At 38.5% G+C, this 71480-nt stretch overlaps 5 protein-coding genes across 10 annotated transcripts; 1 reads left to right on the top strand and 4 right to left on the bottom strand.

The window, feature by feature from the left end:
- Positions 1-13576: 13576 nt before the first annotated feature.
- LOC131331777 (ethylene-responsive transcription factor ERF039) lies at positions 13577-14571 on the top strand. Its single transcript, XM_058365696.1, has one exon. It carries the CDS (start codon positions 13732-13734, stop codon positions 14503-14505), a length of 774 nt encoding a protein of 257 aa, XP_058221679.1. The 5' UTR covers positions 13577-13731; the 3' UTR covers positions 14506-14571.
- A 6641-nt stretch (positions 14572-21212) lies between these two features.
- LOC131331776 (E3 ubiquitin-protein ligase BRE1-like 1) lies at positions 21213-37614 on the bottom strand. Its single transcript, XM_058365695.1, has 19 exons — positions 37123-37614; positions 34716-34877; positions 34501-34588; positions 32646-32873; positions 32386-32547; positions 31683-31876; positions 31508-31591; positions 31272-31391; positions 30985-31171; positions 30718-30878; positions 30573-30644; positions 28890-28966; positions 27488-27682; positions 25986-26058; positions 25543-25629; positions 23455-23592; positions 23133-23335; positions 22891-23053; positions 21213-21933 (listed from the first exon to the last, which is right to left on the bottom strand). The coding sequence occupies exons 1-19, from the start codon at positions 37231-37233 to the stop codon at positions 21802-21804; spliced, it is 2637 nt and encodes an 878-aa protein (XP_058221678.1). The 5' UTR covers positions 37234-37614; the 3' UTR covers positions 21213-21801.
- A 3756-nt stretch (positions 37615-41370) lies between these two features.
- Positions 41371-51904, bottom strand: LOC131331775 (uncharacterized). 3 transcript variants are annotated; one of them, XM_058365692.1, is made up of 9 exons: positions 51584-51904; positions 50296-50358; positions 46118-46250; positions 45466-45721; positions 43601-43729; positions 43461-43510; positions 42993-43090; positions 42631-42918; positions 41371-42088 (listed from the first exon to the last, which is right to left on the bottom strand). In XM_058365692.1, exons 2-9 carry the CDS (start codon positions 50341-50343, stop codon positions 41609-41611), a joined length of 1482 nt encoding a protein of 493 aa, XP_058221675.1. In that variant the 5' UTR covers positions 50344-50358; positions 51584-51904; the 3' UTR covers positions 41371-41608. The 3 variants fall into 3 exon arrangements, with proteins under 3 accessions (XP_058221675.1, XP_058221677.1, XP_058221676.1); XM_058365694.1 differs by having other exon boundaries at positions 46118-46245; positions 51584-51839; XM_058365693.1 differs by lacking the exon at positions 51584-51904 and adding an exon at positions 50449-50849.
- A 1247-nt stretch (positions 51905-53151) lies between these two features.
- On the bottom strand, positions 53152-55025 carry LOC131331774 (type III polyketide synthase A). The gene is made up of 2 exons (XM_058365691.1): positions 54498-55025; positions 53152-54230 (listed from the first exon to the last, which is right to left on the bottom strand). Exons 1-2 carry the CDS (start codon positions 54775-54777, stop codon positions 53263-53265), a joined length of 1248 nt encoding a protein of 415 aa, XP_058221674.1. The 5' UTR covers positions 54778-55025; the 3' UTR covers positions 53152-53262.
- Positions 55026-56287: 1262 nt separating this feature from the next.
- LOC131331773 (probable helicase CHR10) lies at positions 56288-69748 on the bottom strand. 4 transcript variants are annotated; one of them, XM_058365690.1, is made up of 18 exons: positions 69505-69748; positions 68819-68826; positions 68145-68223; positions 67846-68006; positions 67590-67721; positions 66923-67103; positions 64320-64455; positions 63456-63573; positions 62689-62778; positions 62356-62463; positions 62052-62255; positions 61610-61735; positions 60881-61539; positions 60415-60560; positions 59141-59305; positions 57506-57620; positions 57353-57417; positions 56288-57251 (listed from the first exon to the last, which is right to left on the bottom strand). In XM_058365690.1, exons 1-17 carry the CDS (start codon positions 69683-69685, stop codon positions 57393-57395), a joined length of 2634 nt encoding a protein of 877 aa, XP_058221673.1. In that variant the 5' UTR covers positions 69686-69748; the 3' UTR covers positions 56288-57251; positions 57353-57392. The 4 variants fall into 4 exon arrangements, with proteins under 4 accessions (XP_058221673.1, XP_058221670.1, XP_058221672.1 ...); XM_058365687.1 differs by lacking the exons at positions 68145-68223; positions 68819-68826 and having other exon boundaries at positions 69505-69747; XM_058365689.1 differs by lacking the exons at positions 68145-68223; positions 68819-68826 and having other exon boundaries at positions 56288-56700; positions 69505-69747.
- Between the last annotated feature and the right edge of the window lie 1732 nt (positions 69749-71480).

The raw sequence follows: 71480 nt of genomic DNA, 5'->3' as shown, positions 1-71480 counted from the left end.
CTCAATAAAATATCTTCTCTCATATTTAACAAATTTGAAGAAATATGTAGAAATCCAGCTTGAGAATTTTCCTGAAAGGGAGGTTGGTGATTTTGATATTTTGGAGGATGGAGAATATGCGGATTTGGATGAGGGTGCTTCCCTCTCTCTGGAGTTTTAATCATTTTGCTTGCGTTTTGGTGAAGGTGTTTCGGTTCGGGTTTGGGTTGGGCGTTTTGCTTTTGAGGTTCTTAGTAGCGTTCTTGTTTCGTGTTTCGGTTTGTTTTGGGTTTTCCGTGTTGGAGGTCGCTTTTTTTTGTCTTCGGCTATTTGGTTTTGAGGTGCTAGTTTAGGATGTTCGGCTTGGTGGTTTTTTTTAGGGTCTTTGCTTTTGCTTGGCATCTTGCCTTCCTAGTTTTTTCCTTTTGGTGTCAGGCGGCGTTAGTCGTTGTACCCTTGGTCCGTTTAATCTTTATATCTCTTTTTCAAAGATTAATAAATTCTTTTAGCCGAGGAATACTACACGTAGGTAACATACTAACATACTATTTATCGTAACATTGGGTACGTAGGTAATCATTGAGTATTGTGTGATTATGAATACCTATATATATATATATACACACACACACACCACGGATCCAACGAGGGATCCCTTACGGTAGCTATATACACACACCACGGATCCAATGAGGGATCCCGCACGGTGCTACCGTGCGGAACTCCCCTTTTCCGAGAAAATTTTGACGATCCGAGCCACTCAAAGTGTGCAGAACGTGATTTTAAGAGTACCCACGAGAAATCAACAAAACAAATGATCGGGAATGGCTTGATCCAAGCAGTTTTTTATTGAACCGTTCAATTAAAAACTATTCGGATCAAGCCCTTCCCGATCATTTTTTTTTCTGATTTCTCGCGAGCACCTTTAAAATCACATTATGATCACTTTGATCGGCTCGGATCATCAAAATTTATTAGGAAAATGGGAGGTCCGCACGGTATATATATCGTTCGAATTATGGTAATATACTAATAGCGACCTTGATGTATACAAGATGCTGTGTGGTTCATATATTTGTATTATATATATATAATTTCATCTAAACTTTCACAAAATGAAAGTGACTCTAGTTTGGGTCTCCATTATGAGGTACTTTATTCTTTTGTTTTTTACCATCCATTATGAGGAAGTTTGAACTACCATTCCATGTCCCCATATGCAAAATTTCATTATGTGATATTGACCTGTACTGTACTTATATGCATAGATGCGTTGGCCCATACTGCTCAGCTAAGCCACTCAAATTTAATTAATATAATCTTGAAGTCACTCCATCAATTGCCAATTGATCTGAAATTGAAACTTTTCAATAAATCTAACTTGGTATCACCTCACATGGTCGAGTATCCGCTCAAGTTAGTTCCCTCACCTTGTCAATCCATACCTCCACGTGTTATTGGGATGAACGTGAGGACGAGCATGCTCTACAACTTAAGAACTTTAGACAAATTATTTCTACTAAACAAACGTGAGAAGAATAATCTATTTTGAAATTCGTATTTTTTTTTTATTGTTGATAATTGGTTCATCCATTCTTAAGAAAAGGAACTTCAACACGTGTTTTTCAATTTGAGAAAGATCTCCTTAGACAGAGAGGGGAAGATTTTCATTGTCCAGCGGTACCACGTGGTGCCTGCTCGTCACATTCGGACCGTCCATTTCGATTTTGAACGGCTCAGATTTGGAAAGAGAAAAATGAGAGAGAAAGAGGGGAGAGAGTGTTGGGGTGAGAAGAGAGAAAGTGTTTCAATCTGAATCGTCCAATACACTTTTAGATAATCCAGATGTGTTGCTCAGACACCATGTCAGCCGGCTGACACGACACCCAAAAAATTCTCCATTTGACATGGTACGTACCGAATCTGAATTGTACGTCTTGGCAAAAAGTAATCAGACGATCGAAAAGTTAAACCATGATTACTTCTAATCACCTCATACGTAACGTATAATAATTAGCACTGAGAAGATTTGATTACTACTAAAACGTAATGATTCATTAATTAGTACTGACTGCAGACCTGCTGCACTTAAATTACTAACAAAAAAAACGTGATTAATATAATTACGGCTTCTCCGTGGTTGACTACTAATTTCGCTCAAGTACTATTGGCCAATTTCGATGCTATAGACAAGATACATTTATTTTCAAGGTTTTTCCAGGAAATTAACATCGGCTGTATTCCAAGAACGCATCAAGACAAAGTAAAATATATTATAGGAGTACCATATATGTGCCATATCGATCCATTAATTTGTTCACACATGCATTGAAGTCTAAAATGGTATGATGATCTGCGACGACCATTTTACTCTGTCGTTTTGATGAATCTCTCAGGTGTTATATATATATCAAATTCTTTGGCGTGAGTCCACACAGTGCTTTGCTCCGGTTTAATTTTATTGAGACCTCCGGTGAGATTGGTCTTCCAGAATTAATTGACATTCTCATATTCTAGCCCGGACAGGGAAGTAACAAAAAAAAAAGGCATGATCGATCAACCTAGAAACTTCAGTAATTATGAGCATTATAGATTAGGAATTCAAGATCTCCAAGTACAAGGCACCCTTAAATTTATTGTGCAAACATTTAATTACGGCTCCGTATTATGTCAAGCTCTAAATATATATCTAACCAAGAAGTGAAAAGTTCAATAAATAAAGAGTTAGGCTCCGTTTATTTCGATGTAAAATATTTTTTCAAAAAACAAACTTATAAACTTTTATTTTTCGGTGTTTGGTTGGCATATGAAAAATATGTTTCAAAACAATTGTTTTCCTCAAAGTGAGTACTTGATGTTTATGGGAAGCCTTGTGGAAAGATGAAAGAATTGGTGAGAGAGAGAGAGAGAGAGAGCGGGGGGAGAGAGAGATATGTATATATTAATCACGTGGATGAAGGAATGAGAAGTACTTGTGGTTGTGGAATCACTGGAATGGAAGAACCAATGCCTGGACACCATTGTAAAATAACTTACCGAGTTTTCTCTGGTAAATCATTTTACCGCCTAAGGGGTAAAAGATTTTTCCAAAAATTATTTTCCTGCAATTTCAACAACGAAACACTGGAAAATATGTTACGTTCAAACAAACGGAGCCTTAATTTAATGGTCATTCAAAATCTAGTGCCTACTACTTATGATCCCCTTAAATAAAAATAGAAATAAGAACATATATATACTAGCTGATAACCTTTATATATATATATATATATATATATATATATATATATATATATATATATATATATATAGTCCACTTCTTATAAGGGCGCCCTTACCGTAACCCTTACCGTATTACGGTAAGGGCTTCCCCTTTTCTCCCCTTTCTCAATCAAATTTCGATGATCCGAGCCGCTCAATATGTTCAGAACGTGATTTTAAGGGTACTCACAAGAAATCAACAAAAAAAAAAGACCGGGAAGGGCTTGATTTGAGCAGTTTTTATTTGAACCGTTCGATAAAATACAAACAAAAACTGCTCGGATCAAGCCCTTTCCGGTCTTTTTTTTTTCTGATTTCTCGCGAGTACCCTTAAAATCACATTCTGAACACATTGAGCGATTTAGATCATCGCAAATTGGTCGGGAAAGGGACGTCCTTACCGTAATACGGTAAGGGCGCCCTTATAAGAAGTTTTGTGTATGTATATATATATATATATATATATATATATATATATTGTAGGTCATATATATGTTTGAGTGTTTTATTATATAAATAAGATTGTGATTTTAATGTAGGAATTAACTACGACCTACCAAATAATGTGTAGCATTTAAATCTCTTGCCGTGTTGGCATGGACGTCCATATAATTTGGTGAGATTTGAGTTAATGTTATTAAACTCATGCTGACTCAAGTTGAAGACATGAAATGGCAGAAGGGCCACACTAATCAAATCAAGATCCGGCGTCTCATATTAATCAGGGGTTACTTAATCCTCAAACCAATAAACATTCTACTAATGAAAGCCCCATGAGACGTTAAGCTGAAATGCTAATTGCCCCTTAACTAGCAATATTGTTAAAACACATCTTAATCGACTACTTTACCTTCTTCTTCTTTTTCAATGCAGAGTGTTCCGGGTCAGCTTGCGCGCATCTCGTACTAATTCCTACAGCCCCTCCCACAGCCGTTTCACACGCTTACGTGTAGGAATGAGGTGACCCCAAAAGTTGTTTGCAAGGAGAATTGAACCTAAAACCTTATGACACGATAACCCGACTACTTAACAGGTGTCAGGTTGGGTTAGTGTTCAACCCGCATAACCCGAAGATGACACGGCTAACCTGTTTATCTATTCGTGTCAACACCTTAACCCAAACTCGACCCGAAAATGACACCGTTAACCTGCTCTGGACGTGTCAATTCATGTCGTTTCAACTCGAACCCGACATGAAAATGACTCGGGGTTTGTGTAATCATGTCAATTCATATAGTGTTCGGTTTGACACAATTACTAGCAAGTCATATTAGGGTTGGAATTCTTGACATGTTTAGCTTAACGGGTTAGGTTTGTGTTGAGAGTTATCTGACATGCATGAAACCGAATGGACACGATGTAATACCCAAGATTTGGGAGAAGTGAGTTCTTAGTCCCACATCGGAAGTCTACATGGGTGATCTTAGGCATAAAACAAACCTTGTGAGCTAATACTAGTACATTGTGCTTAAGCTTTTGGGTCATGTTTTGTGGTTTGTGGATCAAAAATAAGGGTACTAGGTCAGTGGTCTGTTAGGGGCATTACAGGTAGTATCAGAGTCATCCATGTACACGACCATGTGGGCCTTTGGAGTTTGGTTGGATTTGGTTATTGGTTTGATTAGTATCGGTGATTATAGTGCTCAACCCCTCGCGAGGGCGTGAGGCTATAAAGTTGGAGAGATTCTAATACTCCAAGATTTGGGAGAAGTGATTATAGTGCTCAACCCCTCGCGAGGGCATGAGGCTATAAAGTTGGAGAGATTGTAATACTCCAAGATTTGGGAGAAGTGAGTTCTTAGTTCCACATCGGAAGTCTACATGGGTGATCTTGGGCATAAAACAATCCTTGTGGGTTACTATTAGTACATTGTGCTTAAGCTTTTGGGCTATGTTGTGTGGCTTGTGGATCAAAAATCAGGATACTAAGCCAGTAGTCTATTAGGGGCGTTACAGGTGTGCCCCCATGAACCAAACAATATCAAACAGGTGTGCCCCTGATGCAGTAGCCAAAGAGGAGGAGTTCCATTTTAAGCATGCCAAGGCTCATTTCTACTAACCGGTATTTTCGTAATATTACTGATCGTGGAATTAGGCGACGGGCCTGCCTGGGTTCGATTTGAAACGGCCCAACAATCAGAACACAGCGCCGTTGGCCCTGTGCCGTGTGTTTTTTAGCCTTCTGAAGCCGTTTAGGCCTCCAATTGGGCCTTCGTTCTGTTTTTGGGCTATTCTTTACGCTCTTATAACTTTCCGTAGGAAAGTCCAATTCAGCTCATTCTTTTTTCTGATGTTTTGTTTTCCCGTCTAGTTTGTGGGTCCGAATTAATTTCGGTATTGTTTCTTTATGTTTTCTAGGGTTCGCGTTGCTACCTTTATATTCCGTTTTATGCCTTAGGGCTAAGGAGTTGATTATTGATGAAGAAAAGAGTCAGAGAGAGTTTCTCTAAAATATTGTGTTTGTGATTGTCCTTATCGCTTCGATCATCAGTTTTCTTATACGCTTTCCTGCATCAGCCCCCATGGACCAAACAATATCAATGATCCAACAATAACAAAAAGATCTAAGTATCAGACAAAACGTTTTGAAATGCGGAAGCGATTAATAAAATACTCCCTCCGTCCCAAAAAGAATGACAATTTTTAAAATCCGTGTCATTTTTCATCGCTTATATCTTTCAATCTATAATGTTTTTCATGAATTTGAAAATTTTGTATAATAGAACTAATCGAAAACTATCAAACAAGATTCATATTGCATATATTTTGAGATCCATATTGAAAGATATAAGGAGTTGAAATTGACACAGATATCAAAAATTGACATTCAATTTGGGATGGAGGGAGTAAAACTAAGATGGTTGACCATTTATTCCTTTACTGTCTTGGTTTTTAATCAAATTTCTTTTTAGGCTGCATGTTCTACGAGTTTCAATCTTATGGTTCATGATCGGTCGCTTCCCATTTTGAGGTGTGACACACGACACGACACGATATCCAGCCCTAAAACAAACACATGTAACTCCCACGCCAAGACCACTTGGCCAACACCCCTTGGGATTGGCAACTACTTTACATTGCTCATGACTCCAATCGTTTTCCTCCAATGTGCATATGTTTCTCATTCTCGTCAGATGTCGAATCATAGTATTAACTTTGAAGCAATTTGTGCATTGATTTCCGATCCATCGACACCACACCGAACGTAATGAAACGTGAAAGTGCAGTACTCTCTCGCACGCCTGTACGCTCCACGGCCATGTTAATTAATTTCACAAATTAAACTGCATGCGATCCCCCAACTATCTCTTGCCAAGTGCTGTGGAGCCCTTTTGCCTTTTTTTTTCTTTTTCAATTTTTTTCCTTGAAATGTAGGTGTTAATTTGTTTTTCCTTTCTTTTTTCTTATATGTTATCTGTTTCATGTTTGCCCTCAATCATCTTTGCGGCTTGCATTTAGCTTCTACCTTCAAGCTACTCCTTTGTCGAGTTTATACAAAATTATTGTTGCCGATCCCCAAAAAAGTACTATCTTGTGCAAGTTTCCTTGCTCTATTGCTTTTGGCCCTTGTTTATCCTCATTGTTTAATAATAATCTCTTAGACTTACGGCATCCATACTTGACCAATGTTTATTTAATTATATTATACTAAACCTAGCAACTCGAAGTTTTTTTTTTTTTGCCCATCCTTTTTTTTTTTATCAGCAAAAATATATTATTAGGAGTAGGGAAAGGGAGTCCAACCAAAAGTTGGAATACAGCCAGAGGGGACGAAGCCCCAAACACCTAAGGGCCAAAAAACCCAAATACAGCAATGAAAGCACAAACACCCAAAGGCCAAACAAGCCCAAATAAGAAAATCATGTTGCTCAATTGAGTAATTAATTAAGACTAAATTCACTAGCTAGTTTAATCCGATATTAATTCAATAAAAAGAAAGATACATATAATTGGTGTACGTGATATGGACCCAGAAGCTTCCTTGCATAAGGCCAAGGCAACTAGACTGGTGGTGTACAAAAAGCAATGATTTTAGCTAGCTAGGGTCCATATATATATTAAGAATCAAGGGTACTAGTCTGTCTCCCAAAGTTAGGTTCTCGTTTTAAAAGTGTGATGTATAAAAAAAAATTAATAATAATAATCTTGACACTAAAACCAAAAAATATATTAACACTTGTGAATGGCAATTTTCCAACAAGGATCATAAGGGTAAGTAGGGACATGTAACCTTATAATTTAGGGTGCATGAGACAATGTAAGTCACTATCAATCTACTTTCGAGTTACCCACAAAAGGACCCCATGTATGATGTGGCCGGCCTGAGTCTTTGGATACCAATGGAGAAGTACCATGTCAATTATTTTGGTTTCTCTTGTTTGATTTTTTGCGTGTACAGTCGAAAGGGATCCACGATTGTAAGTCCAATGTAGGATGGTATATATTATGGTACCTTCTGGTACTTTTCAGAGAGAGAGAGAGAGAGAGAGAGAGAGAGAGAGAGAGAGAGAGAGAGAGAGAGAGAGAGAGAGAGATTGATTGAAGCCGTCATCGTTTGTCATATCTTTAAATTCCTGTGTGACCAAAAGAGTTGCAGTAACTTACTTTTTCTTTGCGACTCCTATTTCTTTGGTGGAATTATTTCAGTAGTTTGGGAGCACTGTCACGTGATACTCCAGACCGCTTGATAATCCCACAATCTCGTGAGGTCCTCACCCAAGTGTATCGATCCCGCACAAATGGGTGGTTCTGGAATAATCCGAAGCACCTCCCGGACTACTGAATAAATACTCCTTTCTTTGGGACTCATGGCTAGCTACCACACAATTTGCATGTGTTCCAATTTTGATGCAAATTTTATCATGAGCTAGCTTATATGCTAACACTTCTTCTTAATTTGGACAGAAATTGAGAAAACAAATATGAAGTTCATAGTCATCTCAATTTTTTTTTTTTTTGAACGGCGAAAAGAAATTTTATTAATCTTTGAAAATGATACAAAAATTAAAAGGACAAGGAGAAGAGGCATCATATTTCTAATAATGTGTCCAGTCCAAGGCCTAATCCCTTGATTGGCAAAATGACGCAACCCAAACACCTAAAAGCCTGGATAACATATAGTCATCTCATTTTAATCAAGACACTATTCTGCTAAGGTTCTTATTTTTTAAGTACTTATTTTTCGCTCTACAATATAGGTCATTCACTCACAATGTATCATTTTTAATTCAAAAAGTAAATACTTGCTTGGTACTTATTTTTCATAGCAGAACGGGGCCTAATTCAGAAGCCAACCTGAGATCGAGCATGGTGAAAAAAAATCGAAAAACTATGCACAAGAGTGTGGTTTAATTTTACTTTTGTTTAATGCCACAAATTTGAAAATGGATATTTTTCTTGCAATATTCCGCTAGGGAGGACCAGGCCGAACAAGACAAGAGAGAGTTGCCGATCGTAACATGCATGAGAGATGAAGCCAATCATTATTTCAAACTTTCGGTTCTCAAAATGGAAAAAGGTACAAGTTTTGAAGTAATTTGTTGTTCCAATTGAACTGTAAAACTCACAGTGGATAACAATAAATAAAATAAATAAATAAAAGTAATTTTTTTTAAAAATTTCTGTTCTTTTGTTTAAGTGGGGAGTGCAAAGAAGGCAAATGCTACAAAGAAAAGATGACAATGCTAGACAATATACTATAACCCAATACTGAAAGTGGATAATTCCAAAAACAATTGGGTAAAAGTAAAAAAAAAAATATTATGGATTTTTCAATTTCTCTCGTCGAGACAAATTAATAATTCACAAAAATTTGGCGCAAAACTAACAAACGTGAAAAAAAATTAAATAAAAACAAAACTCACTTTTTGCTTAGTGGAACTCAACCTTATTGTAGGGGTTTTAGGAAGTTATCATCAAATAATGGAAAGGATTCGGATCCTCTCTGGTCCATGTTTTAGATTGAAGGAGACAGTTGTGATCGCGACTGTCCATTTGCTGCAATCAATGATTCAAATGGACAGTCACAATCACGACTATCTCCACCATTAAAAAAACATGGACCGAAGAGAAGCCGGATCTTAATGCAAGATATGCTTTGTCCAAACTGACTTGTAAACCACAGAATCAGGTCTGTAGCGCCCGCATGAAATATAACTTCTGGGGACCAACGAACATGTGCTCCATACGTACCATTTCCATAGTATTATGCATGTGTTGTAGGGATATTTCAATAAATCTAACATGAAAAATTTAAATATCATACTTGAAAAACTTTCACGATTATGTGTAATTATTCAGTGGTCTATGGATATCGCCATGTATTGCCCTAGCTCGATCTCCATGGACCATCACGCACATCTCACATGAACGTTTGGTTGTGGAGGCGAAGAAATTGATCAACACGCAGTGGCGCTGGAGAAGCATCGTATAAGTTTTGCTCCTCTTATTACTTATTATTATGCCTCTTATTCATTTTAGATCCTCTCATAATAGTCAGGTAATTTACTTTGGTTAATTCTTTCCAAATCGCCGGACAAATTCATTGTTTGTTAGTGTTCAATGATTCCATCAACTCAAGAGAAACCAAAAGGAAAAAAAAAAACAGAAATTGAATTAATTAAATTCTATGGCCAGAGAAAAAGAAAAGAAAAATGACAGTGACAATGTTCTAGCAATGGCCAGGCTAGCTGAGAAGTACAACTTGAGACATTTAGCCCAATTTGAACGTGGCAGTCATCGAACAAAGCCTAGCATTGGCCACCATAGCCAAGCCACTGTGATCTGCTAACAAGTTCGGACAGGTGTCCATGTCCGACACTTGTTGCGCGCCGCGTTGGACACTGACAATACTCCTTAATTCGGACATGTGTCTTTTATTGTGTGAGATGCTAAATTCCTTGGCCCTTGAAAAATAAATTTAGGAACGGTGTTTCTACTGATCAATGTACAAGTTGCAAACTACAGGTTTTTTTATTTCGTCTTTATTTAAATTTTTTCCGCTTCTGTTTGTTTTGCGTCAAGTTTTTAGGTATTATTGATTCTCTGAATGAGAAAAATCAAAAAAGTAAAAAATTATAACTTCTACACAAGCATTTTTTGAAATATTTAAGAAAAAGCTCACAAAGTCAGCTTTTGGGCTTTTCTTGGATATTTTCCAAAATTAAATTGGGTAAGAGTCGATTTTTGTTTTTACTCTTTCGATTTTTCTTATCGAGACAAATCAATAGTACATAAAATTTTAACGTAAAACTAAATATAAATAAATAAATAAATTTGTAGTTTACAACTTGTAAATCGTGGAAACACCCAAGACATGCTTTTTTCAAACTGACTTGTAGACCACAGAATCTGGTCTGCATGAAACATGACTACTGGGACCCAGTAACATGCGCTCCATACGTACCATTTCCACAGTATTATGTCTGTGGACTCTGAGAAATTTTTGGGTGCCGAGCGGTTTCATGCGGTGACATCCATCAACAATTCCAACCGTTTAAACGTGTTTTGAATTGTCCAGATTTTTTCTCTCTCCCATTACCTGACCACTCTCTCTAAAATCTGGACTTTTGGATGGCTGGGACTGCCCAGCACCCAAAAACTTCTCGTGGACTCGGGTGCAATCACTTTAAGCTTCCATTCAATTTTGTCTAGTTTTAATTTTGGGGTTAACCTCAGGTTCACAACAATTATCGGAATCGTTCATTTTATAGAGTTATTCGAGTATTTGAAGTATGAGAAAAAATCATATTTATTAGATACCGATCAATGACTCATCCAAAAAAATTTATCATGAAACAAATGGTTTTGCGTGCAATGCATTTGTCTCGATATAAATTCAAGGTGAATGTACTCCGATATGTCATTGATAGGTATTCAATGAATATAATTTTTTTCACAGTTCAAAAAGTGGACGAGTTTAACAAAATGAATAGTTTCGATCATTGTTGTTGGCCCAAGATCAACTCACAAAAATCAGGACTAAACCAGACTGGATCAATAGAACTATGGAAGCTAAACTGGACTAGACTTGAGTCCCATGTCTGTGCCCTTCTTCAAGATCCACGTTTGCTTTAAAATTCTCAAAGAAAATAGTGGAAATTAAATAGTGTGATTAGAGGACTATAAACTTTCTGTTGATAAAAAAAGAGGACTATAAAATTGTGAAATTAATCATGGAATTATTCGTAGGCAGTCATATGTATGTGTTGCAACTTGCATCACTTTGTCATTATCCCTAATTAATTTACAATACACATCCCTATTTAGATATGAGATAATAGCGTACACTCTCGAATAGCACGTTTGTGTATTCATGGCATGCATATGCCTTTTTATTAATTTGTAACATCTGCACATAAACTCATAACAAAATTAATGATTATATAGTTAAATCAATGTGGGGCCCAATTTCGTCTTGAATTTGTGTGCAAATATTATGAACTATTCAGTGGGCTGTGGGCACCGCCGCGTATTGCTATAACTCTCTCCATGACACACATCTCACATGAATGTGTGGTTGTGGAGGTCAAGAAATGGAGCAACACACAGTGGTGCTCGAGAAGCATATATATCCTATAAGTTTTGGCCAGTACTAATTATTATGCCTCTTATTCATTTTAGATCCTCTCATAAAAAGTCAGGTTTTCCTTGGCTAATTCTTTCTAAATCGCTGGAAAAATTTACTTTATGTTAGTGTTCAATGATTTCATCAGGACAAGAGAGACAAAAAAACAAAAAAAAAATTGAATTAAATTCTATGGCCAGAAAAAGAGAAAAGAAAAAAGACAGTGACAAATTTAGCCCATGATTTGAACATGGCAGTCAACAAACGAAGCCTACCATTGCCGACCATAGCCAAGCCACTCAAGGATGGGACCAAGGGGTCCAATGGCGGCGACCGCCACGACAAAAATTTTAGAAAATTTAATTATTATATGTAAAAAAAAAAAATTTATGCCCAACTTATATAATCTCGCCACCACTAGATTTTTTTAGTATATATTTCGCCACTGCTAGGGTAAAATCCTGGTTCTATCCTTGCTAGCCACTGTGATCTGCTAAGAAGCTCTCGGACACATGTTGGACACTGACACCCCTCAGACACTCTCGGACACATGTCCGATACTCTCTTTTTCGTGTCCATAATTAGAAAATGAAAATCTTAATTCGGACACTCTTTCTACTATGACATTTCTTTGGCTTCTATGACTAAGAAATAAATATGTGATCGATACTTCTTAGGCGCTTGCTTACATGCGGCTTCAAAATATATATCGAAATTAGACATTGTTAAGGATTTCTCGAGGATTCCTAACCGTGCTCATGTCTTATTTTTGAAGATTTCTTGGATTTCCTGTCAACTAAATTCTTCATGTCTTGGTATCTTATGATTTATTCTATAATTTGGGGCGTGCACTGATGGTGATGTATATACTCCTATTTAGGATATATAATTGAGCGTATCCTCAACGTGTTTGTGTCCTACATTTTAGAGAAATACCATATCTGCGCCTCAATGCCGTGTCGTATCCCTGTCTCATGTCTGTATCCGTACTTCTTAGATGATCTAGGGGCAGAAAATTAGGGCATGCTGAAACCAATTGTAAACTCAAAAAAGTCAATACGTGTGTCGGACACATCGACACTAATAGTTTCAGTCAAAATGAAGGATCCATGTAGAATAGATTTTGGGTATTTACTACTGTACTGTAATTTGGATTTACTCCGGCATGATGGATACAAATTAAAAGTTTCTACCTTAATGAAATCCTAGTCCAAAAAAGACATGTGTACGGTATGATGCCCCCACAAGGGGCCTCAAGCCAGCTTTCATGAATCATGACAAATGCTAGGACCTTGTTTGGAAAAAAAAAAAAAAGACTGGAATCCACCGGACTACTAAATAAAGGATATATAATTTTACCGCAATTACGATTCCATCAAATATATCTTAATCAAACGTTAATATTTGATCACCTTCAATATATGATATAATCTGATGCTCGTATCTGGCCAGATAAACGGCCCGAACGCTTATAGTATATGCCCTACCACCATCCAAGAGAGAGATCCGAAATAGTGGCAAAACTTCTATACTTATGAAAAGTGGGAAAAGGGTTGATCATCAAACATGGAGCTAACCACAAGAAGAAACAATGACATAAAGAAGAAGAAAGGAGAAAGAAGATCGAAGAATATATATATATTCCAAAAACAAAGTTGAAAGAAAAGAAAAGACTCTGATCAAAAAAAAAAAAGAAAAGAAAAGACATTTAATTTATTTATAATGCCACATGGGTTTATAACAAGATAGCTGAACTGTATTCCCCCTTTAGTATGGCCCCATACTTCCTTTTTCTTCTCTTTTAAATTCACCTCCAAATTTATTGAGAAATCATAAAAGCAACCCCCCAAGCCCTCTCTTTTTTATGTGCCCCCATCATTCACATTCTTTTTCCCTAGCTACCACTAGTGCTCTCCTCTCTTATCATGGGAGAACAACATTTCAACATAGAGAGCCAAACTCAAGCTCAAGACCACCTCCCTTCATCTTCCTCCACCACCACCTCTGCCTCCTCTGCCACCGCTTGCTCTGCCGCCTCTAGCGCTTCTTTTTCGTCGACTCGCGATGGATCAAAATCGGATTCGGCTCAGAAAGGCTTGAAGAGAGATGAAGAAGCGAAGACCGGCAATGAGAATAGGAAAAGGCACAAAAGTGGAGGGGATGATGGAAAACATCCGACTTATCGCGGAGTGAGGATCCGAAACTGGGGGAAATGGGTATCCGAAATCCGGGAGCCGAGGAAGAAATCGAGAATATGGCTCGGGACATACCAGACGGCTGAGATGGCGGCTCGAGCCCACGATGTGGCGGCTTTGGCCATCAAAGGTAAGTCGGCTTATCTCAATTTCCCTGAGCTGGCTCACGAGCTTCCCCGCCCTGCCACCACCTCACCTAAGGACATCCAAGCGGCTGCTGCGAAGGCTGCAGCCGCATTCTCCGGCGAAGATACGGCTGGAGCCGAGCCGAGCTTAGCCACAATCCCATGTTCATCCTCTACTACTCTGTCATCAGATAACACTCAAGAATCATTGGATTCTCCATCAAATGGCGATGATGATGATACGTTTTTCGATCTACCTGATCTCACCATCGATATCGCGGATCCAAGCGATGGATATTGTTGTTACTACAATTCGTCGTGGCAGCTGCCTGGATCCGATATCGGATTCCGGCTCGACGAGCCGTTTTTATGGGACTAGTACAACTTCTATTACTACTGTAAAGTTTTCGTGTTAATAGCACCAACTTTCCAAGTTTTAATTTCATTCAGAGTGGCACAAAAAAAAAAACCCATAATTCATTCTCTCTCACACCTGAACTCTCTAATTCACATTTATGAGACTGTGTCCGAAATCCTGTGGTTTTGAAATCCTAATTCACAAGTGAGAGAGAGTACATTGGGATAGAGAATGAACTTTTGGAAATAAGTTCCCACTTCAACAGTTGGTGAATGAGAATGCCAAATTTGGCAAGTGAGGATTTTTATGGTTTCTACTTTGGTTCAAGTTTTGATTTTGCATATTGAATGGGTTGTAGGTACTTTCTTGTTTTCGCAACATACTCCCCTAACCTGACAGTGGTGGTTTACCTTTCATATATACAAAATTGAGCCAATCATGTAAACAAATGACGAGTTCCTCTCCAAGTCAGAGTCGGCCCTGAGCTACAGTTTCTAGTAGGGTCGTTTTAGGCTCTCCGAAATTTACGAATTTTAGGGGTTCCTTATACTTTAGTACTCCTTATAATAGTCCAAATATAACAAAAGAACCACATTTTTAATCTCCACTCTAGACCCACGATAGGTCAGGGCCGGCCCTGCTCTGAGGAATGATTTTTTTTTTTTGGGCTATCAATTGGAGCAAGATACAGAGGTGGTTTAATTTGTCCTTTAACCTTTGGAAGAGTTTGGGGTTGAGTGTCTTTGCTTCTTAAGCCACCCATGAGTCATATATGACATAAATTACTATTTTTCGATAACCCTCTGGTGAAGACTTAAATTCTCTTCAATAACCAAATGTTACCAACCTTACAAAATTTAGCTGTCCCTCAATTATTTTTGCAGAAAGACAGTTCGAAATGCATAAAGGTGACATTGTCACATTGACAAGTTCCTACTCACTTGTATCTATCAAATCACTTGGCTAATCTTGTGTCTATGAGGGAGGATCGTGGCAAACTTTTACATATGTCACGATTTCTAATATCTACGCGCGTTTATACAGTTTAGGTAATGTTCGTTACATACCCGCTAATGCGAATACGTATGTTAGTATCTGAAAGTCAACAAACTGTTGAAATGCAATTATGATATCAGTCATACGTAATGGTTATCCATCAATAAAAATTCTCAAATTAGATGAGATGGGATATGATATTGTTTACCTTAAATGGATTGTCCTTAGCATCATGACCTCCAAAGTGAAATTAAATCTTTTGAGAAAGGGGAAAAAAAACATTCTCTTTATTGAAAGAGGTTTTAAGCAAAGTAAAGGACCCTATGCTCTACTATACTAATTTAAGCCAATTATTTGCTAGTGATAAGTGACCTCACCATCACTATCTCCCTTTCATATTCTATTCCCCAATCATTTTGCCTCACATTTCATGAATTAGCATAGTGGCAAGAATAAAGACAAAACACAATCTATTGTTTCCCAAATCAAATCTTTCCATACACCAATTCCAAATTTTATACTTAAGCCCCACATACGAGTTAATTATTTGGGTGGTATTTATGAATTGAAAAACATGAATGGGTTCAGGAGATAGTTTAAACACATTTCCAAATGAAGAAAGGGGCCAGAATAACAAAGCAACTTGGATTTTTTATTTTATTTTTCGACGGTCAAGGGTGTCTAGGCCGGCTTACGCCCACCGCAACTAATCCTATTTCCGGTCCAGTCAAAGGCAAATCATCCACGCCGGGACTAGAGAATTCTGTGGCCTGACCCAAAGAATCAAACATTGGTCAATTATGTAAAAAACAAACCCACCAATCAATCGGACTACCGTTGGGCTAGCAACTTGGAATCCCATAGCCATAATGTTGGTTCATTACTTTAATCAATACAATTTAAAGGCCCCATTGATGGGGAAAAAAATATGTGATGGAAATTGAGATATTTTCATACCATGACCAATCTCTGTCACAGGCCAAGAAAATGACTGAATCGTTAACCTAATACAAATAAACTCAAGCATCCGCGCCCAAATACATCTACAATAGATGGGAAGCGATTTTTTCCAATAGAAGTCGAACACAAGACCCTACATATTTAAGATTGATTGGGGTCAATTTGGAATTAAGCCAACTGTCGCGTTTATCATTTTTTCAAAAAAATTGTTAGACCCACGCTAAATATTTTTGGTTTGTCATTTTGCAAAATTTTAAAAGTACAAATATTAGGGACAAAAGGAAAAAAATCCACTATATATAAGAAAAAAAGTTTAGGATCGAAGGTTTCAATATCTTTTTGATATCCTTATCTAGAATGTTTTTAAAAATTTTTATCATATTTTTTAATTATTCTTCTCGCCGAAATAAATGATTGACTTCGAAATTGTTTGACAAAAAAATTAGTAATACAAATCACCAAACATCGGGATCCGGGGGCTCTGCTGTGCCATGAGGCACAGTAGCGCCTACCCACACCCCAAAACTGTGCCGTTTTGAATAAAAAAAAAATTTAAGTTATCTATTTGCAATCCTAAGGAGCAGAAACGTGATTTTGAGAGTTTTAGAGATAAAATTTAATTATGTCTCTTTAGAAAATAATATGATCAGAATAAAAACATCTTTACACTGGTTCAACCTGATTGAAAATTGGATCAGTTAATTTTTTAACCATATTTTTTAATATATAAACGTTCTAAAAAATAAAAAAATTAAGTACTCAAATTTTTAATCCGTTTGAACAAGTACGAAGATCTTATTATTCTGAACATATTATTCTAAAAATGCATAATTAACTTTTGTCTTTAAAGTTTTAATAATCGTGTTTCTGTTCCACAATATCCTAAATAAAGAGCATATACTTAATAATGAGAGTTCTAGAGATAAAAGTTAATTATGATCCTTTAAAATAATTCGTTCAGAATAATAAGATCTTCGTATTTGTTCAAACGGATTAAAAATTTGGGCACTTTAATTTTTTTAGAACGTTTATATATTAAAAAATATGGTTAAAAAATTAACTGATCCAATTTCAATCAGGTTGAACCAGTGTAAAGATGTTGTTATTCTGATCATATTATTCTAAAGAGACATAATTAAATTTTATCTCTAAAACTTTCATAATCACGTTTCTGCTTCTTAGAATTGCAAATAGATAACTTAAAATTTTTTTTTATTCAAAACGGCACAGTTTTGAGGTGTGGGTAGGCGCTACTGTGCCTCATGGCACAGCAGAGTCCCCGGATCCCAAACATCGATACCGACACAACTTCCTATAAAGGCATATAGATAGGCTAATAGGTTTAGGATCGTAGGGTCGTCGGTAGTACTAGACAAGAGAGAATTAATAATCATCATTAGTTTCAGGGTTAGTTTGTCAGCTAATACAAAGACACAGACTTATTAAATTATACTTCATCCGTCCCTAAATGTTTGACACTTTTGTGAGTTCTCACTTTTAAGGAAGAAATATTATTGTATTGTGTAAAAATCAAGTGTCCAATCTTACCTTTTTAGTATACTTTGAATAGTACTTAAAAATTTGAATTCGAAATTTTGTGCCCAAAAGAAAAGGGTAACATAGGAAGTTTACTATATTTTGCTTTTGACTTTTCAAAATGGACAAATTATATGGGACAATAAAAAGCATGAAAGTGCCAAACATTTAGGGACGGGGGAGTAGTACTTTGATGGGACTTCAGATTGGTGTTGTGCAATGTGATGCACCTTTGAGCCGTCGGATCGTGCATCTGATGACTAAGATCTCATCTCGATAACTAACAATTGAGAGTCATTTAATTTATTGCTGAGATGAGATCCAAGCCATCGAATGTACAATCCGACGGCTTAGAACACACATCACTGCACAGTATCATCCCCAATTCACTTTGATCTAGGTGGGTATGAGAATTGGAGCTTCTGACTACAACTAGTACTACAAATAAACTCATTTGCATTGGTCACCTCCCCAGTACTATTTTGCTGCCATATTGTAGCTGTCCCTTGTGTCAATTTTGTCCATATTATTTTAATTTACAAAAAATTAGCTTTTTGCTTTTCAGTTTTTATTAAATTTCTTGTCGGATTGGAAAATGCCATTGGAATCAGAGATAAATTTTCTGTAGTTCATATGACCTAATTTGTCTTCAGTTACTTTTTTTTTGGTACGTCGAAAATTTCATTTTCTTCAGTTAATAGTACTAAAGACTAGACAATCCGCAATCGTCTACATTACAAACGAGTGTGAGACACTCATCTCATGCTCTTACTCATGTCATTATTGTCACCAAGGACGGAACCAGGATTTTACTCTAGCAGTGGCGAAATGTATACTAAAAAAATTTAGTGGTGGCGAGACTATATAAGTTGGGCATAAATTTTTTTTTTTACATATAATAATTGCATTTATAAAAATTCTTGTCGTGGCGGTTGCCGCTACTAGACCCCCCCTGATCTCATCCTTGATTGTCACACATGAGGTGTAGAAAAAACGAAGGTTGCTTATCATTGACGGGTATCCATGCAACACTCCATAACACCATGTGACATTTTCACATGATACTTTCAAGAAATCACGTAGCGGCAAATTTTAAGAACGGAACATCGTCAATAACTTTTATTTGATTTGTTGCTAGCCAAAGTGGTGACCCATACATTGTGTTGCGATAACTAATTGGTCAGAAGTACCGAGCAACGCCACATAGTACTTCAGGAGTACCCAATAGTATTTACATTAACTAACGTTTACTACCACATTGCACTTGAAAAAATATTGTGGACATGTTAGCATTTATAGCACCTTTTAATGAACCGAAAATGCTAGAACCACAAACACTTGCACACACAAGTGCATACACACGCTCACAAGGTTGGAAAAGTATTTGTGATTGTAGCATTATTATTAATGAACATGTTAGCAAATACATCTTGACGATAAACCTGATGTGATCGGTCGCGGCAAGCCGAACATTTGGGAACATGCATGACTGATAAGCATTTTCCCAATACATTAGGATCAGATTCACACATGTAAATCAGATGCAAAGTAAGCAGACATGGAGCATCTAATGATGAGCAATGTTTGATTAATCCACTAATAAACTTTTAATTTCGGGTTAAGTTCCCAAGAAAGTAGTCACTAAGCTAAAGCTCAGGAGCTTAGATGTGGGAATTCCATAACAAGAAGAGATGGAAAGTGCAAAGAGCAGAGAATCCAACCTTCTCTTGCTTTTAAGTTGGAAAGAAGTCCATCTAATGCTTTTGATGAAGCAATGACCCCTACATTGTGTGCAGGTTTTGTATGTCCTAGTTCCCTTTACAGTCTACTTGACTACATTTTACACCGGGAGAGAGAGAGAGAGAGAGAGAGAGAGACTTGACTACATTTTACACCAGGAGAGAGAGAGAGGGAGAGAGAGAGAAGACGTTGAACTCTAAACCAAGAGAGAGAGAAGACGTTGAACTCTAAACCAAATGAACTCGAAACAAACATCCAACCACTTGAACTAGCTTGCAATTTCAGTACGAGGTGATTGAGAGGTATATATTGTTCTATACATGATATAATATACTCCAGATCACTACAAACATCCAACCACTTGAACTAGCTTGCAATTTCAGTACGAGGTGATTGAGAGGTATATATTGTTCCATACATGATATAATATACACCAGATCACTGCACACTAGAGAGCAAGAAAATAAAGGCATCACCACTTCAAAACTCAAAAACCAGGGGCACTACCGAATCCCGCCGACAGGAATCTTGCAAAGGAATGTCTCTTTCGCCTATGGCAGACTACCTTGTTACGAGACTTCCTAAGTCACGATCGGGAGTCGATAAGCTTATTGTGAACATTTTTTGAACTATAATTTAGATCAGAACTCAAAAGTGCTACGTTATGCAAAGTAAAACAAATTAAAAAGAAAATGGCACCATCTCCCCACAAAGGAAGCAAAAGCAAACCCTCCAGCAAAACATAAACCAATACCACTTGGGGCCACCCCAATCCAAAGCAGCTCCAACATTTGAGATTGCGTTACCATAAGTGAGAACCAATATTGACAAGTAGAGTAGGGTACAAGGAGTTTATACATCCATCATTGAGAACAAAAGAACAGGATTAAGAGAGTTGAAGCAGTCAAACGAGAATCAACAGCATTGCTATCATTTCGAAACTAAACGAAGTATCCGAAGGAAAAATACAATATGGATCTCTACATACATTCAACCTAAACATACACAAAGTACAAAAAGTGAAGCTTGATTCTTCTGGTCCACAAAACAAGATTTCTGAAAGTTGATTCCTCCTCGTTTGGCAATCAATGTCCACATCATCTCACCAAGACAACCTTCCCAAACCCAAAACTACTTCTGATCAAAGAAAAAATTCAAAACTACTTGAACAATGATAATCAACTACACCTTACCTCTTTGGTACATTGATCAGCACAATAATATCCCAAAAGAAAAGAGAGAGAGAAGAAAAAAAATGAAGGTGAAAGTGGTCAGAGCAAAGCATGCTGCAACCATATAGCACAAACCATCCAAGGCTTCCCAGGATTTCCTCAATCATGAGCAAAAAAGAAACATTAGAACTCGTATCATGATAAACAAGAAGTAGAAAGAGGAGGCAAATTGCAACAATGTCATGATAAACAAGAAGTAGAAAGAGGCAAATTGCAACATCAAAATTTTCATGAGAAGGAATTGCCAATTCGACAGCACATGAATTCAGGTTGAAAAGTGAAAATTCCCATTTAAAGGCATATATATACATACCAATTCTCAGTTTGACCTAACAACTGCTTTGGAATATCCTATTTAAAACAAGAAGATACCATGTCCCATACTCTATTACAGAAAATACTTGGGAACCCATTTCATTTTATATGAGAACTCAAATCCCTCACATTCGACCTCTAGAGGCAACTCTTAGTTGGATGTACAGCGACACCTTGTCGCTAAGCATATTCTTTATTCATCAAAATGATCAAGGTACCTCCATGATGACCACTGGATGGATTTAAGAAAAATCTACAAATAATAAAAGAATCCACTAATCCAGTTGCACAGGAAAACCTGAACTACATAAATAAACTCAACACGAAAAACTACATAAAATCAACCTCCAACATCCACTCAATTTGAACAGGTGGAATGCGAAAGTGACAGGAATTTCCCAGTTTCCTGTCGTTTCTCAATGATCCCTAATGTAACAACACATGCGAACCTTTGGAGACTTAAACCCCTGGTTCCGGATCATAGGGCCCCCCACTGGTATGAGTCTACCCAAAATGCAGTAGAGATCACAGTTTCTGGTCAGATGTAAACAGGTTTGACATCATTAGCCCCAAAACTTGCAGCACAAACTGGGCACTTGCGATGGCGCATTCCTAAAATTCTTTGAACGCAAGCATTGCAAAACAGGTGGTAGCATTTTGTGAGAACAACCTGAAGAGCCAAACATTTATAAGCAACATCAACAGATGCCAAAGATGAAAAACATAAACAAGGAATCAAGATCGATCATTTACCCTCCTTATTTGTCATGAATGGAATAAGCATATAACACAATTTACTAATCTGGTATATTCACTATGATAACAGTCATATCTGAGTGTCTTCTACTAGATACGGAAGAATGCCATATGGCACGCCCCAACCCAAGATGCATAAAATGTCATATGGATAACTTGTGAGATGTGAAATCATGCATATAAAACACCAACTATCAAACAAAATCTCGTATTCCTTAGGAAAAGAAGTCTTGGGCAAAATGCTTCCTAAAATACTCCAGTCCCCAAATTATCAACATTTCTTTCTTTAACAGGGCTAAAAACTAGCTAAACAATAGTCCAAAGTGTCGTAGTCAAGCACATTTGGAGATTTACTACCCAAACAATCACCACCAGAGCAGCACACCTAGTTCACAAAAAGAAACAATGCTACACAGCATCCCCAACAAGTACATCCCTGAATTCCTAGAATCATATCCTAGTAACTTCTTATTAATGAGATCCAAGTTCCAATCAGTCTGGATTTCCAAATTCAAAACTATAACAACTACATCCCTGAATTCCTCACTTCTTATTCAAGTTCCAGTCAGTCTGGATTTCCAAAATCGAAACTATAACAAACTGTCAAGTGGGAAAGCTTACTAGGGAGGCATTTACTCAATCAATTCCGACAAAATGAAGAGATAGTAGTAAGCAACAGTGTTTGTCCCTTTTGCTTCATATCCATTTCTATTTTTAACAAGTGCTTCATATCCATTCTAGGCCACCTTTTTTTGCTTCCCTTGCCAACACAACCCACCCCTTAACTGAGGTGCAACAGTTGCAATATGCTACAAATTAGATATTCACCATAAACACCTAGACAAATGACTAAAAAACGTTAAATATTTACCTCTTTTGGCCTGTCAAGGCAAATACTGCACTTCAAAATTTCCCTGTATTCTCTGAGCTCCTGCTGAAGCTTTCCAACCATTGAACCTTCCATCTGTGTCCTAAGATGAGAAACCTTTCTCCTTGCAACTTCTAATTCCTCTTCTAATCTTTTCTTGTCAAACCTAATTAAGAAAAAATTGCAGATCCCCATCTTTGCAAAGAAGAAACCAGAAGAAAAAGATAAGAGTACAACTTCATTACCTCTCGTTCTCCAGCCCTATCTGCAGCTCAGCAAGAGTAACTCGGCCTTTTTCGACCTTGGACTGTGACCTATCCAGTGACTCTTTCAGTTGCTGAGATGATTTCCTCACATCCAACAATTTCTTTTCGCTATTTCCTAAAGTGGCTAAGCTCTGCAACCTATCTTCTGAAAGCTTCTGAACTTGATCCGAGCACATTTTGAACTAATCACACCAAAATCTCCAATTCAATTTTCATATCCCAGGTTAATGATTAATTGACATACATTTTTTCAATAGCTAATTTGGAGGATTATTTTATTTTAAGTGGAATTCCAAGACACCTGATCTTCAATTCTAGCAGCTTTCATGTCATAAAAATCAACAGACTCCTTGGCTTGTTGAAGTGCCTTCTCCATCGTTTTTTTATCCGCGAGTAGAGCATCCCGAAGCTGTCTTGCCTGCACACCTTCTAGAACAAGCTGGAAAAAGGTCCAAAGTCTACTCAATTATCTACGGGAAATAAGATTATAAATATACAAACCGGTATCTAAAACAAACATTATCTAGAGAGAACTGAAACAGGAAAATGGGTAAGTCTTCAACAAAAATCCAATGTTGTAAGGGTGTTGGAATAATTGAAATGAAGACTCCATTCCACAACAAAAGAAGATGAAGGAGCAAATCTAGAATGAAAATCATGTAAATTTTATTCAAGACAAACCAAAAAAAGGGGAAGAGAGAGAGCCCTAGAAATACTCAACTGGATTTGTAAACAAATAATATAACGAATACACAGTTGCTATGTCGTGATTTACCACATGCATGGCAAACATACTAATAACAACATATAATAAGGGAAAACGGACCCTTTTTCCCCTTTTTGTTGTTTCTTTCGTTTCATGACCCCCAAACAAGAAGGGTCAGAGATCAACCCCCAACCAGATAACCATTTGTAATACCCAAGATTTGGGGGAGGTGAAGTGAGTGCTTAGTCCCACATCGGTAGGGAGTTAGAGCCTCACTTGGTATATTAACACCCACCAAAGGCAGCATGGTACCTTCTTAGGACTGCCAGAGGCGAAAGCGCAAGGCGATGCATAAGCCACACGGTGCTGAGTCATAAGCCTTTTGATTTTCTATGTTTAAGGTAGTTAAACAAATAAAATTAATGAAATAAAAGCATAATAATATACAGATAAAATTAATTGGTCAAACTAAGTCAGTAACTTATTATTAGTGATCACAGGAGTGAAAAAAAAAAAAAAACAGATTAGAAAACGTAAGTAAATAACTTATTATTATTAGTGATTACAAAAAAACAAACCCACTCTGTGACTGCCTCCGTGTGCCTTACTTGATTAGATGATTCAGGCTCTCCGCTCAATTTTTCACCCCCAGAGGCAATATGGGCCCGCTCAAGTGTTTAGGCCGAAAGAGGGTCCATGGCTAGCCCAGTCAGGTCGTGTCGTTACAAATGGTATCAAAGCCCCACCCCAGTCCAAGTGGTGGGCAGGATGCGCTCTGCCACCACTTCCACCAGAGGTTGTTGGGCCAATGGAACAAGGATGTTGCATCCCTAAGGAGGAAAGATTGCAATAACCCAGATTTGGGGGAAGTGAGTGCTTAGTCCCACATTGGTTGGGAGCTAGAGCCTCCTTTGGTATATTAACACCCACCAAAAGCCACATGGTACCTTCTTAGGTCCTTTAAAGGCCAAGTGTTTACGCCGAAGGAGAGTCCATGGTTAGCCGAGTCAGGTCGTTACATGATCCCCAGACAACAAGGTTCAGAGATCAACCCTAACCAGGTAACCATTTGGCCTACAGTATCAGTGGTATAAAGTACAAATCAACCTTGAAATGTTCAAGTTCTGCGGAAGGAATACCCGTGCCTCGGTGATATACTTCAGATAACAGGACATCTCTTTTGATCTAGAAACTTAAAAAATCAAAAGGCGAAAAACTGATGGTGCTTTTCTAGACCTCAAGAACAACAGTGAAGCACAATAATGCCTTGATAATTTAGGAAAATATTATGAACTTCTGGTAATTTTCTTAATTTTCTAGTGGACACAAATGAAGATAAGGAACCTAACTGATGAACCTTATCCTAAGTTCATCACTTATAGCTGTATATTAATTTCGCTTTCAAAATTCCCATATAACCATGATCTCTTCCAGTTTGAAACTGCAAATTCACCTATAACCAGCTACACAACAAAACATATGATAGAAAGATACTTTATTCAAAGTGTTCACAACATATTTAAAACGCAGTCAATTAATCAACTTACTCCACCAATTCTATTAGCAATCATATCGGAAAAATCATCACTTACACTAAACAAGGAGGTCCAATATATGCACTATAAGAAAATTAAGTTAGGGACCTAAGATAAACAGGAATTAGTGGAAGTATAAACTAATCACCTTGATGTTATAATCATCTCTCTCTGTGATTTGCTGCATGAGTTGTTGGTTTTGAGTTTGCATATCATCATATGCCTGACCAATAGTCTGAAGAGAAACAAAACCAATACTCTCAAGGTCAGCAATGACATGAAGAGAAACGACACTGATAACCTATGAAAAGGACCAAAATTTGGTTTCAGTACGTTGTTTTGATAGCTAGGAAAAGAGAACATTTCAAAAGATTCCGAAAACGTAGCCAAAACATAATGGAAATGGTCAAAGAATGTGGGAATGTATGAAAAGGTCATTGTTCGATATGTCTGGAGATTCCACTAATGTTTTGTGAAGGTCTCCCAAGAAACAGAAATGTTCTGACCGAAAATTTGTTCCTTGGCCTTAGACCTACATGACAAATAGAATGAACATAAATGTCCATCCCTATGACAGATCAGGGATCTAACCTCTATTTCAGATAGGTAGGATTCATTTTCCTCATTTTTTGATGTCAGTGTGACTGAGAAACTGGACTTCTCCCTGAAACAACATAGAGCAATCATGTTACAGGTTTTCTAACACACGACTTAAGTTAGCATCAAAAAGCCAACCACGGATCATTTAACATATCAAACTGCAACAAATGAAAGAGGAGTCTACAACTCAGCTCATGATCTAGGACAGAGTTTCAAACAACAATAAATAGCACACTAGCACCATTTCATTGATACTTGCATGGAGAAGGAGCTTAAAAGCAGACAGTCGAACTTGAAAAGATGCTACGAAAACTTCACATGCAATCGAGAAATATGTTAATATAGCAGATTACTGTAGCATTTTAAAAGCGGGAAATTAGAGGCCACCCCCACTTTTCGGGGTTTGCCTTGTTACAGCCCTTTGTTGTATTCCCATCACTCTATAGGCCCTCTGCATGTGGATAATCTATTAAGTACGTTGACTCATGATGTGGACATTTTTTTTACTTTTTGCATTTTGTAAAATTTATCTCTTTAGAACCTACTCGACGAGATCTATCAAACAAGACCCATATTGAATATGAAATTATGTGTCGGAAAAAAAATTAATTTTTGGGGGGTGAGAATCGTTGTATATGGGTGTGAATTGTGTATAACAAGAGGTGTGAATTGTCTGTTATTGGGGGGTGTGAATTCTGCATTTTGGGGTGTGTGAATTGTGTATTTGGGGAAGTGAATTGTGCAGAGGGGGTGTGAATAGTACGGAGAGTGCATTCAGTCTTTTTTGGGGTGTGAATTTGCATTTGGAGGAGTGAATTCTGTCCATTTTTTAACAGTACATAATTTCATATTCAAAATGGATTTTGTTTGAAAGTTTCGTCGGGTAGGTCTCATAATTTTTTTTTTCCCAAAATTGGATATGTACAACAAAATTCATAATTGTTTAAAGGGTTTTTTTTTCAGTCAATCAAAAATATATAATTGTTTAAAGGTTTAGCTATATATGATCTACACATATTTATGTATGTAGACATGTATGTTGGTTTAGCTATATATGATCTACACATATTTATGCATGTATATGGACATGTATGTGTATGTGTAAACATGTGACAATTTTAGATAGAGAAAGAAAAGGTTATGATTAGAAGATATTATTTGGCGGTCTTCAAACAATGCTCCACTCATCAAATGCCAAATGTCAATTTTTTTTTCAAATCACTAACAAAAATTAATGGGTTCTGCAATATTAGTCGATGATACATGAGTTGGGACACCATAATGCAATATTCCATCCGCATTGGATAACTTTTCCTAATCCTAAACTCAAAAAGCACATAGGTGTAGCGAAAAAAGGGTGTGTGGGTAGGGTGTGACACGGAGAGGGCCTGAATAGGTAAGAGCTGACAAAATGGGGCCGGCCTCTAAGAAGCCCCTTCTAACAGAACTATCATGCTGATATTTCCAATAAATCATTGAAATTTGAAGCCAACCTTTTAGAAGCTTCCAACCTCTGTCTCAAGTCAGCAATCTCAGCTTCTGCTGCAGCAAGCCTTTGCTGAGAGATGGCCTCAGCTTCAATAGATGTTTTGACACGCAATTCAAGACTGTGCTCATCAAGCGAGGACTTCAAGCTCTGAACATAAGCCCAAGCCTTGTACTCAGAATCCCTAGCTTCTAGGACATCCCTGCAGATGTATAAGCAGATAATAAGGGACATCAAACCAAATGTCATCCTGTACAAATGAAGAAGAAAAAAGGCAGTGAAGAGTGTACAAGAAGGCAAGTTGTAGATCCACAATCAGTTCCCACGTGGGATCAGACAGTTTCAGTCTTTCTTTGAATCCAAGGAAACAACTCAATGTACAAATTCAAAACACCATGACCTCAGAGTCTGAGATGCATAAAGCCTTCCATGAGTGCTGTGCTTCAAAGGAAAAGCATCTCAACTTTATAATGTTACCATCTTGTCTGTCTCGTAAAGCGTTGTGGCTGCAGGGGTGATTCTAATTGGCCCTCTCACAATGCTTTTCTGGTATGACTCGAGATCTTTCAAGCTAACTCTTAGTTTAACTATAACTCACGACTCCGCAAGCTAAGTCTCTATAATAACAGAGCAACAACCTTTAGCAGATTAATTTGTACTGGTAGATGCAAACGGTTACTCACGGCCCCTAAGCTAAGTCTCAATGTTAACAGAGCAACAACCTTTACCAGAGTTAGCAAATGGTAATTTGTAAGTAGGAAAGAAAGCTTAACACCTTCAAGTGGAGTTCAGTTTGATTAGGATAAGCTTACTCAAACTTTTTTATCCTCCTTAGTTCAACTTGGACCACAGCAGGAAACTCATCAACATGCCAATTTCCCAAAAGTATAAACCCTAGGTGGCTAAACCGTTGCTCATTAACAAGTATCTGCCATTAGAGGCTTCTTCATCCACCATGACATGCATTACATGTGCAACTCAACCATGTTTTCCTGCTTTAGCCTAAAATAGCCTCATTCTCCAAAAGATGATAACCACTCCTTTAACCTTACTAGAACATATTCTCGCAACCAAACTTTTTTAATTTAACCTTCAGAAACAATTAGTTATCCCGTTTCTTGATCTTCTACCACGATTTAACCTTTCAACAAATCGAAGCCAATAGAATCATTACATTTGAACACATAGAAAGCTAAGCAATTTAATATGGAAAGGAGAAAAAGAAAGAAAGGAAGTAGAATAAAAACTACGAAAAGTAGAGACAACTAAAACAGAGGGAAATTTTGATATTTTCAATTAAAAACATCAGCTAGTACATCAAACATAAATAACAACAAAAAAGGATCAAGATTCAATCAAATTAATGCAAATTATATAATTAGAGAACATCTTTGCATAGATATTCTAACCTTGAATCAGTGGATTCACGTCTATACATCTCCAAAATGAGCTTCAACTCCATATCACTCTCCTCCAAATCACAGACCTGTACCAACAAAGGAAAAGTTACAGAAGACAAATTTCTTGGAAATTATAGTCTTCAAACAACAGAAACTTGTTGAGACAACGAGATTATTCCTTCCAATTGGAAACAAAACTATATTCAGAAACAAGAAAAAATAATTAGAACTTACTCAAGACAAGGATACCTGCTAAGGAAAACCGGTTCTTACGTATTCCTCAACTTTTGAGCTCAAATATTCAAAAGGTAGACAAAATAATAAAAGTTTACGCCCTTCGAAAAAGAAGTGTGGGAAACAACGTTTATGCTCCACAAATTGGAGGTTTTCTGTGTCATTCACTGCCTTAGCTTTCAGAAAGGATGAAGTATAATTTCGGCCTATAGCTGTCAAACTTAGAGAACGTTTGCTATCCTGGTTTTGAAACTAACACAAGGATGACTGAGAAAAATATGCATAAAAGATAAAGGACCTCTTACATATGTCAAAACTGAGAGAAGCAAAAAGGAAAAAAAAACTAACAAGCAAGTACTCTGCATGCTAAGAGAACAACTGATAAAGTACGTGGGTTCTACACTTCTTCAGCAAGAGAACTACCTACTTTGCAGTAGGACATAAAAAAACAAAAGGCGTAAAGGAAACTTGCACATAAATGTGCAGGAAAAAACTTAAGGTGATCCCAATTACAGTGACAAAACCTCGCTTAGAACCCTTTTCAAGAGGCAAAAAAGCAAAATAGCTTCTACGAATGCTGTAGGACAGAACACCATAGTAAGAAACCCCACCTCTACCCATATATACCCTGAAATGGCATCATAGACCAAATAACAGTGGATGTCCTAATGACATGGTATGAATGAATGCAACTAAAGACACAAATCAAGGGCAGCTTGTGAATGAGACCTAACTTCTAAACAAAGCCATGTTTCCATCTCCAATACAATTTAGCACACGACTATACCTCCAAACAATCTGAATCATAGGATACAAGTCATATTGCATACGTATCACAAGATGTATTCAAACATATGAACTTCTAAACAAAGCCATGTTTCCATCTCCAATACACTTTAGCACACGACTATACCTCCAAACAATCTGAATCATAGGATACAACTCATATTGCATACGTATCACAAGATTTATTAAAACATAGGATACATTTATAGATGGCATCGATTCTAATTTCTAACTCTAAACATATCAAATTGCGGAATACATATCCCTTATAGTAGGATCTTGATTCTTGACAACAAATTAAAGCTCGAACCACGATATCGCAGGTGTTAACTCACTCCAAACTGTAAACTAAAAGCTACTAAGACGAATATTTCTATGCTATGAATACAGAATACACTTTAATGAATATATGTCAAATTTAACAAATTAAGAAGGGAGCGAAGGGGGTGGAATGGGTAGTTCCAAATCATGGATTGTAAACCAATACAAACTTCTCGGCACGTACGATAAGCATAAAATAGCTTTCTTTATGTAATTCTTAATATTAACCAAAACAAGGCAAGACAAGTTCAGTTAGCTTTGACCATCTTATCCTCGTGATGGTTAGTATTTTTTGCTCCAAGTAACAACAGCAAAGGGAAGAAGGGGAAAAAAAAAACCAAAAGTACTTACCACAGTTTGCAACTTCCCCAGTTCAGCAACTTGATCAACTGATCTAGCAGATAATGTTTCCAACTCTTTAGCCTGTTAGACAAAGCAAGAACTTAATTCTTCATCCACATCCAAAATAATGTAATTATATCAAGGACACACTCACCTTCCTATGAAGAACAGTTTTTAGAGATTGGACATCAGCCCTCAGGGAATGAATGTCCGAAGCAGCCTCTTTATACGTACTTAGCTGACTCTGCATACTGCCCATGTCTTCGGGAAATGATGAAACCAAGGCCTTGAACTCTGCAATGATTTCTTTCCTACCTGATATGAATGATGTAGAAATCAAGATTAAAGTACGATGTCAAAACAAATAGAGCCTAAACGTATGGAATGAAGCATGGAAAGCAGTTACCAAGATTCAATATACCTGGTTCCCTAGATGCTTCTTCTAGTCTAGTCTCAATCATATTTTTTACACTGATTTGTTTCTGTATCTCCGTTCTCAGCCCAGTTATTCTAGAATCAGTAAGCACTGAATTACGATGAAATACATCTAGCAAATCATTTTTCATGTCCATTTCCCTTTCCCGCCAGGCAAGGTTATCTTTCTCAACCTACAAAACGAATCAGAAAAGAAACAATCAACATTGGAACGCGATCCTCCGATAAAAAGTAAAACCAAAATGCGTAAATTAACTACCGACCAGTTACAACCTGTAGTTTCTCGAATAGAGCATGATAATGAACTAGGTCTGCTTTTGATTTTGCAAGCTGGTCTCTTGCCAAGACATAAGCAGGGGATGAGGAAATAGCGTTCACATTTTTCAGAGTATTCTGTCAAGCAAAAATCACCACCTAAAACATGAGAGAACAAGTAGTAAAAGGAGTAATCGAACTTTGGAATATTAATACTGCTACTGAGAAAAGAAGAAATTAAATGTTAAGTCAACCTGCATGTCAGATAGCTGCTTCAATATTCCTATCCTATCCTCATGGAGACGCTTGAGTTCGAGAAGTTGACAAGAGGCTTGATCCTGTGCAGGACCTCAAATCAGTTGACATAGTAACCAGCTTTATTTTAGGCTAACACAAACGAGTCGGGAAAAAGGAATGCTAGCAAATTACCAGTAACTCCTTCAGAGTGGACTCCATATCTTGCAACTCTTTTTGTTTATCTTTGGTCCTATCAGAAGCAACAGGCTTATTAGCAAAGTTCAGGACAGGGAAGAATGCCCCCTTCGCTGCATCACTCTCTGTTTTTAGAGTTGCCAATTTGCAATTACTTTCTTCTAATTCGGCAACAGTACTCTCAAGTTCCACTTCAAGAAACAACAAGGCAATAGTCAGACCTGAAGATCATCTACTAACCTTTTGGACAAATAGTTAAACAAAGGGGAAAAAATAGCACGCATATTGAAACAATTTAAGTTATCTGCAGACATCTACACTCAGAACACACTCTTTCCAGTTCTGCCATTACATTTGGATTCAGGTGCGCGACTCAAACCAAAACTATCACAAGACAAATGATACAGAGATATACAATATCATAAGCCAAAACGATTAAAATCAATAGCATAACTGACAAACTTTACGATATTGCATAGAAAGAGAAAAAGCTGTGGAAACTATAAGAATCTGACCTAATGCTTAAGCTCAGATATGCGGTTGAACACTAAATTTTTTTGCTGATTGACTGACTTGATCAGAAACATGAATGAGTGACAAATTTCTGAAGTAATAACTACTCAGATTGTATCATGTACTTGAATGTATGATTGACATTACAGTCAATGAATGGTGAGCTTGCTCGGGTTTAGTTAGCTACCCCGTAAACGCCGAAGCTCAGCTTTATTCTTCGCATCAGTATCTTGATGGCATTGCAGTTCCGTTGCTAATGATTTGTGCTTCAAATGAAGATCCCCCAATGCCACCCTCAGATTCCTGACTTTTGTCTGTAACTCGGTGGATACCTTTTGCCTGCATGAACCTACAGGGAAGACAAGTACACACAAAAAATAAGGAAAAACTTAACAAGTAAATAGGCAGACAACTTATATAGGAATTACATCAAACGCATTAGTTTACCATCTTCAAGAAGTGCCTTCAAAATTGTAGCCTGCAGTCCATCCTTCAAGTACCACAGATCATCAATGGCAGCCACTATATTGCATACTATGCTCTTGGACTGATCGGCAGCTGTTTGTGCAAATTCTTCTTCATGGTTCAGGGAATTAATAGCAGAGCTGCTTTCAGTTGCACCTGTTTCTAGCAGTCGGCTCAAAAAAGCATCCTTGAGGGAACATACAGACCCATCTGGGGAAAAAACAAAAACCGTTGGCCAGCAAGTACATTTCAATACATCTCGGCTCTCACATTTCCCCAACCATGTACAACTAACATTTCAGGATGGAAAATTGAAGAGCAATAGACACCCAATTCAGAATAAACACCTAGCCAGGTTTAAAGGCATGGGAAAACAAATAAAAAAACATGACCGTTAATGGCTAATTCACACAGAAAAGGACTAAAGCAGATACATGATAGCACTACACTTGCACCATCTTCCCTTCACCTCTGCATCTCTCCTCCAAATCATCCTTTTCTCTTCACAAAGGAATGTACTAGAGACCAAAATCTATGCATAAAAGAGGGGAGGCACGGTGGAACAGATGATTCTTTAGGTTTGAAGGAAGATTTTGGATTGTAACCATGAATATTCTGGGGTCGAGATCTATCAAGGTCCAGGGATGATAAGTGGTCGAGTTCTCTTAACAGGTGAGGTTGAGCCAAGTTTCATTCAACTATACAAAGACTTCAACTCCACAGAAATAACATAGTTTGCCTCCACCACCCTTCGCCAAAATGTATCCCCCTGACAAGCATATACAGCCAAAGCCCACAGGTTTCATATTTAAAGTCCATAACCTCCTATCAATGAAGTTTCCCCTCACCAGGTCACACATTGTGTCCCGCAATCCACAGATTGGTACCTGAACTCCTCCCCTAAAGTTCCCCGAAGTCCCACTGCAACTTTCCTCTTGCCATTGAGATAAGCTTGACGGGAATAGGCATGACTCATGAGATATATTGGAGATCTTGACAAATTACTCTTGATGAGGTTAGTTGTGCACCTATAGATATATATTGTCCCTTCTATCTTGCCAATCTCCTTACTTTGAAACCTACCTGCGACCTCATGCCAAACTGATAAAGCTTCAAACAAGGAACCCAATGGAAGGCCAATAATGTAGTGGAAGGGCATAAATATAGCAACCTAAGACAGGAAGCCAAATCACTAGCTTGCCGTACTTTCTAAAGAATCACTGCAAATTAAACCTAACCTGAAACTGCCTTAAAACAAAAGACAAGAAGGAAAATAGCAAGGGTGAAAATGGTGCAGTTTCTCGTCTTTATTTCCACCTCTATTTTTGCAACACGTCCAACATGTGCTTTTTACCCCATTTTCAAATTGCCCACGCCATGAGATATACTCATGTTCTGAATCTCGAATTAACTATAATGAAAAACCTTTTCAAGAATAACAAATTTGTGTTCCCCTGAAAAAGAAGAGGCACCAAGCAAGGCAACCAAAATTACTACCATGCTAGTTGGTGCTTGCAATACTCTACAACGTGCTTGCATGTTTGTCCACAAAAATGGCCAAGAGATTAAAGTCATACTTTGAAATTCTTGCACACTGGCCCGCAAGCATAATTAATAGGAAACTTACTAGCATCTTCCCTAAAGCTGATTTGAAAGAAGAGGAGGCATGGAACCAATACAAAGAGAGGAAAGGCACAGTGAAAGGTAGTAGCATAATGGACAGAGATGTTCAATCTAAATCAATTATGAACTAAGTGAGAACTAAGAGAAACAAAAAACAAGTTAAGATTTTGATTAAGGACAAATGTATGATTACTGTATACCAGTCTATCCTCACCTTCTGTGATAAATCGTGTGTTAGCATCTCTTTCACTGCTCATCGAGTCTTTCGTGCAAATGGAGCATGATTCTAAGCCATTTACCATCTGTTACAAAACATAGGAATCAAGTTGCCATCAAGCAATAAACCATATTGTCTAGACAACTGAATTAATTCAAACATGAAGATAGATTACTGAATAGTAGCAGCAACAACAAGCAAAGGTGAACTACCTGTTCCCATGCCTCATTAACTGCCTCTAAGGTCTCATCATATGGCTGTTGTTTCTCCTTCAGTTGACAAAACTTGTTTTCAAGTGCAGTATGTTCAACTTTTTGAGCCTCTAACTTCTGAACAAGCTTTTGATTTTGATATTGAAGCACTGCAGTGTCGAGCTACAGCAGAACCCACACCACCAACATAAATACAATACGCGATAACAGAAATACGAGTATGAAATTCAAAGCCCCACTAACAGACTAAATTCCAGTCAAGAAGTTACTTCGAATCAACTAACAGTGATAATGATCAGATAAGCAGCTCAAACAAAACACACCAACTAATAACAAACAGTTGTTTGTCAAAGTGATCAAGCTTCGAGATTATTAACTTCACCAATTGAAATAAATCTTGGTAAATTAGTTTCAATTTTCGAAGCAGAACAGTGCTCTAAAAAGCAAAGTTGCATTTACAAGTGGGCCAAAGGGTCTATAGATAGTTGGAATGAAGATAACCCGTTAGCTCATTGGGTGGGGGGCAAAAACACCAATGCCAGGAGACAAATTCAATGAGGTTTTTAAGATATCATATTTTCCTATAGCACTCTTCCACCTAAAACCTACAAATGTAAAAAAAATTCCAAAAAAACTAAAGCCCTTGTAGAGGAGGTGCTTCATTTTGTCTTATTGCTCATAGCTCTGCCCCCCCCTATCATAAGAGGGAAGTTCCTAAACAGGAATGCTATGCCATATGCCTGAAGTTTGTCTAACGGATAAATTCCATATTGGTTCTCACATTTCACTCTTTGAGGACCATAAAAGCACTTGAAGATGAAAAACTATTCAGCACAACACAAGAATCTCATAAAGCATTTCCAAACATTATTCATACCACAACACTAGCATATATGTGCAGAGGAATGGTGTAATACAAATCCTACAGAGACCCAATTATGTGTAACAAAAATAATGTGTCCGTAATCCATCAATAGCCAAATTAGAATAATCAACCAAAAAAAATTGAACAACAAAAGAATTGGAGCTGGGATGTACTAGGCTGAGGCATACGGGGATTTATGCAAGCTAAGGCATCCTAACAGACCGCTTTTGTTCCTTTTTTCCTACAGGTAATAAAAGAATCGGGAAATTAATATATTTATTATTCCACCGAGATCAACCGAAGATTGAAGTTTTTCCAAGAGAAGGGAAAACTGAGAGATGGATATTGCAGATCAACCATAATCATTAGAGATCTGGCCAATTGAAAGAAAACAAATCGACTAACTCCAAAGAAGTATATATCGCTTGAAAATGATCCTCATAACGCTAGTCAATGCTTTGAAGTGATCTTCTCATAAACTATGGATTACAGCACGCTAAGTACTTCTTCGTTCAATTTGATATTATTTCGGAGTCAAACATCACTCCTTTAATAATGTGAACTTGTCCTTCATAGTCACTGGAACTTTTGAAGCTGCCATTCCTGCCGGATTCCATTTATGCTAACCTTTTGGCAAACTTCCATGAATATCATCCAGTTTGTATTAACTCTGGCAGTCTTCCACGAATGCAGCAAGCTTCCGACATCAGGTCAACGTTAACATATTGACAATAAATGAGCCTTTCAATGTGCTAGATAATATCAACCAAAAAATATCGCAAGTAAATGAGCCTACTATACTCTGCCATAGTCTTTACTAACACTTTAGAATGCAAAATGCTCAAAATCTACATGTATTGTACAAATAAGTAGTCATAGTCCACCTTGCATATATCTTAAAATATCCACCACCAAATCATCTAAAAGCTTGAGATGCTAGAAAGAGTGGTAACTTTATAGTGTATATCCTCAACACGCCCCCGCACATATGGCCAGAGCCGCCAGACCTCCTCCATAAGTGGTCCCAACAAGAAGTAAAGTGCTGATAGATATCTGGTAGCCGGCGAAGTTCAAATCCATAATCTATTGCATGCTGACAGGCAACTCACCTAGAGAGATGGATATATAAAGTACATCCTCAAAATGTGCAACTATTTATACTAAACAAGAGCTGCACATAAAAATAAACCCCACTCCTTAGAATAACAATGATGCCCAAAACACAACTCAGTCTTTCATTGCAAAGTTCTCATTAGGAATGATATAACGTGACAGAAAGTGGTTCCACCACAAAACAGACTCATTAAGCAATTATTGACAAATTATGACCATTGAAAAAGAACACAACTTAAGCAGCAAAATCAGCAACTAATACCAATTCACAAATAAGATCAACCCAAATCATCAATTCCCCAAGTCATGCACAATCACCTAGAAACAATACAAATTGTAGTGCTCCAAAGTTGCTCTAAAATTAATGCAAAAAAAGGGAAACGTTTAAAATCCTGTAAATTCAAAGAAAAAAAGGGACAAAAATACTACCTTTTTATCTTCAGACAAGGGCAATAAGGGCTGTTTCTTGGCACTAGTCGCGGTGGGTGAGATGGAGCTTAAGTGACGCCGTTTCCGGTCTGGTTCACCAGTGCTCCCCATTAGAAAACCTAACAAAACCCTAGTTCCCCTATATCTCACAGCACTTGCATCAATCGCAGAAACCCTAGATCATACTATGCAACACGCATGGATACGAAACAATCGAACTACCGTCGACCACGAAACCCTAGTTTGGCCTTTATCTCACAACAGTTGCCTTTGAACGCAAAAACCCTAGATGATACTATGCAATACGCATAGGCAGAAAACAATCGGACTATCGTCTAGTATGAAACCCTAATTTTTTCAGATTTTGTCGGAGTGAATAGGCAAGGAAATATGGCTCCCGGTCTCTCTCTCTCTCTCTCTCTCCGTTTCTTCTCTCTCTACAATTCAATAGTCCCTCTGGCTCTTCGTGGTGTGTACGATAGAGAAAGAGGAGACTCGGGAGAGAATGGTAATTTTCTTTTTTTTTATACTAATAACTCAGGACCTTGTTCGGTTGTGTACAGTAGTGACCAAAATAACCGTCAAACCGTGAATTCAGTCAAAATCAATCCAAACCGACTAGTTTGGTTTGATTTTTTAGTGATGTGGTCTGGTTCTGGTTTTAAAAATGTAAAAACCATGTTAGATGATTTGGTCTGTGAATTTACATTTACAGTTTTGGTTCCAAATCGATCTGAATCATATAACACACATATACTATAATATGTTTAGATACATTAAATAAAATTAATTTTCTAATCTAATTCTCTATTCCACCACCTTATTATTTTGCTTCCAAAATGATTCCCTAAACTTCTCTATGCGATAACTTATTCATATAATTTCAATACACTAAACACACATTCGACTAAGTCAATTGATTTCTCACTCTTTTCGCTCGGTTACGAATTTTCTAATATAATACTCTATTCCATGGCTCTATTCCTTCGCTAATTTCTTGTATTCTACTCTTATTTAGTTAGTTGATGTTAGTGAGTTTTGGTGATTTTTATATAATTAGCTAGTTTAATATACAATTTTCTAGTGAACCGTGGTTCAAAATCGAAACCGAACCATCTTTTAATGGTTTGGATTGGTTTGGTTATATGAATTTTATGGGTTGGTTTGGTTCTTCAATTCTTAATCCGTATGTAGTGGTTTGGTTCTTGATTTACTATAAAACTGGACCAATCCAGTCCGTGCTCACCCCTAGTTGCGGGATTTGGATTCTAAGGGCCCGTTCCAGAACCGAAATAAGAACTTATTTTTTGTCTAATAAGAAGCCTTGTTCCGGAAAATAAAAAGGTTGGTACTTATTTTGGAAGAATTTATATAGGTACCGATCGGCCGGGGAGGGAAATCGTACCGACGGCGGCGCCGGGCCGTCTCCGGCTACCGGACGGTCGATCCGAGCCGTCCAAAAATTCTATAAAAAAAAACCGAGGAGGCTTACGCGGGAATTAATAGCATCCAAGGTGTGTAGGGTGCTTGATCCGAGCACCCCTTTTTCGTGTGAAATCATATACACGAAAAATGGGTGCTTGGATCAAGTACCCTACACACCTCGGATGCTGTTAATTCTCGAGATTGCCCCCTCGGTTTTTTCTTATAGAATTTTTGGATGACTCGGATCGGCTGTCCGGTAGCCGGAGACGGCCCTGCGCGGCCGTCGGTACGATTTCCCTCCACCGGCGCCCACTCTCATAGCAACAGTCTTATTTTTTGTATAAGGCAACTTTAAGCTCAAAAATCATGTGTTTACGCAAATAATTTTCTCATCACTATGGATTTTGTTTGATAGATCTCATTGAGATCTTTAATACGGTACAAAAAAATTTGAATTTTTTTTTTTCATTTACATTTTTTTTGAGTTTGAAAATGTGAAAGAAACTTTTTATTTGGGTTTTGTGGAATGACCCTTCTTATTTTTTTAAATGAGAAGTTTCAAAATAAGTACTTATATTTTAAGAAGGTTTCCGGAACGGAGCCTAATTATTGTACTTTGTATTATCTTATCTCTCTCCACTCTTTATCTCTATCTCAAATTATTACTCTTTATCTATCTCCAATTATTACTCATATTTCCAATATTATTTTATTTCTCTTTATGCTCATTACTTACGAATACAAATTCAAATCTAAAATCCTAAAACGAACAGGCCCCAAGTGTCCGGACCAGCCCTACAGCTCTACAAATCTTGATACCAATTACACCACTCACTTGCGACGGTCCCAATAAAAATCGGAGCAAGAGAGAATGGTGATTTTGCTAACAACGAAAGGGTGTTTCCGTAATAGTGTTGCCTTGCATTTTAGCTGGTCGAAGAAATCGAACGTCCAACCAGCAGCTGGGAAGGAAAGAAGTACTAGAGCATTCACAATGTAATTAATTAAAATTGAATAACCAAAAATTATCACATTATATTTTAATTATTCATTTAGAGGTTGTTAAAGTTAGCAATATCAAATCTCACGTTGTTTACTTTTGCCCATAATCAAAATGAGTTAGCAAAAATTAAAATCTAATGGTCAGTTTTTTTCTTCTCAATCTAATGGTCTACACTAAATATCATTCTAGTTAAATAAGTAAAAGTGAAGAGCATTTGTTAAGATTCATAGAGTAATCAATATTGTTAAATGCACAACCACTTGCCAAAGTGAAGAGTGAGTTTTACCTACCAATAAATGAGTCAGTTTTACTCTAGGTGTACTTGATTAAGAAGATGTGGGATTCAATAAATTTAGTTATTTGCAAAAGGTTGCTAATTTTGATTATCCAAATGCCAAAATTTGATAAGTTGTTAAGGTTATTAAGTTTGGTTATTACAATATGAGCATTTTTTTGAGTATACACTGCTAACTTTAACAATCTTTTTTATTTTGATTATTACATTGTGGATACTCTAATGTACAACCCCATCTATGTTAACACATTCAAGTGCACAAATACTACTTACATTTGATCAGGTCTCCAAAACTCTAAAAAGGACAATGAAATTTTCAAAAATTCTCCCAAAAAGTAAAAAAAATAAAGATGAAGTAAATTATAAATTCTCCTCCCAGTGTGGAGATTTGGTCTCCAATATGTAGATATAAAACTTGGTAGGTGATGCTCTCCGGTGCACGTATACACTCATAAGCGTAGGATCCAGACGCAGTTAGAGCTAACGTCTAGTTTCACTTAACTTTTTCTAAAAGTTAACATTTGATTTTTTTTTTTTTTTTGCGTTTGTTAGTTTTGCACCATTTTTTTGTGGATCGTTGATTCATCTCGACAAGACAAATCAAAAAAGTAAAAAAAAAAATACTTTTATCCAAAATATTTGAGAAATAACCGTTTTTTATTTAGTAAAAAAAATTGGGGTAGTTAGAGGACAATTGAGTTCCTATTTTTAACATGATTTGGCATGGAATTGGAGATCATGTAGGACGGAAGTGTCCTGAAGGGTTGTAGTGCCCAATCTGAACCGTCCAATGTATTTCAACAGGATTTGAGTGCCTAATTTGAGCCGTTCAAAGTGTTTTAACAGCCATATGTCAAACATTATTACATGCAGATACTTACATTTGGCACATGTTGCGATTGTTGGCAAAATCGTCCACGTGAGTTGGTATCGTACTTTTCTTTTATTTTTTGATCGGGAGTTGGTATTGTATTGTACTGGAATAGGTTTTTTTTTTTTTTTTTTTATACTAATTCTAGTGTCCATGTCCTCTGATCGGACCGAAAAGAAAATTAATTAAAGTATGCGTAAACTGGTCTGGATATCCTAACCTTAAAAAAAAAAAAAATAGTAGTGCTTTTGCATTCGGTGGTTGTATGAGAGCGACGGTAAGGAGTAGACACATAAATATGTAGAGTAGTACTCATTAGTTTTCCAAAATAAGCCTCATGTTTTCTTATTCCTCTTCTCGAGCCGAACTAATAATCCACAAAAAATTGACACTAACAAATGCGATTTTTTTTTTAATAAGGAGAAAATGAAAAAACCCCAAACTTTTTGAACATTGAAATCCTCTAAATTCTCACTTTCTAAATATGGAACCTTTTAAAATGATTGATTTATATTGTTTTTGGACGGCGAAATATTTTTATTAATTTTTGAAGATGATTACAAAATGATTGATTTATATAATGCTTTTATTTTTCATGATGTGGGTAGAGAAATTACTACTACTAAGAGGAAACAAGAAAAAGTGAATACCTTCTAACCCAGCAATTTTCTGTCAATTTATAAACAACATAGTATTATATTGCTTTTTGCAAGAATTAACACGTCAAGAACTACTACGTATTTCACTAGAATCATTCTCAACGTGGCTGGCTCTCTCTGTGGACTAAGCCCTAATTCAGAAGCCAAGCCTAGATCATATATGAATAGTACCTAGCTAAAGAACTCATTGGTACAAGACAAATTTGAGACGAGAAACAAATTGAGTATAGCCCTCATTCATATTTCATGGATCGCTCATGGCTTCTCTTCTGTCCAACTTCCACGAGCAACGACAGAAGCGCCTCGCAAAATTGGGAGGCATCCACTTCTGAAGGATCGTCGTTCAAGGGTGAATAAACCATCCAACCGTGGTCCAACTTCCGCTTCGGCCGAACGACGACCGAGCCGGGGACCTCCGCATCGCGACAAGTCACGAGCCCATCGCTCTTCTCTCCATACCTCACCTGAAGCAGCTGAGCGCAAGCAGCCATTGCGGCACCAAGGGGAATTATGACAGGGAGTTTGGCAGGTGAGCCCGCAGATAGTGTGGGAAGCTCCGCGTGTGCAACTCGGGATAACGTGGCCAGAACTGCAGGAGAAATGCTCGCCTCTGTGTGGCAGGAAACAACAGGGAGCTCTCTTGGCAGATGGTTTTTCCTCAAGAATTCCTTCCTCTTCTCGTATGTTAGGTCTTCTAGTGATTGTATGTCACCCTTCATCACAGACGTTAGATAATTAGAATGTCCTTGTCTTGTGCCAAATGGACAAGTCATATGCCAGTAAATGAAAGCTCGTTTACGTTGTCATGTGATTATAAACTGCAGCAATGGAATGGAGTGGACACAATTGTTCATGGTGTATGATAAATCATGTAAATTAGGAACCTGTTCTATAACTCTTTTACCAGTGTCCAAGAATATCAAGGTCCCTAGACGCAAAAGAGTAGTTTCATTGGCCATGCATATTCTGATTTAATTTCAGAAGACACTAGAACTGATGACTTATTTGTCCATCAATCCCACCAGAAGTACAAAGCACTCTTAACTCTTAAGAAAAGGCGTATGGTGCTCTCTGCATGCATGCGTGTTCAGAAATGCAAGATTGCAGAGATTGATACAATGAAATCTAGAGGCAATCAAGTAAGATTTGTAAAAAAAGAAAGAAAGAAAAAGTATAACAGTTAAGTAGTGACAAAGGCGTACTTACAACAAAAGACAGCAATCAGTAAGCAGAAAATAGATCACTAACCAAATACCTTCATTACTTTGCAGATCAGGATCTCCATGAGTTTACGCACATTAACATAATCACCAAGCTGTCCTGCTCTCAAGAGATCTGAAGCTATAGGACTACCGCCGTATGGACTCTGTGCCAAAGCCAACCCAGCAACCTTATCTTTCAAATCAGTCCAATACATGGATAAAGCAGCAGCGGCATCTACTCCCCCTTTGCTATGTCCAAGAAGTAAGACACGTTTATTGGAACCCCAATAGATCTCCTCAATGCACTCTTTAATCTCTTTGGCATTTTTCTCAACCGAAGCCTGAATATTACATGCTTAGCATAGACATATAAAGCACTTGCTTGCACACAAGTTGGAAATTTAACTGAAGATACCTCACTGTGAATCTTGGCAATATGACAGGTCAGACCCATCTTTGAGAAATACGTTTTTGTACTAACATAATAAAGTGGCCCGTGGTTGCTGAAAAGACCTGCAGACCAACAAGAACACAACCAATTAAGGATATAATTCAACAGACGTTGAAGTAGCTCTGAAGCCTGAACAATGAAATAAAACGAGATCCCAATAATTACGTGACAGAATTTTGGAGAGATCTAGCCCAACATCAATTGGCCATAGGTGGAGAGATCTTAGGTGCCGGCCTAGCATGCCAATATTCTGGCCAGGGTCCCTTTTCTCTCATTGTCTCTCTATTACTTCCACGTCTTAGCATTCCACATTATGGCAGGAGAAAGAAATGTTTGATTGCATTCAATGGCCAGCTTAAGTACTACCATTATTGGCTTCTAAAAATAAAAGAGAACCGTAGTTACCAAAAAAAAATGCAGATATTTTGCTACCTGGGACCAACAAGTACACCATTGAGTTGGGTAACTTGTGTAGACCATGCCTGATAGAGGAAGAAGCAACTAAATCAATAACTGTTTAACCAAGATACGCAGATGCAAGCTTATACCAACAGGAAACAGGCTCTCCGTACCTGATGTCATCAATAATTTCCATAAACCTTTCAGTTCCATCTTCAACTGGAGGCATTCCTGGAGCTCTCTGTAGCCAGCCTATGTCATCAGCTGAACCCCGAACCGTCTTTCTTGCCCGTTCAATTAGGCTGAGACAAAAATCACCAGGGAAAATTAAAGATGAACAAATGTAAAAACTACAGACAAAGATATTCTTCTTGAACGAAAGACGAAATGAGAAAATCACATTCCACCCAAAAAAGCGTCAGCTTCAAGCTCTCACAATCCTCATAGAACTTGAAGTTAGTCTACTTTTGTAGCAACTTAAGGTCACAATAGTGTAATTAAGATACTAAGAATGCTAAGTATTTCCAACTACCCACTGTCATTTGCCGAGAGCATGAGCCCTACAAATACTTGTAAACTGTATGATTTTGTTCTGTATGAGTTCCTTGTAATTCCCTCAAAAGTAAGGCACTCATACATGAGCTGGTTTGCCCACAATTTAACCTTGTGCATTGGCCAAGACAACTCTCTAATTTTCCAGATCCTTCACTATGCATCTAACAGAGCTAAGTATCATTTTTACAGCTGAGGCAACTCACAGCCAACAACATAGTGGTTATGTCTTTAAGACATTGTCAAATAAGTTTTTGTCACAATATCAAGCTACTACATCAAATCACGAATACATATTTTGCCACCAAGTTGAAGGGACTCTATCTTCCCAAACCCCTTCCCTGGAAGCCACTTGAAAACATTTCATACTGGAAAGGAGCACCTAGTCTTATCAGTGATCACCCTCTCCAACGAACCAAAAAACACGAAGATAAGATGTCAAGCAACTGCCTTTCAAAAAAAAAAAAAAAGATGTCAAGCAACTCCATCAACTCCTTAACCTTAAGGAGGACCTAGTGTTGTCAGTGAGAGCCCACTTCAATGAATTAAAAACCACAAAGGTAAGATGTCAAGCAACTCCATCACCTCCTTAACCTCTCAATCATGCACAACAGCACAGCCTTAGAAATGATACCCCAAATCCCTCTATAATTAATTAAGGTAATACTAAGACTCGGGGGCTTAATGGAAGAACTTAGGCTTTGTCCAAAACGAGGAAGATTACAGCTGTGAAAGGTGAACGCCACAAAAATGAAGGCCTAAGAGAAGCCATCAATGAATCAGACAAACTAAACGGGAGCTTGACGTATGGATGAGACCAACCATCACCCCCCTCAGGCCTCAACTCCCCTCTCTGGGGGGGGGCGCTTAAAAGGATTGTTACTTTGTCATTAACCATTATTCTAGGCCCTGTTTGGTACTACAATGCATTAAGTATAGAAGCAATTTATGGCCCTCGAAATGCTTTAAGGTATCTTTGACCGCATCCTTTAAAAATCCCGATGTCTGGAGGCTTGTCAACAAAATGCTCTTTCAAATGGAGTAGAAACTAAGGTGCTCTCACAGGAAACAGCATGCGATAGTGCTTGTCAAGTGGAGTAACCAAACAACACCAAATATCTTAAGGAGGACTCTTGTGTAGAATACTCTTAATACAAAGGTTGTTTAGAGGAAGCCAACTCTTTGGATCATGGATTGATGCAGGCCCTAGAGGCTTTATGGAAAGACAGGAAAGGGGAAGGGAAAATATGAGGAGAAAAAATGAAGTAAAGAAGCTAAGATTAGTTATTGTTTCCCTATCATAGCTTGGTAATCCGTAATCCAAACAAAGCCTAAATGGCTTCCCTTCCTCTAATTGAACATACTGGGAGGGATAGATCTTGTTAGGCCATTTTGGTTTGGTACTTTGGTTGGCATTTCAAAAATCAGGCTAATAACCGCATCTAATTCATGCAGGATGTGCAAAACAAATAAACACTCAGCATACCCCTGGAAAATGGAAATGCCATTTTGGCTAGTCTGAGCAGATTGGATGACTGTGTTAGAACTTTGAGACGAATCTCCATCTGACCTCCTTAAGGTTCCATCAAATATAAGAGGAGCATCAGTTGCTACATTAGCTGATTCAGAAGCTGAAGAAAGGTTTCCACTTGAAGGCATATGAGTACCAACCACAGATACTCTGGTTTCTTGAGAAGCAAATGTAACCATTTCCTGTCCATATGGTCTGCTTGGTGAAGGCTCTACAAGGCCAACAGAAAAAAGAATGGGATGGTTGTCCAAATATTATGCAGGAAAAAATGGGTTTATGGAAGACCACAGACACACATGGAGAAAACCAAAACAAAGTATAACCGGACAAAGAAAAAAGAAAAGAAAAGAAAAGCATGGCAATATCGCCAAAGCCAAGTGCTCACAATACTGGCCTCCCACCAAAAGAACAGTACCAGCCTACATACATATATAAATGTCAGTTGTGAACAAGGTACGTAATATTCTGGAAAACATATCAATGCTACAGCTTAAAGGAAATTCCACTCCATCCACAGAGCTCAGAATATATTCAGAAAATACTACCACATTTTTATGGACCCATAACAACGAAACCAAAAACCTGAGAGAGAGAGAGAGGCACGAACCAGAAAAATCACCGAAACAGCGTGTTATATACGATGTTGTCTCTGCAAGATAGGAAGCAGCATCATTCAGAGCCGGTACAGAAGTAAATAGCTGGGGGATAAGCCATTCATTTCTCAAGCCATCATTGCTTTCCTGACAAAGGGCCACCATTAGAAGAACTTTGGAATGTTTATTGTACGCACAGATCTTACAGAGTGTAAAAGCAGGATATCTTTGAGCCCACAAAAGGATGATATCATGATACTCGTGGAAAACTGATGTCGGAAAATAAGGGAGGTCTAGCGTTTGTGTTGAATGAAAGAAATAGGATTAGGGCTTAACAAAATAGGAGAAACACATTCAAAATAGGGCTGTGAACAGTACCGGTGAACAGTAACAGGGACATAGTATACAGAAAACAGGAATAAAATACAAAAAGAAGAAGATAGATCTAGGAATCACTCCTAGAATTAGGCATGACACCTATATTCCAAAGGCATCGCACCTAGGGTTAGAATTTCATCACACAATTCAAAAGAAAGCTTCAAAGCTCTGCAATTTTACAAATATTCAATTCTATTATTATTGAGGCATAACATCCTTACATATAAACTAAAGACTTCCTAATTTAAAAAAGGAAACTACTAAACTTTTACCTTCTAAAATCAATCTAAACCCAAATAAGACATAATGAAAGTACCAAATAAATAACTTGACTCACAAGATGACCCATGGACAACCCCTATGGCCCATGGTTAGGAGTTTTGAAATTACGACAATACCTCTGGACTATAAATATGCCAGCAGCATACTTAACCTATAATAAGCATAAACTAGACTCTATTAGAACTAGAGACGTCCCTATCCATTAATCCAATTGTTCCAAAAGGAGATTGGCTTGAAACTAAGCAATTTCCAAATGTAAATGCTTCCTTAATCTTGTTCTTTATGGACTGCACCATTCTCCCCTGGTTGGAGAAAACTCGACCTTGAGTTTTGAAGTGCCGAAGTATGAAAATAAACAAGCTTTGAAATTGCATCCATGAGTTGGTATGAAAACCTTGAAGTTCCGCAATCTGAGGTAGCGAGAAGGATAATGACTGGCTTGGCCGATCAACTATGTCATGGAATTTAACTGGAATGAAAAAATCGATTGGCGGCAAAAACACATCCCTCAATTGATCCAAATTGTGGGCATTAAAAAAATTTGAGTTCCTTCTAAAATCATTTGGATTCTCAATGACCAATTCATGATTGATTTGAGTACTCCCCCTCGCATCAATGATCAAGGATTCTATATTCTCAACCTTTTCCACAATCAAAATGCCACTTTGTAACTCATCTTTGTTTCCCTTTTTTAAGGAAATCAAGAGCTGGTGGTGTTATATTTGAATACCAAATAAATAACTTGACTCACATGACAACCCATGGGCGAACCCTATGGCCCATGGTTAGGAGTTCTGAAATTACGAAAAATACACCTGGACTAAAATGCCAGCAGCATAATTAACCTATGATAAGCACAAACTAGACTCTATTTAGAACTAGAGCCATCCCTATCCATTAATCCAATTGTTCCAAAAGGAGTTTGGCTTGAAACTAAGCAATTTCCAAATGTGAATGCTTTCTTAATCTTGTTCTTTATGGACTGCATAAAAAACGAACTACTTAATTGTTATCATGACAATGCAAGAATTCATGAAAGTCAGAACTATGATCAGATTAGGACTTCAGCTCTTAATCAATTGCAACTGGTAATAAATTTCACTTGAGGTTCTCTATATCAACCGATGTCCAGTCATAATCCCACACAATATTTCTTTTGTGACAGTTTCAAGTTCAATAAGTATTATAACACTAATCTTCAAAAAAAGCATTGTCTGTACAGATGTGTCATCATTCCGGGGGGTGAGGTCTCAGAGTGTAGGACTTTGGATGATGGAAAGTCATTGTTATCAAGTGGGTATCTCTTCCGATATAATATATTCCCCCCTCAAGCTGGGTCAAAGCCACCACTCAAGTATTTATGTTAGAATGTGTGTCTATAACATTCCAATCCGAAAACGATGTAATCCACTTTGGGCTAGGCCCGTACAGTTTTAAAATGTTTTTTGTTACAATTAATGGAAGTCAGCTCACTCATATAGGGCGGAGCTTTTCCTACATAGGCAATGTGGGATGAAATGGAACCCCCCCCCCCAAAGCCAGATGTTCTTGTGAGGTCTATGGCTTAGCACTCAGTTTTGTTCCTTTGTACCTCACTTAGGAGATTCAAGCGGTAGCTTCCACTATACAGACCAAACTTTGAAAGGCAGGTCCGTGTCAAATACCAACTTTGATGTTCCCCTCTCGAACCGTAAAGGTATTGTCATACGATGAAGTTGTGGGAAAGAGCTATTGAGCATCGCTTGAGGATGGTGACTACGGTGTCAGAGAAATAGTTTGGGTTCATGCCTGGAAGATCAACTATGGAAGCTATCTACCTATTAAGGAGATTGGTAGAAAAACACAGAGCAAAGAAGAAGGATCTCCGTATGATTTTCATAGACTTAGAAAAGGCTTATGATAGGGTGCCTAGAGACATCATATGGTAGGTTCTGGAGAGAAAGGGAGTGACCAAAGGGTATATCGAGGTGATTAGAGACATGTATGAAGGTGCCGTCACTACCATTAGATCACCAGTAGGGGAAACGAGTGAATTTCCAATCACGGTAGGATTGCATCAAGGGTCAGCATTGAGCCCGTACCTCTTTGCCTTAGTTATGGATGAATTGACTAGACAATTTCTGGAGGATATCCCATGGTGCATGATGTTTGCAAATGACATTGTTCTCGTAGATGAAATCGCTAGAGGTGTTAATACGAAACTAGAAATTTGGAGGGAAGCATTAGAGAGTCAAAGAGTTTCCAGATAAGTAGGAGTAAAACTGAGTATATGGTGTGCAAGTTTAGTGGTACCAGCAGTGCGCATGAAGAAAGAGTGATGATCCAAGACCAGGAGATACCAAAGAGTGATCATTTTACGTATTTAGACTCAATTATTAATAGAGATGGAGAGATTGCCGATGATGTGACCCATAGGATCCAAGTGGAGTGGCCCAAGTGGAGGAGCACTATTGGTGTACTATGTGACAACATGGTACCCACAAAATTGAAGGGAAAATTCTATGGAACTGCCATAAGACCAGCGATGTTTTACGGGACAGAATGTTGATCTATTAAGAAACAACAGGTGAGCAAGATGAGTGGTAAGACCAGACGAGATAGGATTAGAAATGAAACCGTCCGTGAGATAGTAGGTATAGTACCTATAGAGGAGAAGTTAAGAGAAAATAGGCTAAGGTGGTTTGGGCATGTCTACCGTAGACCAGGAGATGCAGTAGTTAAGAGAGCGGATATGATAGCTTTAGATAACAATGCTACAAGGAGGGGTAGACCTAAATTGACATTAGATACAGTTGTGCGCAAAGATATGAGTATAATGGGTTTGTGTGAACAAGTGGCCCTTGATAGAGCTCAATGGAGGAAACGGATTCATGTAGCCGACTCCAAGTGATTGGGACATAAGGCTCGGTTTGGTTTGGCGATGTGGGACTGAATGTCACAATTAGAAAGCCTTCCATAGTGTAGCAAGTAAAGGAAAAATCTGAATAAGCGGGCGATTTAACTTTTCTAGCACTATAATGGCATTTAATAATTAGAGCTGCACTTCAGGAGGCAATCCAAGAGCACTGGTGTTCGGAAACCAGGAAAGTTCCACATGGCTGGGAGCCTAAACGAGAATGCCTCCTATCAGAGGGCAGAAGCATTCGTATTGAAGCTAGCCTACTCAAGCACCCTTTTGGAAATCTTAAACAGCATGTTGCAGTAACATGTGAGATACGATGATTGCAATGCCAGAATGAACAAGAATTACTCAAACTTTCCCAGAAGATATAATCCTTTCAACCTGACAGAACAAAGTTTCGTAAATGACATCACTATGCTCAAGTCACAGATTTCGAGTGTTTCACTCCGAGATGGAATTTCAGAAGTCTACGAGGATGATAATTTACATCATATCCAAGAACATCACCAAAAGAAGAAAACTCAAGAGTTAAAACATTAAAGGGGACAAAATTGCACCAAGTCATTGCAGTAAAAAATTCTCCACTTGTAATGGCATCTAAAATTTACTACTAATACATGGAATAATTACCACCAACGGGGTGCTTGATTCTCCATCCTTCGAGTTTCCAGCATCCATTGTAAGGACAAATTACTACAAAATGCGAGGACAAACAGATGTAAGATTCTCTAACAAAACTGTCAATTGATAGGAAAGGAACTGTAATATCAATGATAAAATTACAATAGCCAGAAACTGCAAGCAGAGTCACATCATCCTTCAGTAGGGCTCTCTGCTCCCGCTTTCAATCCTCACCCTGTGCTCGCGCTCTTGACTAGAGAATTTGAGTACTTTGGAATACTTATAAAAAATGATTTCAAGCTCGCGCTAGCGCATTATGGGACTTAGCTCGTGACGGAATTTTCCTCGCGAACAATCCGCAATTTTAATGGGAATACGCATTTAACGAAACGAAAATCAAAATCAACAGTGGTTACTAAAAATGATAAGCAAGCTGCCATGCATGGTAGTTAATTTCAGTAGGTAGTTAAAGTTAATTTAATCAGTTAGTTGAGTAACCAGTTAAGGGGATTAGTTGTTGGTTTGTTACACCTATTAGCTGGCAAGGAGTATAAAGAGAGAGAGAGAGGGAGGGAAGGAAGGAAGGGATAGGCATGCAATTGTAATCAAAGAACTTTTTTTTTTTTGATAATCACATTTTATTGAAAAGGCACAAACCAAATACAAAACTAAAAGGGGCATACCCCAGTAAAATCAAAACCCCCTAAAAAAACAATCTGGGGCCAAGAAAGAAACAAAGCAAACAACAGCCTATCTAAGGTATATTAACCCTTTACATCGAGAAAACACTTTCCGGAAGCCTCCAGCTTACTCCCAATGATCTGTTCAAAGATGATTTCTTAACTCTTCTTCTAGAACACGGGAAATCTCTAATGGAGTTAACAATATTGAGGGAGACGACATCAACTTGTGTATGTAGATTTTGGAATACTCGAACGTTTCTTTCCCTCCAGATGCCATACACAGTAGCTGCGAGCATACTGGAGAGGATCAAACATCTGAAGTCCTTGGTTTTCAAAGAACTTTGGGAAAAGGTTCCCTCAATTGTAACCGTTTCTGATCAAATACAATCTATCTCCATTTTTTCCCTGATCTTCTTCCATTTCCCTTCAATTCGATCCTCTCATTTTATAAAAAAACCGAAAACATACGTTTAATTCAACTATGTCAGATTCCAAAAAGTCAAAACAATTCAAAACAAAGACCCTAATACATAGTCATGAATGACGAAACCAGAAGAAACTACGAAGGAATCGATTACAGAAACGTCGAATTCAGATAGTAGGGAAGCTCTAACCTGAGAAGAAGATCGAATTTGAACGTGAGTACGCTGATTTCCGTATAATTGTGGGAGAGATTTGATAGCGCGTTGGTGTTCTAGGGCTTTGCGAGAGTAAATTTAGTGGGAAGAAAAGGAAGACTTAATTGGCAAGCAATAACAAGGATTGAGTTTAAATGAGGATTTTACTTTTTACGGATCGGTTCGGTTGGGATCATCACTGGGTGGCGCCATACCAGAACAACCACCGGAATCAGAACCGAACAGAAAAACAGAAACAGAGACTTTAGGCTCTGTTTGGAACCTAGGGAAAGGAAAGGGAAAAGAAAGGGAAAAAAAGGAAGATAAAAGAGAAGGAAAATAAGAGGAAAATGGGAAGAAAAGTTTACTATTCACTACCTTTGAAATTCTTATTTTCTTCCCTCTTTCTCTTTAAACCAAACAATGGAAAGGAAATTTTTTTAATTTTCATTTCTTTTCTTTTCCTTTTCACATGTTTCAAACATAGCCTTAATTACAGTGCAGGTTACTCTATGCGGAAACCCTGCCCATTTGTCGAAGAGTTTTTCGGCCATTAAATTTATGTAATTAATACATAATACTGAATTCAATGGCCGAAAAACTTCGACAGATTGGACCCTCCCAATGGACGGAACACCTGATTCTGTGTCGAGGTGTTTCCGTCTTTTTTATTCTGTTTATCTACTATCATATAATCCTTTTATGTACATTACATCTTAAACCGGGAGACACAAATGTTCAAAATTCAAGAAGGAAAAAAACACCTGGCACTTTGTTTTGTAGTAAAAAGGTGAACTATTTTTGTAGTATATGTTAATGAATAATTAACGTTGGAACATGTAAATCATCTTGGAGATGAATGATTAACTTTAGAGCACATGTACCTTTTTGAATGTATTTTCTTAATATTAAGGAATGATTTATTTAATTTTGGAAAGTGATTTTCGCACTCTTTAAATTATTAATCGCACTTCCAAAAAGAATGCGAAAATCAATATGATCTTGCAATGGCAAGATTAACTACGAATAAAAGGCTCAATTTAAACAAGAGGGACAGAGGCCAAATTACTGAAACTTTATTTTAAAGAAATTCAATTGGCACTTTGTTTTTTGTTTTTTTCCGCCCGAGACTAGACAACATTGGGATGAAGCTGTGGGTATTTTAGTTTCTTGATTATCTTTTCTTCTCTTGTGAGATACTGAATGGACCGCTAGATCACCATATACAGAAATAGAAGTGTGTCAACGGGTTCAAACCAACCAAGCTGAGCCGAGCTTTGTTGTATTCGTGCAAACGAGCCTAAAACTCGAGCTCGAGTTCGGCTCAATTACTAAGCGAGTCGAGCGTCTAGCTGCTCGCAAGCAGCTCGGTTCATTTACAGCCCTATGTGCGCTCACATTTTCTACTACAATACAATCTTTGTGCCACTCTTGTAATTGTTCATTCATGTCTCATGTTCTGAGTATTGGATTTGCAGTGCAAGGAAAAGTGAAGTCAGTCAAATTTGAATTATTCCAATACATATTAGTATCAACTTCATATTTAGGCTTTCTTCCTATCATATCATATCATTCCCCGGTCTCACTCAGCATTACTAGTATCAACTTCAAATGCAGGTTGTTCCCAAGCAGTACTAGTGAAATTTCATGGAAAAGACTGCACCAAACTCAGTTCATCAAAGGCTACGAACGAGGATGCCTTCAAATGTGATCCCAGGTCCAAATGCCAAAGCAAGTCCCCACTCTTCCCCTCCCTCTCTCTTCAGCTCCTCCCTCATGTTCTCCATCACATAGAAAATTGTATTGCTGCTAACATTTCCAAAGTCCATCAATGCCCTCCTACTACACTCAAGTTTCTCACTACCCAACTTGAGGGTCCCCTCCAATCGGTTTAGTATAGCCGGTCCGCCCGGGTGAACCGCCCAGAACAGCTCGTTGAAGTCGGTCAACCCGACCTTGGCCATGAGCTTCTTGCAGAACGCCTCGATGTTTTCCTCGATCTTTACCGGAAGATCCCTCCCCAGTTGGAAGTTTATGCCCTCTTCCGTAAGTCCACCGTTGATCACGTTGTGTGTCCCTGGCAAGAACTGCTGGACCGCGTAGTTCAGTTCCATGAAAGGGGACTCGGACCCCACCATTGGGTCCGCCCCAATGATGGCCGCGGCAGCTCCGTCCCCAAAGAGGGCGGCCCCCACTAGGTCGTAAGGGCGGTCCTTGTTTGGGGGACGGAACCCAAGAATGGTGGTTTCGGAAGTCGTTAACAGGACACGGCTCCCAGGGTTGTTTTCGGCGATGTCTTTGGCAACCCTGAGGCCAGTGACACCACCGTAGCAGCCCAAGAAGTAGAGCATCACGCGACCCACGTCGTTCCTCAGCCCGAGTTGACTCGCAAGGTAGAGGTCACCACCCGGTAATCGGATTTCGCTGGAGGAAACATAGACAACGTGGGTGATGGCAGCTTTTGGTCTTCCCCACTCCTTGATGCAAGCAAGGCTTGCTTCCAGTGCCATTTGTACAACGGCCGGGTTTGCGATTTCGAGCCTCTGTTTGATGGTTGGCGAGCCTTCTGTTGCTAGTTCCGGGTACTTGTCCAGTATCTCCTTGGACATGACTGTGTACCTTGTCTTCACAGTAGTTGTTTTGCCTACCAAAAACAGAGAAAATTTAAAGACCCATAAAAAAAAGTGGCAAAAAGTTATCCAAACTACATTGTGACAGCATTGCATTCATTCTGTTGAGTGTCAACCATTGGGCTACATCAAAAATAAAATAAATTTGCTCATTTAGCACTAGTAATTTTTTTCCCTTGTTCTGCAGTTGCTTTTTGTTCGTCGAAATTAGCTAAGAAACAGACAAATATTGCAACCAAATTCAGAAATTTCGAAGCATTGGTGGAAGGTATTTCGCTTACACAGTCGTTCTAGTTTCTCCTTAATTGCCGAATCTTCAAACTTTGTGTCCCGAAAGTAGCCTTCGACCAAGCAATCCTGAGGAAGGATTTGGCTAGGAAGTGCCTTCCCCAGTGCAAGGACAGACGCCTTTCCAGGCGTTGGGGCGCGTTTGCTTTGCGAAACGTACTGCTTGGGAGGAGCACCACTGCTGCTTGTTTTCGACATGGCTAATGAGCTGGGAAGATGATTCAAGTGTTGGAATGTTGAAAACACTTGATGAAGAAAATGGGTGAGGGTCATCACAGGCTTAAATGGGAGCTAGATTTGTTATTGGAGAGAGGTTGGTGTCAGGCTAGGCCAGCATGAATTGTGAGAAATGCATAGTTAAATGGTTTTGGTATTCTTTTGGGTTCTTGGGACAGAAAGTGTGAATCCTAGTAACAAGGAAAACATTCTTTTCATTTAAACTAGTTTCTGAGTTGTTGAGACTTGAGAACTAAATCAAACTTACCATCCTTTCCTTCCAAAAACAGTCGTGAGACATGCCCTATACTGATGGGATCACTTAGAATTATTAGAGTTCAGTTGAATCCCTTCAAACTAAGCACATGACGGGAGCTGCCAAGAATTTACACAGTGGCAGCTCCAGAGATTTCCTCCTATTAAATTGTTCGGAAATTTCCTATTAAACAAGAAAAGGGTTCAAATCTCTTTATTTGTAGGAAAAGGGTTCAATCACTTTTTTTTTAGGAAAGAGGGTTCGATCTTAATTGAATTCAGTTTCCTACATCTTCTAAGTTACAGAAGCCACATTTGTAACTTCATTTTTGCTTTTTTTTTTGTCACCAGATTGACTCTAATTGATTGACAAAAACATTGGACAAAGGCCACAAAAAATTATCAGATGCGTAAATGTAGGATATGTATCTGGTTAGTGTCTCAGTTGAGCACTGATATTTCTCCTAGCGCGAGTCTGCGGACCACTTTTCATGGGCTCGCGCCAAAGCCCATTCGACTTCCTCCAAGTTCTAGCTTGGGCAGTCCAGTACGTCCATGGGTATTCACGCAATGGTCTGGGGCCCCTCTCTTCGTATGGTGGAAAGTTTCAAATTTTTGGTACTGGATGATCAATCTTGCCCATCGAGTAAGGCTTCAGAATCTGGCCCGAGCCCAAACCATGATCACGCAGGTGGGTTTTAGCCGTTGAAGACTCTAAATGGTGGGTCTGGTATGGCAGAAATGGGTCTAAATGGTGTAAGAAAGCAGAGAGATTTATTCTAGTTCGAGAATAGATTATAAATGGTATAAAAGAGAGCACTGGGAAAACGAAATTTTTTGCCGGGAAAAATGAAATTCTCTCCCAAAGTAAAAGAAAACAATTAATTTACACGCCCCTTCAGAATTCCGTGGAACTTGGCCACCGGGTTCTGTACATCATGTTCCGTGCTAGACCACTTATTAACTCACTAAACTGCCAAATCTTTCCATTTCCCAAGTTTTTCCCCCCATGGATATTGACATAACACAAATTGTTTTTCTGATATACATTTACATAAAATCAGTTATAAGAAATGAAATGGCTTACAAGCATATACACATTTATTACTCTAAAAACAATGGATGACTTTTCTCTTTCTTTCTTTAGACCTCCATTGATAATGAACAAAACGACAAACAACCAACATAGTTATCCTATGCGGTCTACAGTGGTTCGAATTGCAGTCTTTGTTTCATGTCAAATGGAAGAAAAGTATGCCAAGAGCCGAGTTTATCTCATTGCGAACCCAGAAGCCACAAAATACACCTTATCTAGAAGAACTTGCAATATTAATCGGGTCAACAGATAACTAACAAGAAATAATAAGGCGAACAGATATAGCTGCCAGGGCAAACTATTTGCTCCTTAGTTGTTGAATCCAAGACACACAACTTATTACTATAAATATAAATACATTCATCCAAGCACCCTATAATTGACCCTCGCCAAAAAAAAAAAAACTCCCCATATTTGACTTCACAAACGAAAACATGAAACCAGGAACAAGTTGTTGGATTGCAGCATCCCATGATGTGAACATGCCCTTGAAGAGTATGGCTGCTTTGTTGCAGTTTACCATAAGGTTTCATCGGAGCTTGACAAGGCACTGTTTGGTTCATCAAAACGGTTGTTTGACCTCCCAAAAGAAACCAAGGTTCTAAAAATTCTGATCAGCCTTTCCATGGCTATGTTGGGGAAAAGAAAAGGTAATAACCACTAAGAAATACTAGTATGAATAAGGAACTTCAGAGAGAAAGCACAATGAATTTTTTTTGTTAAGCCACCTCTTTTTCTTTGAGCATGTGCAAATCCTACGGTTTATCAGTGACAATCATTTTGTTGAGTTCGGCAGTTGGTATGGATAAGTTGTACTTTCCTTCTACCCCTGAGCCTGAAGTACTATTTTAGTCCTCACTTTCAAGCCTTAAGTTGTCGTGACGATTTTCTCAATTTCTCAAGCCAGTATTTTGTTAATGTGACCCACTAATACTAATCAGTCCACTTTCTCCAACAGAAAGCACGATGTGTCATTGCATCAAAAGGACCAAGATGAGAAGTCAGTTCTTAAAAGACTACTGTCATCCATTTGGCCACATTGGCATGCCTCCCCCAATCTAGAGGAACTCGATTCCTAAAGTTTACTACAGTAACCTATAGAGGAAAAGATGACTTCAAAACACAACTGAAAAGACGAAACACAAGTTCAAGTCCAACCACCATCTTGAATTAGCAAAAGCTGCAAAACGCAAACCAAAAGTGAGAGAAAACTCAGAGCCATGGAAGGATATGACAACTATCTAAAAGCCACAACACCAGGGATACCTCATAGTCTCATACCTTACTGTCAATTGCTTAATACACAGTTCTCTCTCCATTCTCAAGATGAACGTCGATAGTAGTACCTAAAACGACGTGTAATTCTATTACGCTCATGGAAGACATAATTAGAGAGAGAGAGAGAGAGAGAGAGAGAGAGAGAGAGAGACGTACACAAAGATCTTTATGCCATATAAGGCGGCATACTTTCGCAGAAGACGCTCAACAGTATACCACTCTGACCGATCTGATCCACCCTGGTACCCAATTCTTGGCATATGGATTGAAGCTTTTTAACATTTGAAATAAAAACACCAAATTAGACCTCTAATAAAACCCCGAGGAACATGTTTAATGTGTAAGCTAACAATCAGCTGAAAAGTTCACTTCCTTCTGTGTACACTTCTTAAAAAGTGCCTTCTTCGTGCCAAACACATGTTCAAATAACATCATACTTGGGAGATTTGGAGAAGGGAAGGGAACACATACCCACCGCAGGCATGTTGAATAATATTTGAAGATTTTGTAAATTTAAGAAGTCTCAGCTCTATTTGATCTAAAGCTTTATAGTTCCAATTGGTTTGTCAATAAAACTTCTTAATATAGATATTAGAATTTTGTGTGGCCCGCGATCCTCGATTCGAGTTCCTCCTCCGCTTGCTGGGGGGCTACCTAGCCTTCTATTCCTCACCTGCACAATGGACGCACGACTAAGACCTGGCCGGGGTTGCATGGCAAGGCCCTCCGGCACGAGGATAAGTATGTGTTTAGAGAGAGGAAAGAGACTAGGGTTTTTTGTAGGGTTGAGTGTATGTACCCCCTAGAGTTTGTGAACCTCTCGTATTTATAGGATCTCCTTAGCTTGCTCTCCAAGTACTAGCATGTGCTTCGCACGAGTCGACTGACGTCACTATGACGTAGCTGAGTAGATCTGGTAACTGTTTTGGCGTGAGCTGGCGGCCCCACGCGTGCCCACCGTTATCCTTTGGCATAACCGCCTCAACATGTGATGAGATACGTGTGCATTTAGTTAGCCGAGCCCATTAAGCGATTTGCAAGGAGAATACACCGACGAGGCTTCTTCACCATCGGTAGCCGAACCTGAGCCGCCTCCCATGCCGAGCTTGGAATAGGCATAGTGTCGATGGATATGCCTTGGTCATTAGCCGAGCTCAAATCTCAAGTACAGTCGTGGCGGCCAATTGCGGACGGTAACGTTCGGCCTACTACAAATTTCTTGTTCACACTTCTCTAATACATCATGTGACATAGATCATCTTACCATTTTGATAAGCTAAACACAAATGTTGTCATATAAGAAGTGATTAACTATTATTGTTAAAAGAATAGAAATATATGTCCATTTGTTTCCTTTCCATGCATATCTTGTTTTATTCTTGCAAATTGTTGTCTCCACATATCTCTATATTGTTTTGCTATCCATGCCCCACATTCACATTCATGCTCTTAGACAGTCAATTAAAATGTTCTCATTGACACGAGTAAGGTCTCTTGTGCGCCAATGAACTATCAGGTTTTCCAAAGCATCAGGCTAGTGGAATTTCATAACAGGATGATACGCTTGTTTCGACCTGTTATCCTTGAGCTGAAATCAGGGTTTAAATACCCTCCAAGGGGTCAGCAATGTACCCCAGCAAAAACAAATAAGAATTCTTATATGGACATATGCATTGTATACTCCAACAAGAAAATATTAGACAACCGAGGCAACATATATTATTATCAGAAGCATGCATGTTGATGTAGATAAAGCAAAACATTTTGCTATTATTGTCAGAAAATGTATACCAGAATTTTGGGCAGCTGAGAATGATGCTTTAGATAGGCAACACTCCAAGTCAGGAATAGAGATATTGCTGCGAGGCACTTTACGCTTAGGATTGTAGGATTGTACAACAGCCAATCCCACCCATTGAGGAGCATTAACAGACTTGGTCTGTTCATCACCGTCCTCTGCAGAGTAAATATGGTGTTAAAGGAACAAAGTTGAGAAATAATTAGAAATGCAGAACGTAAACCGAACAATTACCTTAGCTTTTAGCAGCTTAACACTTCAAAGACAAAAGAGATTTAAGGTACCAAATAAAACTGAAACACGTGGTATGACATAATCAAATATTCGGTTCAGGTTCCATCTGACAACCATGGATAAAATGTGTAGGAATTAGGATTAGTGTTTGGGTTTGGGGATATATAAGTGAAATCCAGAGAGAGTATATTCGGCAATCACCAAAATATCAAACTTGGTCAACGAGATTGTTAACTTCACTGCCTAACTGTTGCTACTCCGACTTGCTATTGAGGTTAAGAAAAGAGAACGTCAAGCAATAGGTTAAACTAAGAAGCAACTTGTAGGAGGGAGGACCACATGGTCAAGGTTCACCACGTCAGAGACACTGGAGAACCAAGGGTCCACAACCCAGTAAACAGACTGAAACGGAAATGGATGGGATGTTAGCAGCATTGTGAGAGAATTTTCTATGCATTGTCAAAAGTCAGTCATGCCGTTTCTTATAGCTTAAGCTCCTAATTTCCACAGGACATCAGAGCAGACCTCGATCTCAGATAAATACTTAACTTGATCTAGGGAAGTACAACTCAGAGAGAAGATTGGCACGCGACGTTAACTGATTGTATGGGATGTTAGGTACATTGTGAGAGAATTTTCTATGCATTGTCAAAAGTCAGTCATGCCGTTTCTTATAGCTTACGCTCCTAATTTCCACAGGACATCAAGTTGACAACTTTCATAATGATAACCGTAGGACATAGGCACACAAATGACATGTCCTATCAATAAACTCTCTCTGTTTTAACCGTACACAGAGACTGGACACGTGTCTATCAAAGGCTAACGAACCTAGGTCTTTATTCTTGTGCGCAAGGAAAATGTGATTGCTCAAATGTCCATGATATGTGGCAGGTTAGGAGCTATCTACTAACAGCATCTATGCAGGCAGGCATGTGCACATGTATCTCTTTCGTCTATGCACATTGCAAATAATTGGCAGGATAAGAGAGAATAAATTCCAAACACAAGAAAGTGAGAAACAAAAGCTGACCTGTGATTTCTATAAGATGAAGATCACCAAGATGCAGATCCTTAAATTCAGAAGCTAGATGATATGCACTTGGGACATTTGCTGAAAGTTTTGCAAGGGCATCAAACATACCTCCATGGCCCCAGTTCCCAGAGTCATCAACACAGCTGCCAAAGAAACAAGATAACAAGGGTCATCAGTTATTTTAACAAATAGATAGGTGCCAAAATGGAGCTCTTTAATTGAGAACTATTAGAGGACTCAGAACAATGTAGTGGGATATTACTTCTTTTTGTGTTTTTTTGATAAGTATGTAGTGGGATATTACTTAAATGAATAGTAAAAACTAGGCTATTGTATCGGAGTAGATTCTAATACAGACTATTCTTTTATCCTTTCTTCACCTTGTTGATAAACTAATCCGCACAGATATTTTAAGCTAAATAATAAAATGCAATGCTGTTCCATTTCCAAAAGAGATTCTTACCTGAATATGATTGCCGGATCTGATGGACAATTTGTTGATGGATGTGTACAGTCTCCGTAAACAAGATGAACAGAACCTGAATCAGACATCATATCACCATTGGGAGGGCGAAGAGGATCCTGAACTGATAGTGAACGGTAACCCAGAGCTTCCCAATTGGACAACTTCTTCTCCTCTGCCTTCCTCCTTGCAGCCTCAGCTCTTTGATGCCTTTCCTCAATTAAGTTTCTCCTATTTTCCAACTCCAAGATAGGACTATCCTTTGACAGTGATGTTTCTTTGAACTTTTCAACCCAAGAGAGATAAGACACTTCATCAAAACCGGGATACGCAACAGAAGCAGGATCCTTTATCACAAGGTCACGTCCATTTGATAGATCCATTGGACTAAGTTCAAACTTCACATCCTCCTTGTCTGATTTTTGCTTGTGCCGCAATGCAATTACCTTTTCAGCCATAGCATTCAATTCAGACGCAATCAGTTGATCTGGTTGTTCACAACTTACATCCGTGGGATCTAACATTTGCAAGCCAAATATAACAGATCGCAAGTCACCAGCTTCAGCTCCTGCTGCTTCTTTTCCTTCCAGGTCCATAAGATTGTCTCCTACAACATTATGGCTTAGCTGCAGCTTTTTCTCTGCTCTCCGCATGATAACCTACATTTACATTGGAACAGACAGTAAAAGAGCTGGTTTCAAAACTAACAATGGTTCACTTAGCTCTCACCTCCTCGACTGAATGCTCGGTGACTAAGTTAACAGACAGGACATGATTCATCTGACCAATGCGGTGTGCCCGCTGAAGTGCCTGCTTATCCACCTGGGGATTCCAGTCTTGCTCATAAAATATGACCTACAGTGCAAGTTATAAGTAAGTAGTCAAAATGCATCATAAACAGGTAGTACAAAAATATCCAATAAACGCCAACAAGTCCTCAGTTAAGGGCCATTTGAAGCTGACAGAAATATAATGACTCAAAATGTCCTCTCCACTACAATCTATAGAAAGTCAACTCATATATCCCATGAAGAATTCAGTGATAAAATTGAAATAACTTCCAGTTGTATTTATATTGCTCTGCATACCATTTCAGGTGAATGTAACACAGAACTAACCATTTTCACAAGTGAACTTAGTGAGAGGATAATTGATTGAATACTGTACTCACTGTATCAGCAGCCACAAGATTCAAGCCAACTCCCCCAGCTCTTGTAGAAATCATAAAGACAAATGCACCACTCTGATCAGCCTCGGCCTTCAAACTCCCTTTGACAGATTGCTGGCTGAAACTCCTTATTGCTGCAAAGCGTTCCTCTGCCCGAATTGATCCATCCAAACGCTCATAAGAATAGTTCCTTAACTCCAAGAAATCCTATATAGAAGACCAAAACAAAGCAATAATTTAGATGTTGAGATAAATATAATCAATTTTGGTATGGAATCCATGTACAACTTCGGGAAAAAGGATTCACCTGTAATATGTCAAGTGTATGGGTCATTTGAGCAAACAGCAGCACACGATGTCCAGTATCATGTAGTTTTTGAAGTAGCTGATCCAAGATTATGAGTTTACCACTACCCTGACCAGATGTCAACAGTATGTAATTGAGAAACAGCTAAATGAGAGTGCAAAGACACAATCTGTCACAAAGACATCAAAGATGCAGCACAAATGTTTTTCCTGTACATATAAACCCAAGGCATAGTAGACAAAAGCTTCCTATGCTCCTATTTCTTTTCCTGACTTCGGAGGTAATTCTAAAAAGTGAAAGCACATATTACTGGTGGCTAAATAGTTGGGTTACCAGAACCAGGTGTTCACCCTCTTCGTAAGGCTCGGGTTCAATACCAGGAAAGAGGTAAGGATGGCTACATGCTTTTCGTAACTGCATTACCTGTGCCGAAACAGAAAAATAGTTGAGAAAAAACCTATGTATGCTTTCAAGATGAACAGTTGATACAGACGTGAGAAGACCATAGGTAATAAAAGAATAAACACCAACAATTTCTGAACAATTAAAACAACTAGCATATTCCACAGGAGAACTGAAAATCAAGCAAACTTAGTATCTGTCCATTGCGTAGTCATAACACCAGTTACGAAGTCAAGCTCGCAATAAAAGAACTTAGAATGTCAAGAGGTAAACCGTAGTTGATTGACTCCCCCTATGTCCTGCTTAGGGTCATGCCTAGACAAATCCGATCCAGGAAGGTTGTGATAGTTGGCAATGTTCCGTGTAGGACTAGGAATTTTTGACAAGATACATTACCCAACAGGAAGTTAGTAGGTTAGGTTGGCTTATGTTCAACACAAGTCAAGTGTTCACCACATTGACGTGCATGTATGGGCACATGGTGGGCAAAGCAGACAACATTGTATAAAGCAGGGAAGAGTCGTTGCAAACTGCGTCCAGGAAGGTGGAAACCTAAATAATGTGCGATGAGAAGCAAGCTTGTAGTACCTGACCAATTGCCTTTCTTTTTAAAACAAAAGCAAATGACATGCTCCCCATGACGTGCATTTATAGACCCCCCCAAAAAAATATGATTAATGCAATCAATATTGACGTACTATATTCTGCAAGGATTGTTGATTAGAAGCTCCAGAAGAGAATGCAAGTAGTCTGGGAAGCTCTTTCCTCAATATTGACATGTACACCTTCTTTTGCAGGGCCACCAAGGGTGACATTCTACAAACAAAATTTCTGTAAGTGTCACCACAATGCTGCATCCAAACAACTAAGTAAATTCAGAAGAAAGGAGTAATTGTACTTTATGCTAGTGGTAGAGCCAAGAAAAACACAACACCCTATGGTTGGAGAGTGCAAAATGGCTGCAAACATTCATAATAAGGTCAATTGATGGGACAGAATGTATGCCCACCGAGTATTAAATACTTAGAGATTAGAGACTATTTCGCATTTACTATCCAAGTAGAAATACGTGCAGTAACATTGCGGGAAATCTAATTTCAGAGAGGACCCATGGTAGTTTCAAAGGGAGAAAGCACATGTTAGAAGTTTCCGAGAGGAAAAAATAGACGAATGACGAGTTGCAGTGATTGTGGTACAAAAGAAAAATTAAGAGGGGAAAATGTGCAACATACCATTTTTCACAAAAAAATCATATACTTTACTCTTTAGTTCAAACCACATGCGTGTCATGCGTTCACTTCTAAACATGAGATGATGGATACTTGTTTTTGGGCCAAACAAATGTGGGTAAAGTGTAATTACCACAGAAAAATTTTAATTTGAAAAGTTACTCAAATGCAATGTTCTAAACTTCTAATGCAACCTAATCTTGATTGCGTCTTAAGCCAACAACCAAGCTGGCATGGGTGATTCTAGAAATCAGAAAATGAATAAGAAGTTGGAATGATGTCCTTGGAGTGAGCAGGTAAATGCAAAGATTAAAATGAAAGAAAAAAACTGACACTGTGATCTCCGTGAGTCGAGGAAGCACAAGAGCACCGGAGTCAATAAGCTTGGCTTTTGTTCTTCGAAGCATAAAAGCTCCCAAAATATATTTCAAGATTTTAAATCGTTCCTTAACTTCTGCCGCATCACAACCTGCTTAATAAAAGAATTTACGACGTTACAACAGGGTTCCTTTCGTAATAAGGTCATTATTCTTCGGAATGTTAACCTTACCTTCAATGCCATGTTAGGAAGATAAGAACTAACCCATAAAGTACAAGCAAAGGAAAGCACTTAAGGAAGAAAATATAAAAGTTATGTAACCAATTCCAGTAAAAGTCCAGATGAATCTGGATCGAAACAATTTGATTTATTTTCTAATGTTTATCAATGCGATTATGAGAAAATCACCGTTTTCCTTCACCAGAAAACACCAACATTAGCCATCAGGTTAGAGATTAAAGTTGGGAGTTAGTGACCAGATTCATATAGAACTACAGAGAGAGGGTCACCATTGACCAAGCAGTTATGCTCAAGGACCATCTAGGTGGTATCATAATCAAAAGCTAAACAGCAAACTGATAAGCCCTAGAAAGTGTTAATATCAGGGCTTATCTCTCTCATTTTTTGTCACACATCCATGCATTTCATTGCTAAATTCGTTGATTTCGTGCGAGGGTGTTGTGTTTATAAGTTTCAGGCAATTCACGTGAAAAAGACGTGTTTTTGACGCCGTGGATTAACTCTAAAGGTAGCCGTACACCCGAGGCCACATGGCACCCTGCCACTGAGTGCCAAGAATGATGAAAAGTAGCATTGGAAGGTGTGCCGGACATCGGAAGGCCAAAGGACATGCGTAGGGTGAAGAAACAAAGAAAGATCAAAATTGTCCATGTGGTACCGGTACTTGAAAATCTCAGTACCCAGTGACCAGTAGCGGTGCAAAAAACTCAAAACTGGACTGGTACCAGTACCACAAAAATGCAGTACCTGTACCAACTGGAATTTTCTGCAGAATTTTGTAACCGACCAAGCAACAACTTAGGGTTATTTAGGACTTTTGTAACTCGTTTTTTAGGGGCTATAAATACTTTCAAGCCTGATTTCACTAGGTTATCTTTGACTTTTGCAATTTCTCTCTCTACCTCCATTAATGGAGCTCCCACCTCTCTCTTCATTTATGCTTTGAGGAGGGTTTTTAAGCACGATCCATTTACTTCCGAAGCATTTCGCCTTCATTAAAGTCGTAAGGAATCTCATTCTCTTCAAGGATCTTGTGTTTATTTCAAATTTACTCAATGTTTGGTATTTTCCTTATGTTTACCCTTGCTCATTTCGTTTCTCCTTTCAATATGGGTGAGTAGTGTAGTGAGGCTAGGTTGTGGGATGGTTAACGTCCCGTAACCGAGGGTGTGACTGATTCTTCTCTTGTAAAATCCCGTTTTCTAGCTTAAACATGGCTTAGGACTAATTTTATGTATCAAAACTTAGAGGTATTAATCTCTTTGATCAAATGTAGGCAAGGGCTAAGCTATTTGCCACATTTGATGGTTTGAGCCATGTCCCTCTTTGTGTTTGTCAAACTAGACCAAAAGAGTCTTAGTCATGTTTAACACCTTTGTTAAGAAGAGAAGAATCGAGTTCATCCTTATGTTATGGGTGTTAATCATCCCTAAACCTAGCCTTTAGTTTAACCTCCAGTTAAAAAGCCGTAGATAGGTTAAGTAGCCAGTTAACTAAATCCTGTGGTTGGCCGTCTCAACGCCAAAGTTTGGTTGGTGGTCCTAACGCCAAAATTCTCTACGCAAGCTAATCTCCGAACCAAGTTATGGATGCGCTCCCCGTGGATTCGACGCCGGACTTCCGGGTATTATTATGCTTTCAACCGACCTAGCCCTATGCTTGGGGTATTATTATTCTAGCACTCAATTTGGTCGCAAGCACAAACCCTACCATGCTATGCATCAAATTGCTCTCAATAGTATTGCACCACTATCTTGCACCAGAATAAGGCAGTATACCGGGCCACTCCCGTCCATACTCTCCACTTGCCAACCACCAAACCATGTATTTCAATAGTCCTCATTTTCTATCGCAAACATCAGTTCTAAGGGGGGGCGGGGGGGGGGGGGGGGGGGGAGGGGGGGGGGGGGTGTGGAAACCATTGTCATTTGTCACATTTAAGAAATACTGTGATCCAGGTTCCCATTGTTACCCCATTCAAATTTCACAAGAATTGTATGAATCATTCCTCCAATATGGTTTAAAAGATCTTCTTTAATAGGACCAAGAAGAGCACTGAAATAAGGACTAGAGTCTCACAAGAAAGTCTATTCAATAGCCGAAATAAGCAAAGCATTTTGCCTTAAAAAAATAAATAAAAGGAAGGCCTATTCACTGGGAACTAATATTTGATAAGTTAAGTAGTGCAAAAACATTAGATGTAAATTTCTAGGCAGGTAAGGTGCAATTTCATGTCTTAGCAATATGAATGATGGTGGGAAGTACGGAAAGACATGCATGAAGGACGACAATAAAGCATTCCAAACCTAGTGTTCTGGGCATATCTACAAAGAAGAGACTGTTGCATACTGCATGTTCATGGAAAGTAAAGAACGACCTGGCAAAGTATCCCCGGCTTTCTTAAACGTAGAAAGGAACTGCTCCAGTGTCCCAAAGATTGAAGGCATACAAAAATGCATCAAAGCCCAAAGTTCAGCCAGGTTATTCTGAACAGGAGTTCCAGTCATCAATAACCGTCTTGGCATGATGAAACGATCTCTAAGGACATTATACAACACCTGTTAAGGTTTTAGTAATCAGGATATCGAAATAAGAACAGAAAACTAAAGTAATCTTATGCACAATTTTTTCCAATTTGAAATTATCTGTTTTAGCTCAATAAAACACTCAAGGATCAGAGCAGTACATGAAACTTGAAACTTGAAAAGAAACTAGACAGGGTTTTTTTTTTTTTTTTAACTTGAACAGAAACTAGACAGGGTTTGAATGTACATCTGTGGAGGGATATACATGTATTTAAAATATGAATTTCTGAAACACATATCAATAAGAAATAAACCAGAAGGTTACTAATTAGATACAAGTAAATTCCCCCATTTGTGTATTGATTTATTGAAATTCATGTATCCAACAAATTTTAGTGTGATCAGCATATCTAAATGCAAGAATCATTTCTTTAGTATGAACTACACTCCCATATGTTTCCACCAGCGGATGAATCAATTGGCAAGTTGGTGAATGGATTAGAAGGAAATTAAACATACACTGGAAGGGTTCTTAAGTCTTTGTGCTTCATCGATGATTGCATAATGCCATGGAATTTGAGAAAGAAAATCCTGATCCATCAATGCTATGTCGTACGTAGTCAAAAGCACATCAAAAGGTAATGGCAGTACCTACAAACAACACACATGGTAATCTTGAAGGATTAAAACGCAATGACCACCTAAGAGCCGTCAAACCCTTTATAACTCACTTTCAAATCAGGATTTGTATGCAACAACAGGATTCAAAACTTACATAAGATGGTGAGGACTGCTCTATCACATGCTCATACATTTCCCTGCGTAGATTGCATCGATGATTTTTGTCTCCGACATAACGAAGTACTCTTAGTTTTGGAGAAAATTTAGCCACCTCTGATACCCAACCATCAGTCACGCTGAGGGGACATAATACCACTGCATAGAGTATAATGATGACACACATCACGATGACCCAAAAATTGAAGGAAATAATTTTTCACCAAACCCAAATCCCATGGAAGAGAGAAATATTCTCAGCATCTCAGAATGACTCAAAACAAAATTCGTACTCACAAAATGGCCCAGGTGACATATGGCAAACTTTCAAATAGCTCAGCAAAGAAATAGCTTGCAATGTTTTCCCTAGTCCCATCTGCCGGTAAACCATTACATGTAACGACCAATCAATTGCAAATAAACATTCCTAATAAATTTGTCAGCATCAACAAAGGTTTTCTACTCGCTAATGAGTAATGCCTATCATGCTGGTTGACCAGAAAGAGATACATAACATGAGAATCATCTTGTGTTGCATAGACTTCCCTCCCAACCCTTCTAATCTCCCATACTAAACAAGAGGTAAAAGGTGCAATATTTATGACGAATTTTTTGAGCTAATTTGCTCATATGATACAAGCAACTGACATGCTCTGCATTGCTAATAACAGTATGGTGTCAACCTTGGCGCAGTTGGATAACACTGTTGAATATCAAGCACAATCTACTAGCATCTAACCAACAACCAAAGCAGGGATGATCAACTCAACTCAGTTCATGTACCTTACTGGGTGTTAGGTACATGAATCCGTTTCACGTATTGATTCCACTAAAAGACATATCATCAACAAAGTATAATCTTTCGTAGTGCCGAAAAAGCACCGACACTTCTATTATCAGTTAAAGAAAGCACAATGACAAACTCCTTAACTCTGCAGGGATCAATCCTGGATGAATTCAAATAATCGTACCTCATCCCCTGCAAAATGATGAAGCAATGTAATCACCACAAACATCAAATATATAAATTCCAAAATACCAATAAAGAGAAATGGAGACAGACAAGCATAGAACATCCACCTTTTGAAGTGCCCATTAAGTGAGAAGGCATATGCAAAACCTTCACCATATTAAACCAACATCGTAGTGCATTCACTACATAAAGAGATACTTAACGAATCAAGCTCGCTTGAAATCGACTCGAATTATAAGCAAGTCAAGCTACTCGAAATTGATTGGTTCAATCAAAACTCGTTTGAGATCTGCTCGAATGATAAACATGCCAGTTTCAAAACTCGTTATGTTTTCAAGCTTGGTTTTGTTGTTTGCACGTTAGTCTGTTAGTCACATAATGCTTCAGTAGGTAGGACCCACCGCTTCTGATCTCAATCCTCGCCATGTGCTTGAGCTCTCGATATTCGTTCTGCCCTCGCACTCTCAATCCTCACTCTTGCGGATTTTAGTAATTTGAAATAGTTTTGCATGATTCTTTCACATTCGCGCCCGCGCCCCCTCTCACTCGTTCTTAGGTTTGCACCCTCTAGCGACGTTCAGTTTCTCAAATACCAGAAATAAGTCAAATAACTAATCAAGACAGGTTCAAGTTCTAATTTCGACGTTTTTCTTCCATTCAAAAACAAAAGGTTCGAACTGTTACCGAGAATGACGTTGACTCCGATACGATATCTCTGAATGAGCCACGAAAGGCCTTCGACTTGGTGAGGTTTGAGAGTGGCCGTCACCCCGAAGTCGGCGGGATTAACCGCCGGAGGCGCGGCTCGTGCGTCGGCGTCGAATACGTGCTTCGCCGCCGCTATTAGCCTCTGCTCGTAGTTCATGAGGAGTCGAAAAAGTGGCGCAAACCGCTCTGAGTCTCGCGCCTTTGAAACTGGAAAGGGCAAAGAGAATGGTGTGACGAAAATAGAGTGTTAGAACTGTGGCTCGTATTATTGGGTTATTGGGGGTGCAAGGGGCGTTATATGGTATGGTTGGTATAGGGGTATTTTTGAGATACAGACCAAATACCAGTTTAGGGTTAGAATAGAGTCAATATAAATACTCTATGTTGTAAACCCTAATTTATACTGTGATAATAAAAAACAGTAGCCGCTCTCGCTCCCGTGGACGTACCCGATTTTGGGGAACCACGTATATATCTGTGTTGATTCTTTACTGTTTATACTCATAAATCGTGTGTGTATGTCGATCCTAACAAGTGGTATCAGAGCTACAGGCTGTTTTAGATCACACAGAACAACGATGTCATCGAGTTCGTCTGTTTCGAAGTTCGATGTGATGAAGTTCGATGAAACTTCGAATTTCGGATTGTGGCAACAGCGGGTAAAGGATCTGTTGATGCAGCAAGGCTTGTACAAGGGATTAAAGGCGAAGCCAGAAGCCATGTCTAACGACGATTGGAAAGAACTCCAGATGAAGGCGGTGAGTACGATTCGTCTGTGTCTTGCAGACGAAGTTATGTATCACGTGTTGGGTGATGAATCGCCGGCTGGGGTCTGGACTAAACTGGAGAGCAGGTATATGTCAAAATCGTTGACAAACAAACTGTTTCTAAAGCAGAAACTGTTTGGGTTGAAGATGGCCGAGGGTGCTGATCTGATTCAGCATATCAACACGTTCAATCAGGTTGTGAGCGACCTGCAATGGATTGACGTAAAGTTTGAGGAGGAAGACCAAGCGCTGATGTTACTGTGTTCACTACCGATTTCTCTCGAAACCCTAGTTACAACCTTACTTTGGGGGAAAGAAACCCTAGAACTGGAGGAAGTCACTGCAGTCCTTCTGGCGTATAATCAACGCAAGCAACAAACAGAATCGCTGCAGGGTGAAGGTCTGGTGGTTAAAGGGTACGGGGATCGTGGCAGGAAGAATGAGAGGGGTAAATCAGTTTCGGGACGTGGGAGGTCTCAGTCAAAGAACAGGTCCGAGGGCACGTTTGAGTTCAAACGTTATAGGTGTCATGAACCGGGGCACATGAAGAAAGACTGTCAGCAGAAGAGTAAGGGAACTGACTGGAAGAAGAAGGGAAAGACAGGGGAGAGGAAAGATGGATCAACTTCTGCAAACGTTGTGGAGCAGGAGTCAGATGATGGTGATATGCTTTCAGTCTCAATAAGTTCAGATCACATGGCAGATTCATGGATTATGGATTCAGCATGTTCTTTTCACATATCTCCTATCAAGGAATGGTTCAACACATATAGGTCAGTGGATTGTGGTAATGTTCTTATGGGTAACGATGCATCGTGTAAAGTCATAGGAATAGGCACAATTAAAATCAGAATGTATGATGGTGTTGTGAGAACTTTGGGGGATGTTAGACATGTTCCAGAATTGAGAAATAATTTAATTTCGTTGGGAACCTTAAACTCCAATGGTTGTGGGTATAAAACAGAGAGTGGAGTCATGAAGGTAACAAAGGGTGCTATGGTGATGATGAAGGCTTGTAAAGTTCCTGGTAATATTTACAAGTTGGTAGGGAGTACAGTTGTACGTGGAGCTGCTGCTACTACAACAGACGATACTGATGATACTATGCTTTGGCATATGTGGTTGGGACATATGGGAGAGCGTGGGATGTTAGAGCTACATAAGAAGAATCTGCTGAAAGGGGTT

The sequence above is a fragment of the Rhododendron vialii genome, chromosome 7a (genome assembly GCF_030253575.1).
Source record: "Rhododendron vialii isolate Sample 1 chromosome 7a, ASM3025357v1".
Lineage (NCBI taxonomy): Eukaryota > Viridiplantae > Streptophyta > Magnoliopsida > Ericales > Ericaceae > Rhododendron > Rhododendron vialii.
The sequence above is the reverse complement of the archived record's forward strand: the minus strand, read 5'-3'. Positions and strand labels throughout refer to the sequence as shown.

Excerpts from the sequence above, each read along its gene's own strand:
- LOC131331777 (XM_058365696.1), top strand. The coding sequence starts at position 13,732 with ATGGGAGAACAACATTTCAACATAGAGAGCCAAACTCAAGCTCAAGAC.
- LOC131331776 (XM_058365695.1), bottom strand. The coding sequence starts at position 37,233 with ATGGGGAGCACTGGTGAACCAGACCGGAAACGGCGTCACTTAAGCTCC. Across the intron at positions 34,878-37,122 it reads CCTTGTCTGAAGATAAAAAG|CTCGACACTGCAGTGCTTCA; the intron begins GTAGTATTTTTG and ends GTTCTGCTGTAG. Across the intron at positions 27,683-28,889 it reads CGTGAATCCACTGATTCAAG|GGATGTCCTAGAAGCTAGGG; the intron begins GTTAGAATATCT and ends ATACATCTGCAG.
- LOC131331775 (XM_058365692.1), bottom strand. The coding sequence starts at position 50,343 with ATGGATGCTGGAAACTCGAAGGATGGAGAATCAAGCACCCCGTTGGTG. Across the intron at positions 45,722-46,117 it reads CTGTTTCGGTGATTTTTCTG|AGCCTTCACCAAGCAGACCA; the intron begins GTTCGTGCCTCT and ends TTGGCCTTGTAG. Across the intron at positions 43,511-43,600 it reads GAAATTATTGATGACATCAG|GCATGGTCTACACAAGTTAC; the intron begins GTACGGAGAGCC and ends TTCCTCTATCAG.
- LOC131331774 (XM_058365691.1), bottom strand. The coding sequence starts at position 54,777 with ATGACCCTCACCCATTTTCTTCATCAAGTGTTTTCAACATTCCAACAC. Across the intron at positions 54,231-54,497 it reads GGAGAAACTAGAACGACTGT|GCAAAACAACTACTGTGAAG; the intron begins GTAAGCGAAATA and ends TGTTTTTGGTAG.
- LOC131331773 (XM_058365690.1), bottom strand. The coding sequence starts at position 69,685 with ATGAACTACGAGCAGAGGCTAATAGCGGCGGCGAAGCACGTATTCGAC. Across the intron at positions 67,722-67,845 it reads AGCAGTCCTCACCATCTTAT|GTACTGCCATTACCTTTTGA; the intron begins GTAAGTTTTGAA and ends TGTTGTTTGTAG. Across the intron at positions 60,561-60,880 it reads GATCCGGCAATCATATTCAG|CTGTGTTGATGACTCTGGGA; the intron begins GTAAGAATCTCT and ends TTTCTTTGGCAG.